Source organism: Phodopus roborovskii, unplaced genomic scaffold, assembly GCF_943737965.1.
Source record: "Phodopus roborovskii unplaced genomic scaffold, PHOROB, whole genome shotgun sequence".
Classification (NCBI taxonomy): Eukaryota; Metazoa; Chordata; class Mammalia; order Rodentia; family Cricetidae; genus Phodopus; species Phodopus roborovskii.
Genome location: NW_026126511.1, coordinates 30,751,039 through 30,823,127, shown reverse-complemented (window position 1 = coordinate 30,823,127; position 72,089 = coordinate 30,751,039). Strand labels below are relative to the sequence as shown.

Here is a 72,089-nt window from a genome sequence, read left to right as displayed (position 1 = left end):
TTTAGAGAATGTTCCATGTGGAGCAGAGAAGAAGGCATATTCTTTTCTGGTTGGATGGAATGTTCTATAGATGTCTGTTAAACCCAATTGAGACATAACTTCTCTTAGTTCTTTTGTTAAGTTTCTGAGTGGTGGTCCAATCTAGCAGTGAGAGTAGAATGTTTAACTCTCCCGCTATGAGTGTGTGAGGTTTTATGTGAGGTTTGAGTTTCTGTAGTGTTTCTTTTACAAATGCGGGTGCCTTTGTATTTGCGGAATAGATGTTCAGAATTGAGACTTTGTGCTGATGGATTTCTCCTGTGATGAATACGAAATGACCGTCTTCATCTCTTTTGATTGATTTTGGTTTGAAGTATAAATTTTAGCTATTAGGATAGCCACAACTGTTTGCTTTTGGGTCCATTTGATTCAAAGATCTTCTCCCAACCCTTTATCATGAGGTAATGTCATTGTTTGAAGCTTAGATGTATTTCTTTTATGCAGCAGAAGGATGGATTCTGTGTTAGTATCCATTCTGTTAACCTATTTCTTTTTATAGGCAATTAAAACCATTAATATTGAGGGAAAGTAAGGATCATTATTGTTAATGCTTGTTTGTTTTAGATTTGTTCTTGGCTGTGGTATTGTGAATATATTTTCCCTGCTTTACTTGGGTCCTGGTGAAGTGGGACTATCTATTGCCTATGTTTTTGTGAGTGTAGTTATCTTCCTTGGGTTGGAATTTTCCTTCCAGAACTCTTTTTTAGGGCTGAATTTAAATAAGTATTTTTGAAAACCTGGCTCTGACATTAAATTCCTTGTTTTCTCTGACTATAGTGATTGAGAGTTTTGCTGGGTATAGTACCTTTTGCTGGCATCTGTGGACTCTTAGTACTTGTGGCACATCTATCCAGGACCTACTGGCCTTGAGAGTTTCCATGAAGAAGTCATGTGTAATTTTGATAGGTCTGCCTTTATATGTTACCTGGCCTTTTAATTTCACTGCTCTTAATATTCTTTCTTTATTCTATATGGTAGGTGTTTTTATTATTATGCATCTAGGGGTCTTTTTTCTTTGGTCCAATTTATTTGGTGTTCTGTATGCTTCTTGTACTTTCATGGACATGCCCTTCTTCAGATTGGGAAAGTTTTCCTCAATGATTTTGTTGAATATGTTTTCTGCACCTTTCAGCTGGGTTTCTTTGCCTTCCTCAATGCCTATTATTCTTAGGTATGGCCTTTTCACGGTGTCCAACATTTCTTGGATGTATTGTGTTACGTATTTGTTGTATTCACGATTTTTTTTTTTTTTTGGTCAATAATCTATTTCCTTTCTGTGCCTGAGATTCTCACTTTGATCTCTTGCATTCTATTGGTTATGCTTGCATCTGTTGTTCCCGATTATTTGCCCAGTTTTTCTATTTTCAGCATTCCTTCAGTTTGTGTTTTCTTTATTATCTCTATTTCAGTTTTCAAGTCTTGAACTGTTTCCTTAACCTGTTTAATTGTTTTTTCTTGACTTCTGTACTTTCTTTAAGAGATTTGTTCATTTCTTCCAATTTTTTGTTTGTTTTTTCTTCCATTTCTTTAAGGGATTTTCTAACATTTTCTTTGAAGATTTTTAAGTTGTTCTCTTCTGCTTCATCTGCTTTGGGGTGTTCAGTTCTAGTTGGTGTAGAGTCCCTAAGGTTCTGGTGGTGTCATGCTTGTCTTTCTATTGTCAGGTGTTTTCTTGTATTGCTTCTTCCAGTAGGTGCATGTGGGGTCTCTCTCTCTCTCTCTCTCTGGTACTCCCCAGGTGGGCTTAGGTGGCTCAAAAGTTCAATGTCTGTAGCTCTGTGTGTTCCAAGCTCTCTAAGAGGTCTGTTGTCAGGCAGGGGCCCCATGGTGGTGGTCAAAGATGAGGCTGCAGCAGAGTCTTGATGAAGGAGGTCAAAGATCCAGCAGGCTGGGACTCAGGATGGTCTGGTGGATATCTGGCCGGGGTTCAGAGCTCCAATAGAGGACCATAGGTGGGGGTCAGAAATCAGGCAGGAGGGTGGTCCCTCATGGATAGGCTGGTCTATTGTGCTCAGAGCAGCTCCAGGGAGTTCCGCAAAGGCGATGGCATTGTTGGATATTCCCTCGGTTGTTTTGCTCAGCCTGAGTGGTGGTTCAGTGGCCAGGGTATGGCACAGGGTAGGCTCTTTGTGGGGGGAGGGGTTGTGTATCAGAGCACCAGAAGTGATCTCTCTCACTGGGGACAGGACACAGGGGGGAGTGAGATCCGGGGCCTGTCCAGTGAGTTTCCAGGGAAGAGTGTGGAGGGGGAGATTTAACCGGAAGTTGTCCCAGATTCACCTCTAGCAGATGCCCAGCAATGGGGGAGGGGGGGCAAAGATCCGGCAGGCAGAGACTCAGGATGGTCCTGCGGGGATAGTTGGGACTCTGGCAGGGGCCAGGAACTCCAGCAGAGGACCAGGGGTGGGGGTCAGTGATCAGGCAGTTGGGGATTCAGGGTGGTCCCGCATGGATAGGCAGGTCTAGTATCTCAGAGCAGCTCCAGGAAGTCCATTTTTATATTTTATTTTATTTTGTTAAAATTTGCATTTGAAACAAGTTTTACATGTCAGACTCAGTTCCTGCACCCTCCTGTCCTCCCCTGTCCCCCCAGTCAACCTATATCCCATCCCCTTTCTGTTCCCCAGGGATGGCAAGGCCTTCCATGGGGAGTCTTCAAAGTCTGTCATGTCATTTGAAGCATGGTCTAGGCCCTCCCACATGTGTCTAGGCTGAGGGAGTATCCATCTACATGGAATAGGCTCCCAAAGTCCATTAGTAAACTAAGGGTAAATACTGATCCACTACCAGAGGCCCCATAGACCGCGCAGTCCTCCTAACACCACATTTAGGGAAATCTGGGTCAGTCCTATGCTGGTTTCACAGCTATCAGAATGGAGTCCATGAACTCCCCCTTGTTCAGGTGAGCAGTTTCTGTGGGTTTCTCCAGCCTGGTCTTGACCCTGTTGCTCACATTCCTCCCTGTCTGGCACTGGATTCCAGGAGTTAGGCTCAGTGTTTAGCTGTGGCTTATGGCTATGACCTATGTTTAGTGTAGGTTGACTTTGTCTGGATAATTGAACTCATTTCATATAGCTTCTAACTATTTGGGATTTGTTTTAACACAAAAAATTTACCATCATTCGGTTGCTTTCCTGAAGTGTGATTCATTTTGTTGCTGTGCTAAATATTTACACTAACCTCCCAACTGCAGTATTTATAAGCAACTTCTCAGCTTCTAACTAGCGACCTGTGTCACAAAGGTAGCGCTTTTGTTGTCATGGCAGTGATGGATCATCAATGTTCAGGGGAAGACCTGTTATTTGCAAATTGAATGACAGGCAGCATTGAAATCTACCACAGTGTCCTTTTCTAGGGAACTTGGAAGCTTGTGGTGTGTGCATTTTCTCTCTTTGAGATGTGTCTTATTTTAGTCTTCACATGAGGTCTGACATTTAGATTCATATGATATAAATGAGATCTTTGCTTTTTGAACTTAAAATAAATTCTTAGTGTAATAGAGCAATAAATATTTTACTAATCCCAAAGAATGATAGAAGTCATTTAATCAAGTCATGATTTTGTCTTCATGTTTCCCTGATGTAAAGTTAGATTTTTTTTTGTTAAAATCTGTATCTTATGTCTTTCTGATATGTCAGAAGAATTAAGAAAAAGGAGGGGGTGATTCCACTAAAAATTACTATCGCTTTTTGTCATTAACTCAGAATTTAATTTCCTTCTATTGTTTGACTATTTCAAGATGCAGATTTTGGGGTTCAATTTTTCATGATTTTTTATTCAGCAAATAGAAGCCAAGTCTCTCATCTCCATACTTAATTTTTGACTATTGAGATGCAACTTTATAGCGTAGAGATCAATGAACAAGTTCCTACTAAAGTGGGATATTCTGTAACTAGTTAACCAAAGCCATTCACTGATTGTTCTAAACAATTAATCAAGAACAATATATTAAATCTACATTATAAAACTACTTGTAAATCTTCATTACATATATTTAACTACTTGATTTTCCAATGAAAGTGTCTTTTCCAAATTGACAGAAAGGTATCTAGATATAAGCAAGTAATCTATACTTCTTTATTATATAAAAAACAGATGAATGTGTATCCCAAAGTACCAGCAATGTTATTATGCATATAGCAGATACATGGTTAATAGTTAAAAATAGAAATATTTACAGACATGGTTGTAAAAATTATGAGCCCTCATCTAATACCTGTTAGAAACAGAAGCAAACACCCATACATAAACACTGAGTGGAACTAGAACCCAGATGCAGATGGAGAGGACAAGACCAGGTTGCAGAAACACATAAAGACAGCTAACCTGTACAAGGAGGAGCTAACAGGCCCCAGACTGATAGCTGGGAATCCAGCATGGGACTGGCTCAGACCCCCCTGAATATGGGTCTCAGCCAGAAGGACTGAGCAGTCTAAGGGACCTCAGACAGTGGAACCAGGATGTATCCCTGGTGCACAAAAGGACTTTGCGAACACATTCCCCCATGGAGGGATAACTGTCTTAACCTAGAGACAGGAGAGAAGCCCTAGTCCCTACTTCACATGATCTGTCAGATTTACATGACCCTATCTGGATGGCATTGCCCTACATATGGAATTGGGGTGGGGGGGTGGGAGGGGAGGGTGGTTAGGGTGCATGTGAGAAGGCAGAGAGGGTAAAAGTGAGGGAGGGAGAAAAGGAGGGATGGAGAGGGAACTGGGATTAACATGTAAAATAATAAATTAAATTAAAAATCAACAAAGAAACCACAAGAAAAAGAAAACATTAATTCCAAATGGTTAATTAGCATTGGCAAAACATGACCTATCCCTAGCAGGGCCTATGATTTGACAGATGTGTCCCTGAACTGAAAGGGAACATTTCAGTCAAGTAGGATGAGTGAGTCCTATTTTAGATTGCCTTGTCATAGACCCTGGAGCAGTCATAATTTTTAGTTATTCTTGTTTCTCCAGCTTCAAGGGTGAGAGGCAATCCCTGTCATCTGCACTGATCATTCAATGATCTTAGTAAACTGAGTCTTGTTAGCTAAAACCTTTGTTATTTTTAAAAGTCATTCAGGAACAACAAACTTGTGCCTTTATTATTGTTGTTGTTGTTGTTGTTAGAATCCTTTTCTAAGCAGTTAGCACAACATTGCTTACCATTAAAATATTAAGTTCCAATGCTTGGCCTGATGTGAAAACCAATGACTCTAATAGAATTCAAAGATTCTATTAGATATTGTAGGTACATAAGCAAGAAATACATATGAAGAAAATGGAAGTAGAAAATTTTAATGTAGAAGATTATCAGGCATCAAAGAAAATAAAATTAACACTTGACTTAACTATTCTCAAGCAACAAAATTAAAATACTCAAGCAACTGTCATATCTGGTAGATTTCTGCAGAAATTTATGTCTGCCTTTAACTTACTATATTTATCTTTCGATTATGTAGTCAGAAAAAAAATGTCTATTGAATTCATAGATGATCCAAAACCAGCTTCTATTATGAATCTGCTTGGGACATAATTGATTGTAAGATCACCATAAACTATAATATCCATAATACAGTAGGATTAAATCAAGGTCTAATTTAACAGCATAAATATAATGCCATACACCGAGGAAAAGAATAAACAAAAATCTAAAACACTGCAATATTGGCTGGGAATACCTAACTTAATCATTGATACAGTTTAGCTTCTGTGAGTGAAATATTTGATAGATTAATTTAACCCTGTACACTCACATATTTGTTTCTCTATACAGAATGATACCATCTGGATGAGGCAAATAATATTTACAATCCTACATATGTATACTTTATATCTATCACATTTATTTTGGTAAATGACATTTTAATATGTCACTGACACATTATGAGTGAGAACATATGGAGAATGGAAGTGATGATGAGGTAGTCATTTAGAGAGTATGGGGTCTTTGGTAAAGTGGATGCTAGGTCATGAGTTGCAAACTATGTGAAAGAAATTATGATTAGATTACATGATTGTTTTGGGTTAATTAAGCACACTGTGTGATGATGTATCTGTGTCCTTCCTTGCCTGCCTGAGACACCTTCTGATTGAATTAATAAAGAACTGAATGTCCAATAGCTAGGCAGGAGAGTATAGGAGGGACTTCCAAGAAGATACAGGAATTCTGTGAAAGAATCTGTGATTGGAGATTTGCTTGTGAAAACCAACTTCCTTCATAGAGGAAGTCAGACATATGGTATTGAAGACAGGTAACAAGCCATATGGCAGAATGTAGATTAATACGAACAGGCTAATTCAAGTTATAAGAGCTGGATAGGAACAAGTCTACGCTAAGGCCAAGCTTTCATACTTAATAAGAAATCTCTTGTGACATTATTTGGGAGCTGGCAGTCAAATGAAAGACCTGTTAGATGAGATGGTTTCTAGCAGGAAGGAAGGGTGATAAAATAGAGGAAGATCAACAGTGTTAGACATGTTCAAAGTGTTTGCTTTCTAGCTGAGCTTTTGGAGTCATTATAAAGAGCATAGTGGGTAGACACAGAAATTGGCCAAGGTGTTAGGGCAGTATGAGAAATGTATAAACATCATTTTTGCTTGCTTTATTTACTGATGTTCTCCAGCTCCTATAACAAAAGTTAACTCATGAAAGCAATTAAGCAATTAGTTTTGAATATTTTAATGAACAAATAAGAAATTTGGCATGAGATGCAGTTCGTTATAACAAAGAATCAATGTTTTCTTTAAGTCAGTGAGAGAAAAGGGCAATTGAAGATTCTTGCATTCTAAAATTATTAATTGAGTTCCTGAGCATTGCCCAGATCTATTTTTGACAGTATCTATTATATACACCACACTTAGTATCTATGACACTTTTAACAAAAAGATGAGGGGCTGGAGAAATTGGACAAGTTAGAGAGCTTGCTCCTATTGCAGAGGACCTAAGCTTGGTTCACATCATCACATCTGTCACTCCAGATCCACAAGTTCTGGTGCACTATTTTGGGCTCTGTGGCTCCCACACACTTGTGATGCATGCACAGGATCACACACACACACACACACACACACACACACACACACACACACACTATTAAAAATATTAAAAGAGTAGGTATGAGCCATTCATTAAGCATTAATGCTATTAAATATAGACACATATTTATTTTTATTTCAGCTAAGAACAGAACTGGAGACATAAATACCCTTTTTCATTCTAATTAAGACACTAGCTGTGTAGTGAGATGGCTATTAATATGGTTTTCTCAAGGGATTTGGACGAGAGAAACATTTTGGATTTCTACAAAGTGTTTATTTACACCATATTTGAAGTGAGTTTCTAAGTCCCAAGTGAGGACTACTGCATAAATCTTTTCCTCTTGAGCAAACCTCCACCTATGTACAAATATCTATAACTCATTGTTAGTGATGTACTTAATAAAGTCTGTGTCTTTTGTCATTATAATTGTTTATATTTTACATATGGAAGTGATAACATTAACAAAACTAATCATCACCTTTCAAAAACTTCTTTTTCTGACAAAATGATTCATATGCACAATATTAATATATCAACTTATATAATTCAATATATTAGATGTATATGCATACATAAATATTCAAAGAATTTAATAAAATCTTTTTTAAATATTAATTCAACTAAACATTAGAGATTAATAAGAAAATGTCTACAAACAATTAAATCTCTATTCTTTTTTTATTTACAAGCAATTTATTTTACATATCAATCCCACTTCCTTCTCCTTCCCATCCTCCCATGCCCCTCACTGATCCTCCCATCCCACCACCATCCACTCCCCAGAGAAGGTAAGGTCTTTCATGGGAGATCATCAAAGTCTGTCATATTATCTAGGCAGAGAGAGTAGCCCTCCATGGGAAATGGGCTCCCAAAGTCTATTAAATCACTATTCTGATCAATATTCTAGTACTGTCAGCTATCAGTTCTGGAAACCTACATTTTGACTACACCCTGTTTTAGCACCCACTGCCAAGATTACATTAGATTGAACTACACCTGTTTAAATTGTGTAATCAGCCTTTGACTCCCTTATGATGCCATGACTTTGAACATTTATTTTCTTGGTCTGATTATAGAATAATTGAACTAAGTAGATGATGTCTACTGTAAACTCACAGCCACTGTACACAGAATCACTCTGTTGTAGTTAATATGTCTCTTTGAAATATGGGGACACAACACTTGAAGAAGACATTTATTTTAACATTGTATTTTCTTTATGGAAGTCACATCTGCAGAAAGCTGTCAGTGCTGTCTTAATTTTCATTTATAATATGACAAAAAGGACAATGGACACCTGGACAGGATTCCACATTTAGGATTCTCTCTGTGGAATTTTATTCTGCCATTTTGGAAGGAAAAATATGGATTCATGATGATGGTTGTTGCTACAGATGTGAATCTTATGCAGGGTCAGTATTTTTCCTTGGGTGGAAATAAGGAACATCTACGAATGGTGTAAGAAATGCAAAGAGTAACATGCTAAAATGTAATGTGTCATTTCTAAAGTGCCTTCTGTTCTTTCTGAAGAGAAGCTCACTAAAATGAAAATACAAAGCTCTTTTATTTTCATAGTATTTTTTGTAACTAGTGAAAATATCTTTTCCAAATAGTTAGAAAACCCAGAACAGGGTGTTACTCATTTCCTGTTCAGTATACATTTTCCACCTTGTACTAATTATACTTTCTACCATTTGTGACTTAATTCATATCAATCAAGCAATCAAAAGTAGACCCTCTGTGTATGGGTTCACACAGTAGTGATCTGGATAGAGTGGCCCATACATTTACTCCAAGAATTTAGGAAGCAGAGGCAAGTGGATCTCTGTGAGTCTGAGGCCAAATTGATCTACAGAGCAAGTTCTAGGGCACATAATGAGACCCTTGTCTTGAGAAATGAATGTTAATCCATAGGGAGGTGATAGGGGTTAAGAGAAGAGAGTTATATAACCTAGAAAAGAACAAGCACATTGTTATTTGATTACATGTATCAGCACTGCGATACAAGTGCATATACCACAAAGCACCTTGGAAGAAGAATGTGGAGCTTTCTCTGTTTATTTTCTCTTCATATTTTCTTTGAGGTATGGATATCTTATGATAGAGGAATATCTACATGATGAAAGTGAGAAATATATTCAGATGGGGGATCTTGGAGTGAAAATGTGAGTTAATTATTTAACACTTGAAATAAATATGAATGATACATACAGGGAGTTGTTTAAAAAGATACAAATATAAGAACACCTGCTCAATAACAAAGATATACTAAAATTTTGTAACAAATCAAACAGCTAGTATTATGTTTATAAAAACCAGAATTACTGACTGGCATTATAGCAATAGAGTTGGGAAGGTGATCCTGAGGTCATGTTACTTGAAGTTTGCATAGTTACTTCTCTATTTTATAGCAATGAAAATCTGGAAAAGTTCTTATTCACACTCTTTTCATCTTTGCTGTAAAACAATGAATAGTAATTATACACATATTTCACAATATTGTCAAGAGAAATTAATACAACTAATTGGTAATAAAAATAGCAAGGACCAGACAAAGAACAACTGAAAAATTGGTGTGACTGGCATGTTTTCTTTATTGAACTTTCTAGGTTTATTTACATATTATGAATAAAAGTTATACACAAGTTCTTGTCTACCATAAAGAACAAGCCATCTTATTTGTCTGAAAGTTTTGGCAGTTGTGACTAAAACAAAAGCAGTATTATTATTATTTGAATCTATATAAATAATGTGCAAATTTCAGTATATTACTAGGATGGGATATATTTCTTATTATATTTTCTGTAAATACTTCTGCCACAGACTTACAAAATAAAGGAGATGTGAGTATGAAAGTGTGCCTCTTTCTCTCACTGTCTGTATTAGATATGCATCAGTCTGGGAAGAAGTAACAGGGTTGTTCATATTTATGCCTGTCCTTTGTTCAAAAGAAACATATGGGTTATTGAATAAAATATATTGTCAATGAAATATTATGGAGATTCTTATGCAATTGAATATTGAAACAGTGAAAAGTCTAGAGAAGAAATGGTAAAGGTCTATGGTATCTGAAATATATGTCCATAAAAATAAGTTACGGAGGTTATAACCAAGGAAAACTACGATTGGACAGAAAGACTACTAATTGTGATGTAGTTACGAATAACCTAATGAGTCTAGTGTCAATTACAAAGGCTATAAGAGCAATTAGAAGAATGTATTTTGAATGGAAGATAACAAGTTAGCTTTTAATCAGTGATAAATTTACAATTCCCACTTTGCATTGTAGCTCATCCTTAATTTTTCATACAAATACATTTTTAATATCCTCTTCTAGAAAATAATCACAAATTTTAACTATGAATTTTAGAGATGATAAAGTAATCAAAGAGGAACTAAATTAAACATAAAACTTAGATTCATCCAGAAAGCACTTACTAAATTCCTACATATTGCTCACAAAGACAAGATGGTTATCAGTAAATGCTAAACAATGCTTGTCCTGGTAAAGTATATAGTCCAATAAATGGAGAAGGGATTCTGACTTCAAATATGTGTCAGATTATGAGATAGACCATAAAAGCAATGCTTGGAGCACATTGATCTGAAATGAAAACTCAGGTTTAGATCTCAATCTACCATGTAAGCTTAATCAGTCCTGAGTCAACTCATATGGAAGATGAAATGTCTTTATTTATTTAATAATTTTTTTCTTATTTTACATATAACTCCAAGTTCCCTGTCCCTCCCATCCTCCCATGCCCTCCAACAGCACACCCCATCTCATCCCACATTTACTCCCCAGGGAGGGTGAGACCTTCCTTGAGAGATCATCAAACTGCCATGTCATTGCAGGTAGGGCTTAAGCCTTCCCCATATCCCTGGACTAAGGGAGTATTCCTCCTTGGGGAATGAGCTCCCAAAATATGTTTGCACTAGGGCTACATCCTGGTTCCACTGCCAGAGGTCCCATAGACTGCCCTGCCTTCTAGCTGACACCCATGTTTAGGGGTCCTGTTTTGGTCTTATGTGTTTCCCCAGCTCTTAGACTGGAGTTCATGAGTTCCCATCTGCTCAGGTCAGCTATTTCTGTGGTTTTCCTATGGTGGTCTTGACCCCTTTGTTCGTCAATCTTCCCTCTCTGAAACTGGATTCCAGTAGTTTGACTCAGTGCTGAGATATGGATCTCTGCTTCTGCATCCATGAGCTAGTAGATGAAGGCTCTAGGATGGCATTTAAGATAGTCATCATTCTCATTATAGGGAAAGGGCATTTAAGGAGCCATAATATGAAATTTATAATCTGAGGAGTTTAAGCATGGTCATAGCCATTCCTGCCTAAAATTTTATTTCTATAATAACGAATTCATTTTTAACTTTTAAATATTATTTTTTACATGTATGAGCATTTTGTCTGCATGTATATGTGTTACATGAAGCCTGGTACCCAAGGAAGTCAGAAGAAAGTGTCAGATCCCATGGAATGAAGGTTATTAATGGTTATGAGCCATTGTCTGTGTATGCAAAACCAAATCTGTGTTCTCTGCAAGAACAATAAAATTTCTTAACCACTGGGTCTTCTTTAAATGTCTCACATTTAATCATTTTTTTTTTAAAAAAAATCAGGCAGAGAAGGGGGCTTTTTAAACCTCAACACCCACCCCCAGAGACTCACTTCCTCCAAGGAATCCATACCCACTCCAACAAGGCCACACCTCCTAATCCTAATCCTTCTCAAACAGTTCTGCTCCCTGGTGATTAAGCATTGAAATGTTGGCACCTATGGGGTCATACTCATTCAAACAACCACAATAGCCTAATGTCAACTGTCCAAGTTAGTATAAATAGTTGTGATGAGGAAGTTTGTGTAAAACAAACTATGAAATATGTAAGCAAATTAGGTAAGCATAAATGAAATCAGTGGAGGGGCAGATGGTTACCTGTGATTTAAGTAGGTAGGATAAAGGATTCAGATAGACTAGGGCAAATTGATACTTATTAAGGCAGTCAAGAACATGCCAAAGAAAATACTCTATGTGGAGATTAAGATAAAAACAAATACATGGTATAGATCCTTACTTGCTATCACAAGATATATGTGACACAGGAGTAAGATGGATGTCATTCTAGAATATGGGAGGCAATCCTACATGGAACTGTAATAGACATGGTTATAGAAACAGCTTTGTAGCACAAGAACATCAACTATAATATGAAAGATAGTAGTGCTTTTTCTGTAGGTAGAAAATAAATTTTGTGGATTAAAAAGAGATTACAGAAAGTCCTCTTTGCATTGCATGACTGTGTATACATGGTTATATTATTATTTAACATACTTAGTAAGGTCAAGACACATTATAAGTAACATGATCTATGAGGTCAGATCAAAACTTATCCACAGTGAAAAATAAAAAGCCTATGGCTTATCTAAGATACCTTAGCACTATCTATAAAAATGACTCTACCTCTTACAAGAATAGATTTGTCAGCATTAAATATTTGCTCTAAATCAGCAATATTTAATTTTTAATGATGCCAAGAACAGCAGCAATTCAGCTTCTTCTTTTGCTTTGTTTATGTGATGTTATTTTACCATTACTTTGAAAAGTAGAGTTCAGAGAGAGTTCACTCAGATATCATAGCCTTTGGAAGATGCAGGGCTGGCACAGGGTGCCACCGGAGACTGCCTCACAGTCCAGAACTGAACATGCTTAGAACAATTTGGAATTTGTGATTTTATGTCCTTGTCTCAGCTATCCTATTTGTAGGAATCTGTGATCAGATTTTGGAAAAATGACACTTTAACCTACATTTAATCTAAACTAAATAGATATCAGAAGCCACGTTAGTAACTCAATATTGTTGCCTTTCATGGCCAGGTGAAGGGTGGAGTTTTATTTGGGTATATTAAATGTTACTGAGCCACATATATTTTTCCCAATATAGTTTATATCAGTAAAGGGCAGATGTAAGTTGTTCTTTCATTTCAAGGGGTAGTTTCAATGAAATTTCCTCCACAGACACTAGCTTTTCTGTGAACAGGAGGGTCAGAAAGAATTATAATGAAAGGTACCCTGGAGACAATCTTCAGAGAAAAGGTCTGGATCCTAACTGGCATTTCAAATCCAGGCACATTGCCTGCTGCCCTGTATTTGGGTACATGTCACTGACTGCTTTCTGAGTTTGGGTAGTAGTCAATTGTAGTACATCACTCTTTCCTTCTCTGCTATTGTTCTTTTTACTGCTGTTTGTGGCGAGTAGCTTTACAGAGCATTCTGAGCTCATCTTTAATAGGCATTTACTGCTGAACACACCAGTCTGGATGACTTCACAGGCCCAGAAGGGTCTAGGCAGTTTTTAAGGCTTCCCTTAAGCACTATTAACATAAAGCTAAACAGAGAGCACAGAGAGACATTGTGGTACTTTGCATTTTTTTTTTAATAGTGCTCATGATTTACTTTTGTCTAATAGGTGACTTGTATAGCATCTAGGAATTATATCTTTTTTTACACATCAATCCCAGTTCCCTCTCCCTCCCACCCTCCCTCCCATGACCTCTGACCCCCTCCCATGAGCCATGAGCTCCTCCTTGTTCAGGTCAGCTGTCTCTGTGTGTTTCTGTAGCTTGGTCTTGTCCCCATTTTCTTATCACTCCTTGCTCTCTGCAACTGGATTCCAGGAGTTAGGCTCAGTGTTTACTTGTGGGTGTCTGCTTCTGTTTCCATCAGCTACTAGATGAGGGCTCTATGATGGCATATAAGTTAGTTATCAATCTCATTAGGTTAGATTTTTAGAAAGTGAAAAATTCATTGTAGAGCCTAGAATTCCAACTTCCTCACTAACTGTGAGAAGAAGGTTATAGGCTTGTGCTTCATCTTTTTTTTTTTAATTATTGTACCAATAAAAAAGATAGAAGCAATTAGAAAGAATGCATTCTCACACATGAGAATATCTTAAAGTCTCTAAAATATTGTGTGTGTGTTTGTGTGTATTTTCCACTTTAAATTGCTGGCACAGTTCTGATTCTCCAAGGCAAAAAAAAAAATGAAAATAATGTTTAATAAAATTTAATTAACTATACAATAGACTGTCTTTATTGTCTATTCTTGAATACTTTTTACATGATATCTTTCTTCATTGTTTCAAATAAAGTAGAGCAATTAATCTTTCTTTTCAAGATAAAGAAGTATATACAAGCTATGATGAATTGTATATAGAGAGTAGGAAGAATTGCCTGGACATTTTTTTTCTTAGTTAAAGGTTCTGAGTCTCTTCTAAATTGATGTTCACAGATGGGTTACTGCTGTTTGGGCTATCAAAGCCAATTCATGACTGCATTTCTTGTGAGTCTATAAAACCAGAATTGTTATGTAGTTCCTCTGACAGAGATGCACCCGTGCAAAGCAAGATGGATGGGATGTCAGCTTCCTCTATCATGGGATCTCCATTTAGTGACCTAGATGTGGACAGAGAGAACTTACCACACACTCCTGACAGAGCCAGATACGACCTGAAATGGAGCGCCAAATCTCATATAGATTTGAAGTTGCTACCAGGGCAAAAATTTGTCATAAAAGACCTGTCAGTGCAGAGTTCATTAAGGTAAAAGATGATCCCACTTTATCTAGACACTATGGGGCTCTGCACTGGAGACTGGGTCTTCACTTAAAACAATTGTTTCCTTCCTTCCCTTAATGACATTCAAAATGGTTTATTAATCTATTCTCCACTTTAACCTTAATGTAAAAAGGATCCCAGAGCACTCCCCCTATTTTAATCCGTTCTTTTCCCTTTTTTAAATTTGGAGGTGTGTTTGTGATGTCAATTCACAGCTAGTGGGACATGCCTGAGGTGAGGTGTTAAATATCTCAGCATAGAACTGTAAGGTGAAAGACAAGGCTCTTAACACCAGCTATGTGACTGCCAGGCTAGAAAACCTGGAGCCAGCACTGAGTTTTATTTTTTTTAAACTTGGGGTTCAGAGATCAGGAGGCTCTCTAGGGTATAACAGCTGCACTAACATACAGTGTTACATTGTTTAAGATGCAGTTGCAAAGAGGGTTTTTTTGTAAAGGCATGACAGATACTTTTCAATATGCCAGTTTAATGTCAATTTATTTCTCTTCATTTCAAGACAGATGTTTTGTCAACATAAAAGAATTTTAAAGGCCCTTTTGGTTTATTTGTGATCTCTCCATCTCTGCTTTCTTACTTCAAATTTAATTCTTTGAATGGATTCATGTCATATTAAGTGAGATAATTCTAAAAAAGGGATATAGAAATTTAATCTGGTATTGAAAAGTAAGAAAACACTGACTGAATTACTCTTGACTGCAGATTACCATATTCACAAACATATCCAGGCTGTACACTAATATCAAAATGTATATCCGACACAGACTAATATTCTCTCCAACCCCACTAGAATTTCAAAACTTTTATTCCAGTACAAGGAATGCCTGATCCCATTCCTGTGTAAAGGCTACCCTATCCCACTCCAATGGAAGGAATGCCTGATCTCACTTTAGTGTAGGAAATGCCTCTTTGTATAGCAAAGAACACCTACTAAGACTAGGATAGCTTTAGAGGCTGAGGTGGTAATTAAGTATGAACTTAGTCATGATTTCTGGCACTTAAATTTATTTTGATTTCTCCTCATCTACAATTTTTCCTTAGATTGTATATTTATTAATCTCTCTCTCTCTCTCTCTCTCTCTCTCTCTCTCTCTCTCTGTGTGTGTGTGTGTGTGTGTGTGTGTAGGGGAGAGTTGTTCAATCTAAGGATCAGCACATGCTGATCCAAAAGAGGACATCAAACTGCCTAGAGCTGAAGTTACAGGAAGTTGTGACCTGCCAGACTCAGGCACTAAAAGCCAAACTGGGACATGCTGCAAGATAACAGCAGCACAATCCTGAGAGAACACCAATCACTGAGCCCTCTCTCCAACACCTCCTCTATAGATACTGTTCCTTAGAGAACTCAAGAATCAATTTTTAAAGCTACTCTTTCTGTTTTGTCTTTTTATTTGCTGGGATCCCATTTCCTGGGATGTTTCCTCATCATCACAATATTTAGAGAACATCCATAATGGCCCAATACAACACAGCAAATCTATGTTTACCTCACAGCAGTGATCAAGTAAGTATATTAAGTATTTTTTAATCTACTGAGTTGTATTCAACTAATTATGCCATAAAATATATTAGTGATGGTAACAAACCTAATTGCATGTAGGATATTATCTAACAATTTCTATGTAGGCTGTTGCATGGCCTTTAAAAGCAGATTGATGAAAATGGTTTATTTTATGTAGAAAGTAAAGCCATGTAGGCCTTGCTTTAAAATTGTTGAGTTTCCACATGTAGTCCCTAATGGGAATGGTCCTTATATTCAAGATCATATTGGCATGCTTTTTGAAAACATTATCCATGTTACTTTACTGAGGGTAATATTTTTCTATTGCTGTGAGTTAAACTATAATAAACTTAGAGACTTAAAATGAGATATGTATTGTCACATGAGTAAGGAAGTCAATTTAGCTGGGTCATCAGGTGACTCTCAATATGATTATACTAAAGGTGACAAGCTGTTTCTTCAGAGGCTTAAATGAGAGTAAATATGATTAGAAAATTCTATGTGGATCAGTCAGATTCATTTCCTTACAGTTGTAGACTAAATTAGAGAGTATTTTAAAATATCAATGATAAAACAGAGGAGAAAGGAAATGAGGCAGAGAGAGAAGGAGGAGGTGGAGGGTAAATGAGGAGAGAGAGAGACAAAGAGATGAAAGAGAGAGAGAGAGAGATCAGTTATTTTGTTTCCAGATTGTGTTCTTTGTATCCATCTATGATAGGTAACTTCATTAATACAGGAAAATTCATAAAACTTGATTTTCATTTACTTAAAATTTTTGATGAGATAGTTGAATTATTATATGATCAAAATGACTTCACCTTTACCACATTCTATCAGTTATCAACAAGCTGCTTGTCTGATAACATTAAACAGGAACCACTCACAGGTGTGAGTAATTGAGTAATTTGGGAATTCTGTCAACCAGGCCAGAATTTGGGACATTTTCCCTTGATCTCAGCATTTAGAATATTGAGGCAGGAGGCTCCACAGTTTTAGGTCAGCCTGGACTACACCGTCAATTACTAGCTACCCTGGGCTATACAGTGAGACCTTATCTCTGAAAAAGGAGAAAGCTTGAAAGAAGAGAAGAAAGGTAGACAAAAAGGAGAAAACTAATTCTTTGACAAATTCATACTACAACATATTTAATACAAAAGCATAAGTTATTTTTGAGGCTATAACGTAAGTTCAGTGAAGTATAACAACTATATATGGCAGTTTAGGAAGAACCCCAAATTGGGATCATGTTTCCTCAACATTGGCATCTACAAATTATTGCACTAAAATCCTTTTCCTGGCACAGATTTTCTGTTCCAGGTAGCTTTATTGAGAAATACATTGGTTTTGCTTATAATGGTTCCATGTTTAATTTAGCCCTCTATTTCCACACCCTGATGATTAATTGTTCTGTTAAATTTTTGCCTCAGAATTAAGTGTTCTTTTTTTCTCATGGAAACTGGCAAGTTTTTTTCCCCTTCTTTCATGAGGACAATGTTTGCTTCTTGTGGTGGGCTGGGGAACAGGGACGCCTACTCATATTGCATTCAGCACCAGGGCAACAGAAATGAGAGGCTTGGGTTACCCAAGAAATTCAAACTCTCCCAGAAATATCACATTTAGAAAAGAAAAGGTTAAAAAGCCTGGGCAAGCAAAAAAGACTGTTTGTTTGGGGGGGGGCAGAAATTGGTACCTTGTCAGACCACCTTGGAAGAAAGACTGGAATTTGATAATGATGGGCCAATCACAGATATACAGTATTTTGATGAGAACTACTGCCTACAATAATCTATGACCTAAATGCTGAAGATGGACATGGTGAGGTTAAGGCTGGGTGGGTGGTAGTTCTGTGTCACTGGGACTCTTTGACATACTTCCCAGTGTGGTGTCACTGAAAAAAAATCTCTTTTACCTACTTTTCACTATTAATTTGGCTATTGTAGTTGACTTTTATGGATGAATGCCCTAGGTTGGTTTATTGTGGCTGCCAGCGAACAGGCTCTGACCCTAATAGCTATGGAAATACATTGTTGCTAAGATCAGTTACATGATGACTTTAGCCAGAGGAAAAACATTGAACATCACAGAAACAGGAGGTTTAGGATTGACCTCTTGATTTCCTGCCATTCACCATAATCCTTTGCCTTGAGCTGCCTCTGTAGTAAGGCTAAAAAGAGAAAATTAAATACATAGCATGCTAACCCACAAAATGGAACAATTCCTGATTGACTTGCACCTTGAATTAGATACAGGGAACACAGCCTAACCAAAACTGGCTTAACCATTAATGCTTGCTGAGCATGAGAATAGAGATGTGATGTTTGTGTTATAGTATTATTATAGCTAGTGGAAAACATATTCAGATACATATGAACATACACATATAATATGACATGTAGAATCAAAAATGGGGTTACATAATTGATAACAATTCTATTTTTACCATACCTATCCTGATGACTGTACTTTTATAGCTTGCTTCTCCCAAGATATTAATATTGGGGTTAAAACATAGGTGATCAGGGTTAGTGGTCAGTGATTTTATCACCTCAGTGACATTGTTAGTCAGAGAAAGTTATTTTGTAGGAAAATTGACACAATAGAATGATCTATTATATACCCAACTTCTCATAGCAATGTTACTAGTTTTCATTATTAGCAACTTGTATTAATATGATTCACTTTCTTTAAACAAACAAAAACATAGCAGCATTGACATGCTAATTATTGTTCTTTAGTTACAGTTATAAGAATAAAAGGTGGAGAAGGGGTGGGAAGTTCCGAGTGAGGCTCCCAGGTCAGTGTGGATCCAAGGTAAGGGACCACGTGGGAGAGCATAGCAGGTTCCATAGCAGGTGAGGGTGACTGAAGCGGGATGGAATAACACACCAGGCAGATAGAACTTAAATGAGCAGTTTATTTAGAAAGGGGAGTGCGGGAGAAGGGAAGAGACATAGAGGCACCGGGAACAGAAGAGGAGAGAGGGGGAGAGAAAAGGGGGTTGAGAAAAAGTGGTAGCTGGTGGCCAACTGAAAGCAGGAGAGAAAGGAAAAGAAGTCGTAAGTGGGCAGGGGTCTGACCTTTAAAGGGGTCCTTTACACCTGCCTGCTGACTAGAACTCATGGAACCCTGGGCTGACCAGAGTACTGCCTAAGAACATTCTGCCAGGTTATAGGGGCAGGGCAGCATAATGCCTTAATCCTTACATGAAGTACATAGATTTTTGGTATATCTATAGTAATGTTTAGCCATTGTTGTAATATCATAAGAGTTTAATCACTGGCAAATCCTCCATTCTTCAATTATGGAATCATTTTCTACCCATCTTCCCAAACCAACGATGACCAAATATTTTACCAACTTCAAACTGCAAACAAGATGGCACACAATTGAATTACTTAGGTCCTATATCCTCATATTTACTTTTTTTTTCATTTACCAACACACATACTATATTCTTTGATACTTTCCATGGCTTTATACCTTATTTATTTTCATCACTAATACATTCCTAATAATTTCCCACTTTAGGAAATTGTGATCTTTTGCAGATAATTATTAGCAAATTTAACTTTCTAATTCAATTGAAAAGGTTTGCAGAAGCATGCTTTTGGGGATGTCATTTGCTAAGCATGTGTTTAGTTTCTAGAAAAATACCAATGGGTCTAGTAAATTTTGTGCTATATTATATTCCAACCAGCAATGAGTAGATAGGAGTGCCTGCTTTTGCACATCCTTTGAATACTCAGTATGGTATTCAGAGGGATTTAGTCACTTGAATATGTAAGACAAATGTTTTACTTCAAATTTTATTCCAAAGAAGAATTTAACCCTAGAAGACTATAAACTTTAAAAAGTACAAATATAAGTAACCCCTTAATTTGAATTATTTTTTCCGTGTAATCTTTCATGTAGAAATCTCCCAGAAGCTAGAAGATATGAAAAGTGTTTGTTGTGATTCATGCATTCATGTTTGCATTGTGTGAATAGAGCCCCAACAATCCTAATTACATGAATACAGTCTTTGCAAGCAGGGAATTTGGATTGGCTTTTCCATTTGAGATGTCATTGTTATTCCTATTAACATTAACCATAATCACCATATTATTCAATACCAGACTTTCTCTCTCTTTAACAACATTCAATCATCTAACTTTTCTTTTTTCTTCTACATGAAAATATTTGTATTTTTAATGCCAACCTTATTAGACCATGTATTTGTTGCCTCATTCTTCTAGGACTGGTGCCTGCATGTCATTATCATCTCGCCTCCATGTCTCCTGTGGGAGCCACATGGCACTGAAAGCTGCTTAGAGCCTTTCCAGAAGGCAAATAATTAGCCACAGAAATAATTTGGTCCCAATGGGAATTCAAATTAGTTACTTTTCTCATGCATCATCCCTTTATGAGAATCAATTCTATGTCAGTTAGGTTAAAATGCTTCTAGACGGACCTAATTTTAAGACATATTTCCTAGTTAATTCGATAAATCCAGATTACCAGGAGGAACTTATCATCAAAAGATGGTTCCAATCAGGTCCAATGAGGTTTGTCTTACAAAATTTGTTTTAAAGGAAAAGGGGGAAGAAAGCAGGGGCTAAAGGAGCACATCAAACACTAATTCATGAACCTGTATTTTTTTCCATGTTAATAAACAACTTTATTCAGGACATCATAGCAGGAAAGTTCCTAGCTAAATGCACAGATAAGCGAGGTATTACTGTGTTAATGCAGGAGCCAATGAATTGCATGGGTCTAAGTCTGGAGGAGACAGCACCAAGGTTGTGTGGTCAGACCAGTACAGAAGTCCTAGGTTGATGCTGCTTTCCCATAGTGGAGCATGCTTTCAATATTTGTATTGCTTCAGTAGTGTCAGGGAACAAATACAAAATTGGAAACAGATTCTGTTACATCTTGACTGATGCCACTCTACAAACACAGATTCCAGGATATTCTAGTGGCACTGCCACAGGCAAAAATGATCTGTTTCTTCCTCTGTTTTCTTATTTACATTCATGCTGGAATCCACAGCAAGTCATCAGTGATAATATCCATCTAGACTCCAGCTTTCTGGAGCATCAGAAGTCCTCTTCCCTAGTTGGTGCATAAATCTGTAAAGGCACTGTGGAAATGTGGGCAGGGTAGGTATTAAAACAAAGGCACATTTCCTAGGCACTTAACTATATGTAAACTAACAAAAAATAATCACTTGAAAAAAAAAAAAAAAACAAAACAAAACAGCTCGATAACACAGCAGGTTCTAAGTAGAAAGTCTCCAAGGCGCTCCTGAACTGTGGTCTTCAGTTTCCCAGGTTCTTCATTAAGAAACACACCACACAATAATGATGTGTGATGACAACAATCACCAGGGCACTGATCCCTATCACCCACACCTTGCAGTTCTTCCACCAATAGTTTCTCTTCAACTTGGCAACACTGGTTTCAAACTGAATGACACCTGCCTGCAGTGCATCCGCACGGTCATCGCGCTCCGAGAGCTTCTGGTCTCTTTCTAACACCTTATCCACGTTGACTCTCATGATGTCAACCACCTCATCAATTTGATTCTGTGTCTGCTCGAGTCTTTGGTTACTGCCGGCAGCAGCACTTGAAACTGTGGACATTTTGGCAGCAGCGGCGGCGGCGGCTACTGGGCAAGCGTCAGGGAACCTGTGTAGCCGGCGACCGCGGATGTGGAGATCAAACCTCTATTTTCTAAGTAGATAAATTAAATTATATATATATATAAGTACAATATATCAGAGAGTCTCCAATGTAGGTGAAGAGTTATTTTGCTGTGTTTCTGGACTAACTTGAAAATAAATATATTTTCCTTTCCTATGTTCTCTATCTACTAAATTTATCTTATCTGTTACAGAGGCTCTGCCTATGGCAAGATGGTTATAGCTGCTCTGTGTCTCCTTTCTATTGGTAACTGATTTGCCATTTCTTAGTGTTAATGCAAGATTTGTGGTGTTAGGCCAAGTGTTTAGAATGTAGTGTTCTCATTTTTTATTTTTTTTTGTTCTAATTTTTTTTTTCTTAGTCCCAACTTAATTGGCACTTTGCATCTGTGAATCAGTCTCTCCTAAACACTTCAAATCTGTTCATGGCATGAACTTATATTACATTCATCTGTCTTGAGTTATCTATCCTAAATACAAATAACCTTTCCCTTATATCTTAAGTGTCTTTACTTAAGGTAAACTCAGTTTATGATGAATTCTCATGCATTTGGGTCCTTCTGAAGATCACTCTTTAATCACTCCAGCTTTATGTATGGAAGAAATTATTTAGCTTCACACAAATATTTTTGAAAAGGTATAGCTAACTTCAAAGTAGTTTCATAAGGAAGACAGCTCTTACCACATATTCTGAAAAAAAAATTAAGTGTTCTGTTCCTTTTTCTTTTTCATTTTTTGTGATTATAGTATAATTACATAATTTCCTCTTCCCTTTCCTTCCATATAACCCCCTCCTTGTTTTTTTCCAAATTCAAATTTATCCTTTCTTTATCTTTAATTGCTGTACACACACACACACACACACACACACACACACACACACACAGTGCCAGACAGCTCTGTTTCTTTTTTCCTTTTTTTAATTATTTATTTATTTTCCTTATTTTACATATTGATCCCAGTTACCTCACCCTCCCTCCCATGACCCCGACCATGACCATGTTTCCATCTGTTTCTTTAATTCAGTGGAGCCATATATCAAAGACTTTTGGCTGGCAAAGAACAAGAAAAAATGTTTCTCAGCACTTTTATCTTTAACCTATTACTGCCTACTAAAAATAGGTTGAATATAACAATACAAGCTATAACAATGCAAATGATCAAAATATTAATGGAATGCAAAGGATGAAGCAAATTTTTATGAGATACTTGCATTAAAATCCAGTATGTCCAAGCCTCCTAAGGATTGGAAACTGCATGTTGTCTGCATGGACAGCCTTCCCAGAGTCTGCCAGCATCTTGGTACCACCTCCAAACACAGTAGGAGATAAGCTTGGGCCTGTTTCCAGCCAGCCCTCCAGGGCCTTGCTAAGACCCTCCTGAGGAGTGGGGCCTGCACACTCATTGGGGAGATCATTCAGGCAAACTGGCCTGCCTAGAGTCTGCCAGCCTCCTGGTCCCACCTCTGCCCAAGAAGGGAGCCTGCCTTCTGGTGCCCTGCTCAGACACTCCTGAGGACTGGGGACTGTGCACAGGGTAACCTGTCCTGGGGGACCAGCTCATCCAGAGCCTGCCTGCACCCTATTACCACCTGCACCCAATAGCAAGGAAAGCCATTGGAGTATTGGACCTGTTTGCATCTACCGAAAGAGAACCTTGGTCCTGAACCCACCAGGAGAGGGAGAAACTTCACCAGTATGTACTAGAAGAAGTGATGGGTAGACAAGAGCATAAGAACACAGTCAACAACAGAAAGATCAGTATGACACCCCCCCCCCAGAGTCTAGGGACTCCACACCAGAAAGGCTTGAACATCCCAACACAGGAGAAGCAGAAAAGAACGACTCTACAAACAACTTTATAAAGAAGAAAGACTCCCTAAAAGAGGAAATGAAAAAAATCCTTTAAAGAAATGGAAGAAAAAACAAACCAAAAATGATAGAAATCAACAAATCTCTTAAAGAAAGGCAACGTAAGCCAAGAAAAGAGAATCTTAGGCAGTGAAGATACTCTAGGGGAAATAAATTCATTGACCAGAGAAAATCTTAACTCCAACAAATCCCAAACACAAAATATCCAGGAAATATGGCACACCGTGAAAATAACAAACATAAGACTAATAGGGATAGAAGAAAGTGAAGAAACCCAACTCAAAGGTGCAAAAAATATTGTCAACAAAATCATAGAAGAAAACTTTCCCAACCTAAAGAAAGACATGCTAATGGAAGTACAAGAAGATTTGGGAACACCAAATAGAGCAGACCACAAAAAAAAAAAAAAAAAAAAAAAAAAAAGAAAGAAAGAAAAATATCTCCTTGCCACATAATAATAAAAACACCAAATATACACAATAAAGAAAGAATATTTAGAACAACAAAAGGGGAAAAAGGCCAAGAATCGTACATCATATAAAAGTAAACCTATCAGAATTACACCTAACTTCTCCATGGAAACTCTGAAGGTCAAAAGAACCTGGATAGATATTCTACCAACACTAAGAGACCAGGAATGCCATCCCAGACTACTATACCCAGCAAAGCTTTCAAACATTAAAGATGGAGAAACCAAGATATTCCGTGACAAAACCAGATTTAAATAATATTTATCAACCAAGCCAGCCCTACAGAACGTTCTGGAAGGTATACTCAAAACCAATGAAGTATACTTCATCCACAAAAACATAGGCAATAGGCAATACCACTTTACCAACAGCCAAAAGAGTAATGGGAGGAAATCCACACATAATACCGCAAAAATAAATAAATAAATAAATAAATAAATAAATAAACAAATCCCAAACAAACAAGAATTAACAGTCAAAACCATTAATTTTCCTCAATAGTTATGGTCTTAACACACCAACAAAAAGACACAAGCCCATCCTCTACTGTATACAAGAAATGCACATCAACTTCAAAGACAGACTATCTCAGTGTTAGGGTTTGGGAAGGATTATCCAATCAATTGGACCCAAGAAACAAGAAGGTATAGCAATCCTAATATCTAACAAAATAGACATTAAACTAAAAATCAATTGAAAGAGATGATGAAGGTAATGTCTTTTCATGATGATGAAGTCTCATTCTGAACATCTGTGCCCCAAATATAAAGGCACCCACATTTGTAAAAGAAACATTACCAAAACTAAAATCTCACATAAAACCTCACACACATAGTGGAAGATTTCAACACCCCACTCTCAACACTAGACAGATCCACCAGACAGAAACTTAACAAAGAAACAAAGGAACTAACAGAAGTTATGACTCAATTGGGTTTTACAGACATTTATAGAAAATTCCATGCAAACCCAAAAGAAAGTACCTTCTTCTCAGCGCCACAAGAAACATTGTCTAAAATCAACCAGATATGCAGCAGCATAGCAAACATCAATAAGTACAAAAAAAATTGGAAACCCCCCCCTAAATCTTATCAGACCCCCATGCTTTAAGGTTAGAATTCAATAACACAAATTGCAGAAATCCCAAAAACTCATGGAACTTGAACAATGTGCAACTAAACCATTCCTTGGTAAAGGAACAAATAAAGAAAAAAGTTAAAGACTTTGTAGACTACAATAAGAATGAAGACACAACATACCCAAACTTATGGGACACTTTCAAAGGAGTACTATGAAGAATGTTCATAGCACTAAGTGCCCACATGAAGAAATTTGAGAATAGTCACATTATCACATTAGAGATTTAACATCACAACTGAAAGCTCTAGAACAAAAAAAAAAAAAAGCAAATTCATACCAGAGGAGTAGATGCCAGGAAATAATCAAATTAAAGGCTTAAATTCATAAAGTAGAAATTAGGAAAAAATACAAAGAATCAATGCAACTAAAGTTTGTTCTTTGAGAAAATCAGGAAGATAAACCTTTATCCAAAGTAACCAAAAAAGCAGAGAGAGAACATGCAAATGAACAAAATCAGAAAAGAAAAAGGAGACATAACAACTGACACTGAGGAAATCCAGAGAATCTTCAGGTTATACTTTGAAAACCTTTTTGTAACCTAGTCACAAAAAGACAAACATGGTATGTTATATGGACTTTACACATAGATCAAAGGATTACCAGTCTATAATCCACACCACCAGAAAAGCCAGGAAACACAGAGGATCCTAAGAGAGACATACATGGTCCCCTGGAGAAGTGGAAAGGGACAAGATCTCCCAAAAATTTGGGAGCATGTGGGGAGGAGAGGGAGTTAGGAGGAAGAGGTGAAAAAGGTGGACATGACATGACAGAGTAGGAAGATTGAGCAAGGAAAGAATAGAGGAGAACAATAAAAGAGATGTCATAATAAATAGAACCATTATAGATTTAAAGAGAAATCTGGCACTAGCGAAATGTCCAGAGATCTACAAGGATGACACCAACTAACAATCTAAGCAATAGTGGAGAGGCTACCTAAAATGCCATTCCCTAATAATAAGATTGATGACTACATTTTAATGTCATCATAGAGCCTTCATTCTGTAGCTGACTGAAGCAGAAACAAACATTCACAGTAAACACTGAACTGAACTCCTAGAATTCATTTGCAGAGAGGGAGGTGTGATGAGCAAAGCAGTCGAGACCAGGCTGGAGAAATCTATAGAATCTGCTGACATGAACAAGTGGGAGCTCATTGACTCCAGTCTGATAGCTGGACCAACCCAGATTCCCTGAGTGTGTGTTAGTTGGGAGGACTGAGCAGATCCTCTGACAGTGAATCATTATTTATCCCTAGTATATGAATGGACTTTAAGCACCCATTCCACATAGAGGGATACTCTCTCAGCCTAGATACATGAAGGAGGGCCTGAGCTTGGTCCAAATGATATGACAGACTTTGAAGCCTCCCCATAGAAGGCTTCATCATCCCTGGGAAGCAGAAAGGGAATGGGATAGGGGATGGTGTGGGGAACAGGGGAGGGATAGTTCGGGAACTGGGATTGACATGTAAATCAAGTTTGATTCAAATTTAAAATATATATATATATATATATATATATAAATTAAAATAAAATTCAATGTTTGTCACCTTGCTCTTTTTAAACTTTCTTTTGTTTTTATTTCTATGAAGTTTGTTTCACGTGAACCTAAAGGCAATGGAAGGCTGGATGTCTTAATAATCACTTCAGGAAGTTCAATTAAGAAACAGTCTTCAGAGAAATGCTGTACTTTCTGCAAAAAAGAATGATTTCTTTTTTGTAAAGATTGCCTTATCATTATTAGAAATATCTTATTGCCTTTCTTCCTGCATTAAGTTATTAATTCTGTCCTCTCTCTTTCTGAGTATCTGTGTGTATGTGTGTGTTTGCTTCTCTACCTCTGTTTCTATTTCTCTCCCTTTTATTTACCTCTTACTCTTTTTTACCTGTACAAATAGTTATTATTCTCTGTTGTACTCACAAGGCAGAGAGTTCTGACTCTACACATACTGATATGTGGTAGCTAGGAGACCTTTGATGAGATTAAATTCTGGACACAATTAAGAGGAGCCAGTGAATTGATATGTGATGTATTTTTTTCTCAAGTAAGCTTGAACAGAACAACCAAAAATGGAAGCATTTTCATAACCCGAATGTATGGAGTGAAGAAGAATGCTGGCAATAGAGGCCTTGTGGTCCATCAGTAGTAGAGCATGAAGATGAACACTAATAGAAGATGTTTAGACCAACTCACAGTGTGAACCCCAGAGATGCAAATTGACAGTGAAAGGGTATAGAACTTTGTATTTTATCAACTTCTGAATTTCTGTCTTTTTCTGACATGTCTGTCCACACATGCATATATGAAAAATAAGGCATTGTCTTCTGGAGACAATATCTGAAAACTATTCTTAGATAATATCGATATTGCATGAACATCCTATAATATTGTTATGCAAGCAAAGATGGCTACAGAGTAAATAGGCAATTCAAACTTATAGTATCATTGTAGTTTGTATGGTTTGACATTATTGATATAGGCCAAATTGAATGTATATTCAAATGATCACATTTAGATAGAGATAAATCCTATACACATAATATAATATTCCAAAAATTATTAATATGTGGTTTTATAATATGCATTTACTACTAGATATTAAATGCTCAGATGTTCATCATATTTTTGCTTGTGATCCTAGCCTTCAGCAACTGAGCCATCTCTCCAGGTCAATTATATTATATTATATTTTAATACACACAAATAATATACTTTGATCAGATTTATCTCCCTTTTTCTTTCTTATGTACTATTGTGTCACTTCTATTTTCCTCCCTCCTACTCCTTATTTCTTACCTTCCATATATAAGAGAAGAAATTAAATTCTTGTTTTTATGAGGATTGCTTATTATACTGAGCATGATGATTTTCAGTTTTCTCTTTGTTGTTTCTGCACGTGTCTGATGTGGGATAATGCTCCTGTTCACTGTAAAGATTTGTCACTTACACTGGCTTAATAAAATGCTGATTAGTAGTGAGGCAGGTAGTATAGATGGGACTACCAGACTAGGAGAATTATGGGAAGGGGAAAGGCAGAGATACAGGACACCAACAAAACTCAGAGGAAGCAATAAGAGAATGCCATACTGAGAAAAGGTGACAAGCTACTTGACTAAACATAGATTAGAATTATGTAATTTAAGTTGTAAGAGTTTGTTAGTAATAAGCCTGAGCAATAGGCCTAACAGTTTATAATTCATATAAGCCTCTGTGTGTTTATGTGGGGCTGAATGGATGAAGGAGCAGGTAGGATACAAACTTCTAACAACACATCATAATTCTATTGTTCTTTATGGTTGATTAAAAAGACACTTTGTACTACAACTCCCATGTTCTTCTCCAGGGTCCACCACCCTGTAAATATCACTGATCATCCTCATCCACCCCTTTTATCCAATCCATCAAATCTAATTCTTGTCTCACATTAGTAACATTGACTTGTCTGGTCACCCTTGCCTGTCCTACAATCTAGCTATAGGATTCCACCACTACAAGCTTTACCTGTTGCTTGGCACAGCCCTCTTTAGCAATTCAACCAAATCCCCAAAATCTTTGTCTAAGGTCTAGTCAGATAAATATCACTAACTTTCCTCATCCATGCAATCTCTTCAAACAACCAGCTCTATCCCAAGTCCCTCACTGAGTGTTCTGGCCTTGTCTACCCTCCATTGTGTGCCCCCAAATCTTACAGCTGGAGATGCTTACCAAAAATTACAAACAGTTAAAATGCAGTTATTTTTAAGCCAGTCCCAATACCTATATCTACAAAATAACTCTCACACCTAAGGCTCAGTGTCTATTACAGATGTGGAAATGGAAAGATTGTAAAACCTATAGGATGAAGAATTTTGATAAGATTGTGTTTCCTAATAAAGAAAGAAACTACATACAGCCATAAAAATCTCACTGATATGACTTCCCAAATATAAGATAAACATGGACAATAGACATGCTAAAGTAGATAGACAAAAGCCCACAAAGCCTCAGTCTTAAACAAAAAACTGTAGGCCACTAAGATATTTTTAAAAGCAGGAGAAATAGATTTCTACACGGAAGAGCACATACCAGGTGGTTATCAAACACCAAATGGTTAGCCTCAAAAAAAAAAAAATGGTATATATCCATTTTCCAGACAGTTTTGTGTGTTTGTGAATGTATGCATACACATATATGTATGTAATAAGAATTAATGAAAAAAGCTATAAATTTGAAAGAGAGGAAGGATGTATGTATGGGAAGGCTTGGAGGAAGAAAAGGGAAGACATAAATTTTGTAATTATTTTAAATCTCAAAAACAGAATAAAAACATCTAGAGTATACATATATACGTAAATATAATCTTTGCTCATTCACCTTTTATTTATTTCTATAATTCTGTTTTATAAAAATAAGCATTTTCTGAGTATAATCTTTGTAAGAACAGCATTATATTTTCATAGATTTTTGTTATTATTTTTTATTTTACATGTCGATCCCAGTTCCCTCTCCCCCCCACCCTCCCTCTTAACCTCTCTCCCCCTTCACATGCACCCAGACCACCCTCCCCTCCCATTCCACATGTAGGGCTCTGCCATCCAGGTGGGGTCATCTAAATCTGTCAAGGTATTTGAAGTGGGAACTAGGACTTCTGTCCTGTCTATAGGTTAAGGGAATGTCCCTCCATGGGGGATGTCTCCTCAAGGTCCTTTTGTGTTTCAAAGGTTTTTACAGTAATAAATTTTTGGATTCTGTTTCAATCTATTTTTAAAATATTATTGCAAATAAATAACATATGTTAAGAGTGATTGCTTCAGGGCATTTACACAGTTCATAATATAATACTGATGACAAATTCCTCAACATAGAATATCTGAGTTATGATTGTGTTAAATAGGGTTTAATGTGAAAAGCCACAAAAACATTTAAATATTCAACTCTGTGATTAAAAGGGATTTCAAGTGTTCTCATATTTTACTAAAATGATCAAGCATCTACCACAAACAGGAATTACTTTTACATGAACATTCAATGATTTTGCTGAAATAGCTTTATGTTATTCAGTTTATTTTTACTTGTTTAGTAACTGGGCATGTACATGAATTTTTATAATTTAATTTGTTTCTATATTTGCTGACATAAATCATAAATAGTGCATGTAAGAATATGTGTGCATGTGTGTGTGTGTGTGTGTGTGTGTGTGTGTGTGTGCGCACGTGCACTATTTGATGAAAAGCATAAAGTGTATCAGCATTCCCTGTGATGAGCCAAGTCCAAGAAAAACTTCCTTTGAGAATGAAAATATTGAATTTCGGTGGAAATTCACTTCCACCAAACAAACTGAACTATATAAATCTTTATGTTGATCTAACATAGACAGCCAAATACTCCCTCTAGGCTATAAAATTAAGGTGCAATATAAATTGTGTTGACCAAGGTATCTTGTAACTGTCTTCTAGATTCTTTTTTCTGGAGAAAAGGTGGTTTATACTTTTATGACACATGAGACTGTATCATAGCTTTATTTGCTCAACTAGTATTGAATTTATAAAACCAAAGTGAATTTGCTTGAATTCTTTCTGATAAAATTTACTTACTTTAATTTTTTAATTAAATGGTATTAATGCTGATGAATTGCTTCCTAGAGAAGACAACAGCAAATGGTAAATGTACAAGTGCTATTTCACCACACTAGGAAGCACAGCAACAAAGAGGCTGCTTTGATAACAGATTTCTAGTGCAGGTTCGGAAATCAGAGTGTAACTTTTACATTTCTTTCTAATATGGGAATGTTTATTTTGGATAGGAATTATAATTTTTAGAAAAAAAATATGAAAATTCTGATAAATCTAGGAGATTACAAATGTATTTGGAACATTGTAGCTAAATAAACTTTGATTGGGACTTTGTTACACACTTGCATATATAAATGTACAATATTGTATTTCATTTTTTTTAAAAAAATATATTTTTGTCAACATCAAATCTATGTGTGAGAAGTGACTACACACATAACACACATATGTGCATTAATATTCTCTAATGGCCTCTATCTTTGTACAGCACAACCATCCTGCAATTCCCTTGTTCCCCCAAATCAAGATCCCAGCCTCTAGCTTCTTCACCCAAATTTCTTGTCATTTCACAATTTTTAGGTCTTAGATACAGCAACAGAAGCAGCAGAAGTGAGGCACATGAAGAAATCTACTGAGCTGTTTAGACTGTTCTTGCAGGTGAACCATAATGAACTATATCAGCATATTCTCATTTAAATGGAAAAGATAGTGAGATCAGAATTTCATATCTAATCTAATCTATCAATATTGTTTAAGTAAGGACGGTACAAATAATTCATGGACTACCTTGAACATCCAAAAGCTTCTTCACATAGAGAGCAATGAATAAAAGCTAGGACATGAACATATATTCCGTTCTAGAGGAAAAACAACATGTGAAGGTCAACTAGACACAAGATATTTAAGACACTTTGTTTCATTTGTTTTCACCGTCCAATTAATGGCTACATCTTAAAGTACTTATAAATAATGGTAAGTAAAATTTAAAATAATTATGCAAGAAATATAAATAATTGGGGGAAAATACTATTGTGTATTATTAGTCTGAATAGAATGAACTATGCTAAAATAGCCAATTCTTTTTTTTCCCCCTTTTTCCCCTTTAATTGAAAATGGCTTCTTTTCTCCTGCAATGTATAAGGATAATATTTTCCTTATTCTCTTGTCTTCCAAGTTTCTTCCTACCTCTCCTCCCCTTTAGATGCATTCCTTCTATGTCTCTCATTAGAATAGATCAGGCTTCTAGGAAATAACAAGCAAACATGACAAATAAAACATCAAATGAAACAAAAGCTAAGAATTTAAATTCAGATATGGCAACCCAACAGTAGGAAAAGAGTTCCAAGAGCAGGCAAAGAATCAAATAACCCACTCATTCTCACTCAGAAGTGCCAGAAAAAATACTAACCTCCAATCTATAATATATATAGAAAGAGTCTGCTGCAGATTCAGGTAGGGCCTATGCTTGCTGCTTCACTTTCTGTGAGTTTGTATGTGTCTTGCTTACTTGATTCAGAGGGGCTTGTTCTCATGGTGTCCCTCTGGCTTACATGCTCTTTCGGCCTCCTCTTCTGTGGGGTTCATTGAGCTCTGAATGATTTGATGGAAACATCCCATTTAGAGCTGTGTGTTCCATAACTGACTCTCCGTGGCTGATGTCTGGTTGTGAGTTTCTGCATATGTTCTCATCAGCTGCAGAAGAAAGCATTTCTCATGACGGCTAGATAAAGCACTGATCTGTGAGTGGTGGTAATTTAATTAATAATATTTTTAAGGCCGATAATGTTTGGTAAGTAGATTTGGGCTACCAAGTCCCTGGTTCTTGGTAATCCACACAATATCAGGTATGGGGTTTCATTTTATAGAGTGGGCTTTAAGTCAGAGTTGATATTCATTGACTCCTCCCACATGATCTATGGCACCTTTGCTCTAGTTTTTCATACTGGGAGGACAAATTGTAGGTTCAAAGTTTTATGGCTAGCTTGGTGTTTATGTTTCACCTTTGGTAACCTGCAGAGTAATTTACCACACCAAAAATACTGGAATATAGAAGTGAAAGCTTCAGGTAGGCACCATCACAACTTCTCCATATCCAACGAGTTGTCTGTATATTGTCTTCTGCAATGGGACCTCACTGTCAGTTTACAGAAAGCAGCATTTTGTTTCAGCACAAGCCTGGGTTGTTTGTAGATTTCTATGGGATCTCTTTGGCTAACAACTCAAAGTAGTGTTACCCAGTGGTAACTAAATCTCAATCTAACAAAAGTATGTATTTCTTACACACAATCCACTGTAACTGGCCAAACTATGGATTTCCGACTTCACTCATCAACTCTGAACTTCAGGCTGTGTCCATACTGGCTGTAATCCAAACTAGCTGAGTTTGAAAAGCATACCCTTCCTTTACCTTACACATGAATTTTGTTTGTTCCATCTCCAGGTACATTGACTAACATTTAGTCATTAAAACATATCTTAATTCAACATGTTAATTGTTTTGAGGTACAAAGGTTAGACAAATATGAGATAGTCTGAGGTACAAACAACATAATTTCACAATAAATGGAAATATAGTATGATATGTTAATGTGGATTTACACATTTAAAAACACTCAAATTTCTTCATACTATATATACATATATTAGTAACATGTATCTTACATAATACTCATAATCAATGACAAATGAATATAGGAATTGGTATTGAACTCTACTATGCAGACACCTCCAGAGAAACCATTCCATATAGAGAACAGGAGGAAAAAAATACATTGACAGAAAACACCACGGAAGACTATTCCAGGAATAGTAGTGAGGCCAGTGAGGTCAGAGGAAGGCATGTCAGGATAATGGCATAGAATTGGAGGTCTGGTAGGTTAAACACGAGGCTATGTATTCACTGGATTCTTTCAACCAATGGCAATGAAGTTTAGCTATTGAGATGGAAAGTTGTGGAGAAAGAATAAGAGGAAGAGATAATATATATTCCTCTGAGTCATTCTGGCTGCTGTGTGGAAATATATGTTAAAGAAAGCTAAGAGCAAAAGTAAGTAGACCACTTAAGAATAATGATCCAGAAAAGAGACAGTGCTCACCCTAGTCAGACTGGCAGCAATACAGATGGAAAAGGCAGATCACTAACTCAAGGGCATGCTGACAGATCTCCTCTGGAATGTGAAAGACTTGTTCACTCTAAGTGAAAATGCCTTTAATTTATAAAGACTTTGAGGGCAGGGTTGCATTTTTAATCAAGAGGCCCTCTCTCTGGCTCTCTCCTTCACTCCTTCTCTTTCTTCTTCCAAATATGAAATCTTCATGAAATAACCATGACAGTATTAACAGAAGAAAAAGAATGCTTAAAATTTCAGTTTCAACTGAAAACATTTGATCCAATCGAAGATAATATGAGTTAATGTGTATAGACCTCTATTATATGCCAAATATTGTTTTGTCAGCATGTCTAAGTTACTTAGTGTACACAAAATTTCCAAAGGTAAAATTTATTTATTGTGAACTTTATACAATGAGGATAATAGAAGCCAGAGATAAATAGTTGTTCTTAAAATACAGAGCTAGTGATTGGTAGAAGAAATTTTTCTGTATCTAATGTCTCTGCTAACTGCTTTCCCTGGTGACTAAACAGAATAATTAAAATATAAAATCATGAGACTAAGATCATCAAGGGAAAAGAAGGAATCCCATGATTGAACACTCAGTTTCTTCAGGTTTAAAAGTTTGTTAAACTCTGGAAAAAAAATGGAACTATTATCCCTTTTGGTTGGATGAACTGCACCTTGAAAACAGAAAAGGGGTGAATTATTCTGTCTTAGAGCAAAGACTGTATTTTTGGGAAGGGTGTGGTCAATTTTTACATATGACGACAAGCCAAATGGAAAAATTTTCTGAATTGATTTAGTATTTTTATTTAGTAGTGTAGAGAACTTAGGAACCTTGCCAAGATCAGATATAATGAAGGGGCAAGTATAAGCTTTAGAGGGGGAGAAATTAAAGAAAGAAGGCACATTTTTATTTTATTTTATTATTTTACATATTGATCCAAGTTCCCTTTTGTTTCCTCCCTTCTTCTCTCCCTCCCTCCAATGCCCCCCCACCACACACACACACTTTAAAGAGAGGATAATGCAAGAAGGCACATTTTTGAAATGACCTTATGAAGCAGGAAAGAAAAGAGTTTGAAGTGTTACTCATTGGGGACACTCACTGTCCACTTGCTTGCTAAGCTGGAAGGATAGGCTACTGTTACTACCCTCCTCAAGGCAGAGTTTAAAGCACTTGCATAAGAAGATGTGGAAGTACTGTATATTATTTTATACTGTCTTTATTGAAAAAAAATGAGAAAATAAAGCTGACAATAAATCAAAAGTGTGAAGATGAATAAAATGGCACAAATAGAAGGTAGCTTCTTTCTGTGACTCCTGTGAAAGCCAGGCTGCTCTGATTATAGTATCATAAGTATTGCTCAGGCATTGCACTGACCTTCTAAGTGACCTTCTAACAGATATATCACAAGTTGTGGCAATATATTACTTGGGAGGCATTCTGGCATAGCCATTGGGAACAAAAATAGTGCAATTGTAATGGATGGAAGGATGACAATAATTAGTTAAATAATAGATCCACTTAGATTTTGTCTGTTGAAGGTTAATTAATACCTCACTTCTTTCCACTCATCAGTATTGCCCCTCTTTTCCATTAGATATAAAATACTTTTGAAATTGTTCCTGAAGTGTACAAATGTGATATTGAATAATCATTTGAAATCTACAGGGAAACATCTGCATATTATTAAAGAAGTTTTGATTGGATATATTAAAGAAGCTGTATTGGATCTCTATGAAATAAATAGGTATCACCATGCAAGAAATATCATGACAATATTCCAAAAATTATTCCGTAAGACTATAAAATTTTTTCTTCATTATCACTTGGAAATTTATTTTGGAAAAAAATGTTAGTATCTTCAAACAGCTATATAAGATTTATATCTAAGACTTAAGGATAATTTTATTCCTCAATTATTTTTTAGGTACATACAGCTGGGATGAATGATAAAAATTACAGAATATAATAATTTTATCCTGAGACTACATAATTTTAAATTTATTGAAAAGTTCTTTCTGAATATGCTTGTCATGGCAATTGTTATCATATACATCAAAGTAACTTTTTTTCCATCCATCATTCTATGTTTTTATATAACGGCCAGTAAAATCATGTACATAATATAAATGCATAATTTCTTTTTAAGTTATTGGGAGAAAGATGCTGAGAAATCACAATACCATATATCAATCTATTTTCTTAATGCTTTAAATATTACTCCAAAACAGAACTATGATAGGTTTTTCTTTCTCTTGTTATTTCTCTAATGGTTTTCTTTCTACACAATTGATTTGGAGAAGATTCAGATATCTAATCAGAGATGCGAGGCCTACAGTTATCAAAAGTGTTTACTGTCTTGAAAATGTACTCCACTTTTAGAATTCAAGTTATTTTCATAGCATTCTATAGAAAATACCAATATAATATTTAAGTAGGTATGCACATGGAGGCAAATGATCATATTACATAAAATTACATATTACATAAAAATGTTTTACAATGCATAACAATAAAATCAAGTTAATATTACATACTATAAAAAGTATGTATCTGGTGTGTGTGTGTGTGTGTGTGTTTGTGTGTGATTGACAGAGAAAGAGAGTATATTTACATTTTCTGGCTCAAAATAACAAAATGATCCCATGCATGCCCCAAATATTGTATTAGTGCTTGGATATGATAAATTTAGAATATATATAAGCATATATAAAGTATTTTCTTCACTTGCTCAAATAATTTAACAGTAAAAATAATGAATGCAATTTATCAAGCATATAATAGATAAAACATGATTTATTAAAACTGATGATTATAATTTTCCTTGCCTTTCCACATAGTTCCATTTTATGAGAGGTGATTTTATTGAAAAATTCTAATTGGTAAAATTTTTAATTAATAAAATAATAATGGAGTTTTTGACAACTCAAAGGACATCACACAGCTAAAAAAGAACAAGGATGAGAAGCTGTTTGGTGGAAATAGGAAGTTGTATATTATAATGAAGAAACCAAAACTTTGACACTACTCATAAGCTGTAATGTAGATGAAATCTAAAGAGTATATCAATATATTTTATATGATTTGGTCCATGGGGAAGCAGCAGAAAAGATTCAGAATGGAAAATATTTTATACAAAAACTGACCTGGCCTAGGCATTGGTATTGCATGGCTTTAATCCCAGCACTCAGGAGGCAGAGGCAGATGGATCTCTGTGAGTTTGAGTTCAAATCTAGCCTGGTCTACAGAGCTAGTTCCAGACCAAGCTCCAAAGCAATACAGAGAAACCCTATCTCAAAAAACAAAAACAAACAAACAAAAACTTGACCTGGGTCTGAAATAAATTTATAAACTCAAAAGCAAATTGCTTTGGGTCTTGATTTGAGCAAACTAATTGCAATAAACTCACATAGACATATATAATATGTAATTGCTATCATTTTCTATCATGTTATCCCTTATGGGAACCTTAGCCACTGTTAACCAGAAAGAAACCACAGACCTTACTCTTAAACTTCTATGTGTGAGCTCTAATGTGTCTCAAGGGAATTTGGAGGATGAAATGAAGCCTGCTTCATTTTCCTTGATTTGGAATCTAGGTAGAAAACCTACAGGGGACTTTTCTCAAAAGTATTGTAAGGCAAATGAACAGCCTTCATCCACCTGTGGCTATGTTATAGTTGAAACATAAAATATAACAGAAACATCTAGAAGGAAATATAAATCTGTTGCAATTGTCTTTCTTTGAAGAAATAGGACATTTGAAATATCTGTTTATACAAAAGAAGTTGAAACCAACTACTTGCGTGGAAGGCAATACATGCACAAATACTCCCTAGAAGGCAGTATGATTTCCATTCTTGCAAATCTCTACTGTCAATGACAACAAGGAGAAAAGGCTTAGCTGGAAACAGCTTTTGCTATGTGTTTCAGACATTGATGACGTAGTAGTAGAAGTGATGAAAAGCAAAGAGAAAATTTGTTTTGTTCCCTTTTCTTGATCCCCCCTCTCGCTCACACACACACACACACATTCTTTTATCTTTCATTGTCTTTCAATTTTGTTTGTCATCAAGGGAATTTATGTGTTTTTTCCTGACAGCTGAACCAAGCTCTTGGAAAGCCTCCATGGGACCAAACTGGGCTCTCCATATGTGGGAGACAGTTGTGTAGCTTGGGCTATCTGAGAGGCCTCTGGCAATAAGACCAGAATCTATCCCTGGCATGCCTGAGCTGGCTTGTTGGAGCCCATTTCCCAAGGTGAGATAGGCTTGCTAAGCCTTAACCAACCAACTAAATGTGCCAGACTCTGTTGATTCCCCATAGGAGCCCTTACCTGTTGGGAGGAGTGGATGGGGGGTGGACTGTGGGGTGGGAGGTGGGAGAAGGGGTTTGAGGGAGAAATTTGGTTGGAATGTAAAATAAAAATTGAAACATAATTTAACAAAAATTTCTGTTGCAAAAATTGTTTGGACACAAATTAAAGAAAAGAAACATCCAAGTTCAGGAAAACACAAGACTTACTAACTATTTGTTTAGTGACTCATAAAAACATACTGTGTCAACACTAAGCTGATCATATCAAATCAAATTTATGAAATGCATTGATATGAGAATTGGTAATATATTATTAGTAAATGTAGATTTCTAATTTTCCCTTAATTTTATCACCATGAAGTTCTAATGAAAGAATCAGATGTTTAAAACAAAATGATATAACTTTTTACCAAGCAACATTAAATATTTAGCCACATGTCCACTCAAGTTAAACATGACATGTTATACATTAGGTTACATTTACAAATTAAGTCACATTTACAAACCAAATTACAACCAAGCTGGAAATAAAATAAAATAAATAATCAATTGAGGAAGATTTAATATATTGGTTTTTTAAGCAAAATATTAGTTTCTAAAAATGCATTACCCTTTTATATTATTCTGTTTTTTTAAGGCATTATATTTTAGCAAGTAATTATCTGGGCCAAATAATCTGAAAAATTGGATAAGTAATCCTGCTAACTAAAAATTAATCTTTACCTTAGGTCCCTAGAATTGGAGCAGGGAGAATTTACCCATGACCCAGCCCAGCAACTCTGGTGTAGAACAGTCAGGCACCATCGTGCTCTCTCAGCAGAATCACCTCACCAGTCCGGATAAAGAGATAAATGACTTTTGATTCAAGCTGCATACTGTGGCCAAAAACAGAAGATAGAAACTTGCACAGCACCAGTAAGACTAAACCTGAGACAAAGATCCTCATGCTGGTCCGGGCCTTTCTGCCCTGGGCCTAGAAATGATAACTGGCCCACCCAGTGCCTGATGGGCTCTATTATGGTGAGCACATGTATGGAGGGGTATAGAAGAGAGAGAAGTGTAGAATGGTTCATGTCCTGTGAAGATAGGCAGATCCAAAAAGGTGAAGGCAGTGAGGAGCAAGCTTGCCCCCTGGGTCGTGGCTCTGTTCAGGCCTGAGCTACACTCAAGGCCCATGTCTGCACCTGTGGCTGTTCTGTGGCTGAGGTCTAGTTGATATCCTTGGTTCATGTTACCACTGAAGACCAAGAGGATAAAGTTGAAAAGAGCTGAATCAACTACTCGCTGACTGCCACACTAGGGACAATGTTACCTAGCCCTAACCAGCCACAGCACTGAACATGTCATGTACCTCACTTGGCCAGTGGGATCCTGTTGGCAGGGGTGTGGGTGGGACTAGCCCTGAGAATGGTAAAGCTGGTCTTCCTCTTGTCTTCCATGTAGTATAACAGTGACAGGAAGATGCCCCTCCTTGCCCATTGCCACCTCCAGAGGTGGGAGAGCAGAACCAGCCCCTCACCTACCAAATCACTAGGGAGGGCAGGCCCTGTTCCTTATCTAGGCAGCACAGTGGAGATGGCCCTGTTGACAGGGATTCAGGTGAGCTGCCCCCCCAAAAAAAAGTGAGATAGGGAGATCTTCCCTGCCTCTCATCTGACACATGGTGGTGTGAACAGGCGAAGATGCCCTCTCCTCCCCCACCGCTCACCCCTGAGGCAGGTGGGCAGGATGGCCCTAAGGTCAGGAGCTAACCCAGCATCTCATCAGCTACAGCACTCAGGAAAGCAGGCCCTGTACCTCACATGTGAAATTTAGCAGAGCTGCTTGGGATAGTGCAGGTGAGCGAACCCCCGGGAATAAATGTGGGAGAGCTAGCCCCACTTCTCCTCAGTCATGCAACATGGCTTGTGGAAAGATGCCCCACCCCCAGACCCTCAGGCTTCGCTCCTTATAGCACTTAGAACAAGCCCGGCTCCCCAGTATTGTCGACCCTGCTGGTGGGGGCATTGGTGAATCTGCCCTGAGGTCGTGAGAGCTGTTAGCACTGGACCCGAGTATGCCATATGGTGACAGACGAGAGAACTCACCTAGTCCCACACCAGAAGTATAACTCGTGAGTGGGCCTTGTACCTGCCTGGACAACACAGTAGAGTGACCACATCGACATGTGAGTGAGCTGGCCCAGACGACATGAGTATGACTGTTTCCTGCTCCTTATCTGCCATATGGCAGTTTGGGCAAGGGAGAGAAACACTCTCCATGCCCCCTGAGGTTAGGTGGTAGGTGGGAGAGTTATCTCTGGGATCGATAGAGCTAGAGATCAGGTCCTGCCTTTCCTCAGCTGCAGTACCAGGTAGAATGGCCCCTGTACCTCGACTATGCAACACAGTAGAGCTGTTGGGGTGGTATAGGTATTGTCAAGCTGACTCCAAGTACATGCGAGCAGGTGAATCAGCCATGCTCTTTGTTGCTTACTGCATAGCATGAGCTAGCCAGCCTGGATAATACTGGAGAGCTCACCCTACTGTTAAAGATAAAGGAGAGAGCTAGCAGGCTGACAAACCAGCAACAGAACCAGAGCTATGAATTGCCCCATGCCAACATCCACCCATCTATTATCTGCTGGAGCACATGAAGGGGCTTTTATTGCAGGCCCAAAGTTACAGGATCTCCATGACACAGAGAACATCAGGATATCCAAGAGGAGCCCCAGCTAAGGCCTGGTATTGATGATGTAGCAAAAGCCAGAGACCTCACACCAGAGCAATGAGTCTGGTACATTTGCAAGTAACAATGTGTGGACTAAAGGATTGTATAACTCCCTGTGTCACATCAAAAATTTTCTTTATCTCTTTTTTTTAAAAAAAATTTACTTTATCCTTGATAGGGGGTTGCAAGGGGAGAGGGTGGGTGCAAAGGGACAAGGAGATAAGTGAGATCAAGATAAATAATGTGATGAATCAAAAAAGAATAAATAAAAAGTTTAATTTGAAAGAACAATATTTAATTTTAACAACAAATATTATTTTTTCTTAAAGTATCTCATAATATTAATATTTAATCTCCATATAAATTTATATGAAAAATGAGTGTCTTACCTTTTAATATTTTATCTCATTCAACTCCCAAGGGACATATGCACATACACAAAATGTTTCATTGCCTACTGAAGATAGTACAAGTGTATTATAGTAGTGAGAAACCGTGTATTTCCAAATATTCGAAGGGGAAAACTAGGTAGTGTTAAGACAAATCATACAACTACATAAATAATCCTAAAAATTAGATTCTAGATACAGCATCATTATTTTAACAAACAGAAGATAAACTAGAAATTCAGTGGTTCCACTGGATGAAGATAATGTTGATTTAATTTTAGTTATGTGTATGTATGTATGTCTGTGTCAAGTATCCACCATGCAGTTTCCATGCAGGCCAGAGGAGGACAAAGGCTTTCCAGTACCAAAGGTAAAAGTAACTGTGAGCTGCCCATCATGGAGGCTTAACACCAAACTAAATTCCTTTGAAAGAGCAGTCAGCACTGGTAACTGCACATCCATGTCTTCAGCCAAATGATATGTTTTATAATCACAGAGATAAGTAGAAAGATACACATATGAATTAGTATTGCCAAAACATACACACTACTGATAACAAGCCAAAGATTTAGTGCAAAATTGGAAAATACTATCACAATATCAACCATATTTTCTAACAAATGAAGAAACAACCCTAAATTTTGGTGGAATCAAGATCTTTGAATAGCCAACAAGAAAAGAGAACAAAACTGGATGAATCATACTCCCTGATTGCAAAATATGCCAAAAAACTTCAGTTATCAAAGTATTTTGCATCTGTGTAAGAGCAAAGACATATGTGGGAAGAGCAGAAGGGAAAGCCAAAGGAGGGCCTACATGTAAGTTGTCATTTAACAAGAACAGCAGCACTCTATGCAATAAGTAATACTACATACATCCAAGACCAGAAAAGAAACATGGAGAAAATTATGCAACTTTATATATACTGTGTATTGTGGTAAATAAATAACACCAGTATCTCTTCAAAGAATTACAATGTGATATGGTGATATAAGGTATAGAGGGAACATTGAGTGAGAGCATATTATTTTTTATTGTTATCAGAATTTATAAGTTAAAAATTATCAAAAGTATTTGTTAAAAAGAAGCAAAAGGCTGTTAATACTCCGTATGACTTGCCATGTATACATCTATTTAGTTTTGTTGTTGTTATTTATTTAGTTAGTTTTTGGGGTATTTGATATGTTTTCTCTTGACACAATTGTCATTGTATGTTAAGGAAAATATATCAGAAATGTTATACTAGGACGTTAACACTTAAAATATGTAGAAATCTAAAGATGGCTATGGGGATATTTTTATTTTGAGGAAATATATTTTCATAGAAAGGAAATCACACTTCTACAGATACTTCTAAACCTGACTTCATAGTTACAGTTTAGGAAATGGAGAAAGTTTATTTTAACAAACCTTTTAAAAAAGTATGTTTCCTCGTATGTTAAAAGGAGAATGCATCAAGGAACTAAAATCATTTTTTGAATTAAAAAATAATATTTAATACCATTTCTAAACTGCAGGTGTGAAGAACCAGTTTACCCTTCTATGAAAAGAATGCTGAGACATGAAGGGGAAGATATTTTCATAGGTATTGCATTACAATTTTGATACATTAGCTTCACTGTAACATTTAAGTCAGAATAATTTATAACATAGTTCCCATGCTTTTTTCAATCACTTCAATAATGTTTATAATATAAAACTTGGGTTCATTAATGACTTTCAGGCTTGACCCTACCACATTATTATTTACCATGTGTCTTTAGATTTTTCAAACTATGAGTTTACTTGTCTTTTATGAAGTAAGGATAATAACACCTGCTTCCCTGCCTCACAGAGCACATGTATGGATAATGTGAACGAAGACAAAAAAAGCTCTACACTGACTCTCTTTTCTGCTATTAGATATCATTGCCCCTTTATAGTGAAATGGAGAAGTTGAAGAGAAATGTAAATAATTGACATAGTGACTGCTATGGAACCTTATTTAAATCCATCCTATTCAACTCAGTATTTGATTTCACTGAGAGGAAAGGCTCTCATTGAAACAACTTTTTTTCTTTTTAATGCCTAACAAATGTTACTTTATTTATTATTGTTGATAATACATTGTGTCTTACTAACTAAATGTAGCAAAACTTTCACTTAAAAATGCTGGGATTATGAAACGGTACATTTGACTATGCAGTATTGTAGTAATATCTATACAATAAATATTTACAGACTGAAATAGATAAAAAAAAAAAGTGACTGCAAGAAAGGTGTGGTGATTGGTGAGTGGAATGAGGGAAAGGGATGAGGGAAAAGGAAGGGATAGAGGGAGGGAAGATTAAGGAAAGAGAGACAGAGAAGTGAAGATGTGATAGATGGCTACACTTGATTGTCAACATGAATACATCTGGAATTAACTAAAAACCAAAGCCAACCAAAGCATCTGGGCTTGCCTGGGAAGAGTTTCTGTTAAATGGGTTTTGAGGTAGCCATACCCATCTTAAATCTAAAGCACTTGATGTGGGAAGACATACATTAAGTAAGAATCATTTGAGGTCAGAAGATCAACCTTATACCTAAGCAACACCCAAACCTAGCTGCCTAAATAAAGAATGGGAAAGAAAGACACTTTCGTTTGTTTTTCCCTTCTTGGCCTCATTATCACTGTCAATTTCTTCTATCTTGCTGCCAAGGCATTCTTTCATTAGCATAAGAACACCCTTCTTTAGGATTCTGATGTATACTGAAGACCAGCTAAGACTTTCATCATCAAGGATAAAACAACTATTGAGTTCTTCGTATTTCTAGTGGAAGACAGTCATTGTTGAACTAGCCAGGTCATAGAGCCCTGACTAATGCAGAAGAATAGAAGATGGGAAAGTGGGAAAGGGTGGGGGGATGAAGTAACTTTATACATAGCTAAATACGTACATATGCATGCACAATAAACATATATACATATATAGGCACTGTGTATGCATATTCATATATGTATTACACACTGAGTATAAGTATGAGGTTTACTATGTATTTGTGAGTTTTATCTCTGATTTATTACTAATAAAAGTAAACCTTGAGAGAAAATCACTTTGGCATTTTAGATTTCCACTGAGAAAATGGGGATTAAGGAATCTACTTAGAGTAAAGAAACAGAAGTGAAACATAATTAGTAATTATAGCTTATAATTATTTACAAAGCTACTTTGTAGACCCAGTGCCTGGTGGAAAATAGTCACTATAGACAAATGTTCCTTCTTAAAATAAGTAGATGAATACTACAAAGTAAGAGACAATATCACACTCCAATCCATTTGTAAAGACAATTGGAGACTGTGAGAAATGTCAATTCTATCAGAGAATTCAAACAGACAATGCAACTCCCCTTTCAGAAAATGTCACTTGTTAAAAGTCCTCATTGATTTATCAGTTCCCCAAATCAAAACATTCAGAATACAGAATAAAAACCCACCCAAATGTTCTTCTTCCCAACCTGCCCCACCCCCAGTTATGCTGCTTGCTTGACTGAATTTTCAAGACTGAGACCCTTTCTCAGGTGTAAAACTTTACATACATACATACATATATACATACATACATACATACATATATATATTTGATTTTTTATTCTTTTTTATTAATTTTTCTTATTTTACACATTGATCCCAGTTCCCTCTCCCTCCCTCCCTCCCTTCCTCCCTACCATGTCCCCCAAACTGCTCTCCCATCACCCCTACTCCACAGGGAGGATGATGCCTTCCAGGAGGGATCACCAAGATCTGTCAAGTCATTTGGAGGACTAGGCCCTCCCTCCTGCCTCTAGGCTAAGGGAGTATCCATCCATAGGGAATGTGCTCCCAAAGTCTTTTCGTGCATCAGGGATACATCCTGGTTCCACTGTCAAATGTTTGGAATGGGTGGTAATTAGCTTGAGATCATAGACACGTTTTTAACAGAAAGCAGCAGCTTTAGATCAATGATTGAGTGATTCAGTAACCTTTATCACTTTTATAGAGTTTTAAGCTTAGCACACATAGCAAGTGACATAGTTCTTTCTATGGTATAAATGATTAATTTTGAGGAAGTTACATACTTTGGGGGAAGTTTATTAATTTTTTTCTGGAGCCAAAAGTACCATTTAACAAATGGTTACTGCCTCTTCCATCAAAATATCCCATTACACCCAGGTCATGTATCACATGCCAGGTATAGTTCTTGTTTTGTTGATTGAGCCAGGGTGTTTGAAATGTTTCCAAAAGTGAATAAAATGAAGCAGCAAAGGACTGCTACCAAAATATGAGTCTATAACCACCCCACAGTGCTTAGTACATCATTAACTCACAATTCCTCTCACATTAGCTTACTTCAGTGCTGCAGAGTGTGACCAGTCACAGCATTTATCAATCCACACAGTCCAAGCAGTAGGAAATGTGTTCTTCACTGTCAATCAGAGGAACCGATTGCAACTTCTAGTAAATCTCCGTCTAAGACATTGAAGTGCAAAGAAAGCAAAAAAGTCACTTCTCCAGAGTCTGCATCTTCAGCAAGACTTGACAACTTAAAAAAGTATTGATGATCATTATGTGTCTATCACATGAAGGTTAAGTGGTCATGTGCTATACATACACTGTTAGATTGTGGAATACATGGAAATGATACTGAATTGAGATGATTTCAGCAACTGGAAACAAATCAGCAGATATTACACATGGTCCTTTTCTTTTAATCACTGTAAAAAAAAAGTCTCTGATCAAAAGTCTTTATCATTCTTCAGCTTGTAGCATACCCACTTATCCTGTGATAAATCTTGAACAAAAATTTTTATTTGAAACATAGTGGAAAGATCTGAGAATTTTTAACCTTATGCAATTTGGGGTGCAAGAAGAGGGCATTTTAGTTAATCTCCATCTAATAATTGCAATGAAGTCATGAAGTTAGGGTTTTTGTACCTAAAAGTGATTTGATTATTTTGACATAATTTATTGCAAAGAAGGTAGCAGTCTGTATATCATTAGTGTAGCAATAGTTTATAAAGTGCAATCACGTAAAATATCTAGTCTATTTGAAATTACATATTTTATGGAAACCACCATGGATTATGAAATCCGGATCTGGCCACATTTATTGCTAATAAACAGTAATTAACCAAGTGACAGTTTGCTTCAGTAGACATCTTTAAATTCTTCATTTCTAGGTTGTGTTTCAACCTCACTTCTAAAGTTACATGATTATATTTTTCTATGATAGCCCTTGATTTTGTTGATTTTTGGAGATCAAGGTCATGTCAATGTTTACCATTAGGGCCAAATGATGGCAGGATTGCTTTAGGAGTTTAATTACATAATGGTTGCTTTTATAAAAAATTTTAAATCCAAATAAGCAAAACAATAGAAAGATTATTACATCCATTTAACATTATCCCATATAAAATTAAAATATAGAAGTCATAGATATATTTGGATTAAGTGCAACTAAAATGCTTTTCTATCACTAACTATTAAGAAAAAAAATCTTGCAGAGCCAGCAAAATAGTTCAGCCGATAATAGTTCTGGCTGTCTAACCTAATGACCTGAGTTTTACCTTGAGCCCATATAATGTCTCCCAAAAGCTACCCTCCCACTTCTACAGGTATTCTCTGTCACTCATGTACTGACACATCTCACACAGATAAAATTAATTTAATTAAACTATTATTTAGAGATATTTAAGTGAACCTTCATATATATCCAGTGTATAATCAAAACCAATAATGCACATACAGGTTACTGTAGTACTATTATCTGTTTAGGAATGTTTAAAATTGACAACTCAGCAATGAGCAATGTACCTAATATGTAAAAATAGTACATTCTATCAAAAAGAATGAGCCATTGGGATCATCTAGTTTTAAGTTGAATCAAGAAACCAGCAAGACATTGCAATATTTTTAGTGTTATAGAACATATATTATTTTTGTTGTGAGCTTAGCCTTTAACGGCTGAGCCATCTCTTCAGCCCAAGAACAAGGATGTTACAAAAAATAAAATAATGAATAAAATAATTGATGGATAGCATATAGAACAATAACAAAATCAAAATTGATATTTTTGACATTGGAACAAAATAAATGTGTACCAGTAACATAATTATTAAAACATTTCAGACACATGTATTCAGGCAATGTCATAGAAGTCACACAGATGATGGGAGATGTCTTTCTGTAAATGTTTCTCATGCTGGATAATGAATAAAGCACTGTTGGCCAATAGGAAAGGAAGATAGGAGGGACTAGGAGACAAGGAGGAAAGAGGAAGTAGTAAGGAAGTAGTGAGGAGCCAAGATGGAGAGACTGGGGAGACGAGACGCTGGCACCTTTCCCCGGTAAGAAGACCACGTGGATATACATAGAAATGGGTTAATAATTAAAACAGAGCTAGCCGATAAGAAACTAGCACTTGGCCAACAGCATAATATCAAATACACAGTCTCTGTGCGTTATTTGGGGCTGGCGCAGGGGCGGGACAAGACCAGCAGCGGGAGGAAAAACCATACTCCTTACAAACAATTAACCCTTCTATATTTTAAGCACAGATTTTTTGTTTGTTTCTGTTGTTTGGGTTCTTTTCTTTTTATTACAGATACTCTAAAGATGGAAACAGAAACAGAATTTTAAATTAATCCCTCTATACCTTGAAAAAGTCCAGAATTATTTAAGTAAATTAAAATCCAAAGCTTTTGAAATGTTCATCATGGTAGTTCAAAATAAGAAACATATCAAGTGTCATGATGATGGTTGCTTCACATTTATAATCAAAAACAATAATAGGGTTAAATGAAAAATAACTTCACTTCAGTGCCAGGAATAAAGAAGATAAAATTAAGACATGCTCCAGTTTAAATGAAGAAGGTAAATAAACTACTTTTATAAAAAACCTAGGAATCAGCTGGAAGGACCCAAAGATAATGATTTATGGGAAAATATTAATAAGTATAATAAGTTGAAAAACATCTAGTATATAGAACATTTATGAAATTACAATGATCCCTCTCTTTTATTATCAACGTTCCAATTTTCTATTTTAAAATATGATAGAATAAGAGAAAGAATGTACATTTACAATGCTTGACTTTTGTAAAATTCAATCAGTCTACACAAATAAGTGGTTAAGAAATTTGTTTGCTGAAGTCATCAATAATCTATCAGAATTAGAGACGTTAAAAGTAAAAGTTAAGACCTGCTACTTTATCACATGGAGAAGCAGAGACCCAATTGATTAGTGGCTGTAATGACTATCATTGAAAATCTAAAATCAACTATTTGTAAGATAAATTGGATAATGATTCCAATGAAATATTATACTAATTGAAACTAGGCTGAAAATACTAACAATCACTGATAAAGCATAGCATCATAATACATAGAATACTCATACTCAGATATTATGGACTTCTCTTATTATGGAAATGTGAAATAACTACCACTTTGCGAGATTATTACTTTTGTCAAAATGAAAGCAAAAGGATGACAATGTGTCTATTTAAGAGATTAGATCAACTATGTATAATAAGGATTGGTAGACTGAATTAAAACATAATGAACTTAACTGAGAGTATGTGATTAAAATTTATCATAAATTGAAACTTTTATCATACAAAATTTAATAATCCTATTTATTATAGAAATCAACGATAGGAATAAGAATTAAAACACAGTAAGGAAATGTCATAGATTTATCAGAATTTTTGAGAGCTATACAAATTTCAATATATGAGGGAAATTTCAATGTTCGTATCTTGTTTCAACATGAGCTCAAATGGGTAAAAGCAAAAAGAAATATATTCCTTTTAAAGAGTACACACTATAATGTGAGTGAGATGGTTCTGTAAAAGATTATAGAGTTGGTAACTTTGTTACATAGGACTGTGACATATTTTTGCTTACTTTACATTTTATTCAATAGTATTTGCTACAGATGTAATTTTAGTAAAATGTTTGTTTATGACTTAAAATAATTTAAAAGAGAATACAATCAGGGCCACAAAATATGAAAGAATTGGAGTGAAAACAAAACAGACAAAAATAACAAAAGTTCTAATACTGAGATATTTCTATAAAAAATAATAGCAAACATAATAAAATCAAAACCAAAATAGATATTGTCTTTCAAGAAACAAATATTCATGGCTGGGAACAACAATTTTGACTATTTCCAATTAGTTCTTTCAGAGAGACTTACTATCATTATATATAAAACAAAGTTAGCAACCAAGAGGAAAAATGTAACTCCAAATAATTAATGCAATAGAAATCTAAGAAGACAAAAATTGAGAAAATTTAAAGAATGCAATGCTGAGAAAGCAGAGTCTAACTTTATAATCATATTATCATCAAATAAGAGTACTCTAAAGAGAAAAATTATAAATGTAGTCAATACTACATTTATCATTTCTCGCATCTAAAACCCAGTTTCTTTATTTCATTATTTATTATGTTTTTCTTATTTTACATGTCAATCCCAGTACCCTCTCCCTCCCATCTTTCCATGTCCCATACCAACATCCCCATCCTATCCCCCTTCCACTCCCCAGGGAGGGTGAAGCCTTCCATGAGGTAACATCAAAATCTGTCAAGTCATTTGGGATAGAGCCTAGGCCTTTCCCTATGTCTCTAGGCTAATGGAGTATCCCTCTTTAGGGAATGTGCTCCCGAAGTCCGTTGGTGCACCAGGCATACATCCTGGTTCCATTGCCAGAGGTCCTTTAGACTGCCCAGTCCTCCTAACGGAGCCCCACATTCAGTCCTATGCTGTTTTCCCAGCTATCAGTTTAGGGTCCATGAGCTCCACCTTGTTCAGGTCAGCTGTCTCTGTGGGTTTCTGCAGCCTGGTCTTGGCCTCTTTGCTCATCACTGTTCCCTCTTTGCAACTGGATTCCAGGAATTAGTTTGGCTTCTTCTTCTGCTTCCATCAGCTACTGGATGAGGGCTCTAGGATTACATACAATGTAGTCATCAATCTCATTATCTTGGAATTGCATTTAAGCTAGCCTCTCCACTATTGCTTAGATTCTTAGTTGAGTTCATCCTTATAGGTCTCTGGTCATTTCCCTAGTGCCACATTTCTCTTTAACCCTATAATTAAAACCCAGTTGTTTAATTTAATCTAAATCATCGAAAATAATGTAATAAATTATTTGGCTCAATAAAGACAAGAGTCTTTTATTGAGGACAGTGAAGGGTTGCAGTAATCTTCGTAAAGAAGAAACCTGACATACATAAAAAGGGATGGTATGTCAAAATAACAAGAATAAAGATATGGTTGCAACTTATTTTGCTAAAATAGTAACATTTTCTTACAAAATATTGGAAAGCTTTGGCTTTTTTTTTTTTTTTTTTTTTTTTTCATGACATGGTTTCTTTGTGTAGCTTGTTTTGGAACTCACTCTGTAGAGCAGCTTGGCCTTAAATTCAGATATCCTTCTGCCTTTCCTGCCTCTGTCACCTGAGTACTAGGTTTAATAGCGTGAAGCATTCAATCTTTTAACTTATTTGGATCACATGTAATCTGAAACAATTCAATTGATATATCTAAATATGACATTTAAAATTTTTGACTGAAGAATTATATATTTAAACAAATTATTCAAATTTGAGGACAAAATTAAGGCATCCTCATGAATACTTATGGATTTCCTTCCTATGCACTTTTATTTAAATACTATGAAAATATATTTTAGGAATATGAAAATGATATACAAGGAAGTATAAATGTACTAACCTAGAGATATAATGACAATATTATAGGATGACAGTTAAAGAAACAAGAAATGAACTAAAGGAAATTAGTGCATAGCATCACCATACTGAAAAGCATATCTCCAAGGACTATGATTAAGACACCAAATTATAGCTATGACACACTGACAAGGATCTATTCTCCTCTCTGACCAACTACAAAATATGTACTATATTACACATTGTAGATGTACATCTTGTACAACATGCACCAAGTTTTCCAACTATAAAACAAAACAGAAGTCTTCATTATTTAACATATTTTTCAAACCATAAAATGTTATTTATTTTATAATCAACAATTAATCTATAACATCATTTATTTTGCTTTCTAAGTCAGGGCCTGCAATCCAAGATGGAATCTTCATATGTTATATCTTTTTATGTTTTTATTGATTGATTTCTAGCTGAATTTTATAAGTAGAAGATACAAGCAGGATGTGGAAAACCGGGAAGAAGTGGCCAGGCTATTTTTTGTCCAAATTCTCATTGTCAAAAGTATAATTTCTAAAATGTGTTTTAATTCCCATTAAAAAAAGAAAACATAAAACCATGTCTTCTTATTATCTAGCTAGCTCTTCCAATTGAAACATTTCCTGATGGAAGAGAGGAATTTGTAAGATTAAGGAAGTAACTTTTTAAACTTACATGGCCCAAGAAGTTCATGAAAACTAAAATATTTCATGTACTTAGAAGTCCCAGAATCAAATGCACCCTCTAAAGATTGAAGAAACATGAATCAGTTTCTGGAAAAATAGTCTATTCAGTGGAGCAATCTGCAAGGTAAGACAAAGAAGTCCACAGATAGAAGTTTTATGACTCTTCAATCATACCAAGGTAGTGTTATCAGTGAATCTGAAAACTTTAAAATGTCTATGCTCTGTAAGTACTCTTTCTTGTAGATCTGTGATCCTTCAAGTAGTGTGTGTGTGTGTGTGTGTGTGTGTGTGTGTATGATAAAATTTATTTCTTCCAGTTCTGAAGTCTAAAAATACCAAGTGCTTGTGATCATGTGGTTCAACTGTCTACTGATGGCTGCCCTCTGCTTCTGTGATGTCACCCTGTCCTCTGAAGAAGAGCTCTGTTTCCAGATTAGAGTGGGCAGCAAACATGTAAGTTAGAGATCTAAACACTTGATGAAGCCTCTTCAAGAGGGGAGTTAATTAACAAGGAGCTTCTCGTAAATATCTTCAATAATTTAATCAACTCTTTGACTTATTACATAGATGTGGGTGCGGTCAAATCTTTGGCTCCTTTGTTGCCTTCTTGGAGATGGGCAGATATTGATCAACTGTCCCTAGGAAAAGTTAGAGTTTTCCATTGCAGTTTGACCTAACATCATCACCTCCATAGCGCTATTATTTTTATAAATTAATTCTTTTCTAATTTATACATCAACCCCAGTTCCACCTCTCCCTCCTTTTCTGCCCCCTCCCACCTCATTCCTTGCCTCCCCTCTCCACTAATCTCTAACCATTGCTCTTCTATGTCATTGAAAACAATGGCACCTGACTAGGCACTTAGAGTTCAGTTACTTGGCCCAAAAATCTCTAGAAAGTCTCTTCATTAAAGAAACTTACTCAAATTCATTAAAAGTATTTTTGTTTGAACATTGACTAATACAGAGGTTAGAATTAAGAATGTCCCTAAGAAAGAGTCTTTCAAGTACATCATTCACATTGGATTGATCTGGCATATAATAAGCCACAGTGACTTTCTAGATGTAGAAAAATGGATGCCTATTATCCTTTGACATATAGGCTCCAATTATCACTCATGATGAGGAGGAATAGGGTCATACCTCAAGGGTAAGGATTCAGTTAATTTTAATTACTTTAAATAACATCAAAACTTTTCTAAAAACCTATAGAGTACCCTAGATCTCTTTTGACTGCTAGAAAGCTTAAATGGATTTGAAAATAATTTTTAGGTCTTAAACTCTTAATCCAAGACAAGCGTAGAGAAAGCAGAATGCTTCTATACTAAAATTAGAAGGGGTAGGGAGACAGATACAGCTAAAAATAAAATACTGTCTTGGAATATGGCATAGTTGTAATGTCACTTGAAGGATCAACTTCAGTAAAGTTCATATGCTAAGGTTACGATATTGATTTTGAAGGATGACTATCCCAAGAGTTATAATTGGGACGTTTAGACAGAAGTATTCTAAACATCATCTCTACATTGTCTGAATCTATGAAACTTTAGTCATTCTTTCCCTCCCTATATGAAGAAATCAACTCATTCCTGAGCTATTGCCACTCCAGGGAGAGTAAGGATTTTGAACAAGCACAGATAGCAATACTACATAAAACATCAACCAGTTTCACAGATCTCTTTATTCATAACATGATTATTCTCAGTGATCATGTTTAAGACTGAAGGAAAACAAAATAGTGCCCATAAATTGTATTATGTAAACAAATGTATTATGGGTAATGCAGCATGAAGTGGGTTATCATAGAAAACAGCATCCAAGGGAATATACATGAACATCTAGATGCTCAAAATCCAGAAAATGTCCCCTTTAGGAGTGATAGGGACATTGTGGAGAACACAAACAGTCCTTTATTCAAAGTAAATAACTGGCAAAAGTCAGACGACTTCCTTGACCATCCAGACATTTATCTTCTCTCTTGTCCTGTTCCTTTCTCTCCTCTATGCCACTCGTACTTTCTATCCCTCTCTTCTTTTTAATTTTTCTTTTTCATGATTCTAAAAGTTCCATAGATGTTCATTGCAAATGGATAGATCAAAGTGGTCTTTTGCCATGCAAGATGACTGCATAGATAAATCCTCTTAATAACTATTTGACTACCTCCCAACATGGTATACATAGCCACTTTTTCCCTCTGGTCTGAGCTTGCTGACTCTTTAGGGAGTCTTTCCAAAGAAGAGAACTGCAAACCCACATATAATGTCATCCTATATTTAAAGAATCAATTTTATAAGTTAAAGTCATTTATACTTTATTCTGCTTTACTGTAGCTATAGATACATGGTGACATTTATTTCAGCCAATAACAACAAAAAAGGAAATAACCTAGGCATTTATCTATGCCTGATTGGATTTACAGATATAGTATATTAACTTTAAAAAATGTATACAGCATGCCAGCTGAAAAAAAAAATGCAAACTCTGTGTCTCAGCATAAGCTAATACCACATTCACTTTTAGCAAAACATGTTTTGAAATCATACAGAAATAATACATGTGTTTGCTTTTCATGAGTAGACAGTTTTATCAACACATAAAATTATCCAAGAATAAACCTGCATGGATAGGACTGCCACTCATCCATTAAGAGACTGAGAAGGCAGACAGAGGTAGACAAAGATGGACTACCGTGTACATGGTCTATCCTGAAATATGAGGAGAATAATAAATGAAAGTATGTTTTTTGTTACTATGGTAAGTGGACAGCTTTTGGAATATTAGTTTCATTTTCATATATTGATGTTCTCTCAAAAAATCTTTTTCTATTTGCTATGTTTCTAAGGAACACATTATGGGAGAACTAATCACTAAAAAAACGGTTTAGAACAAAGTTGTGAACTATAAACATAAAATATAGTAGATCTCCAGATATTTTTCATGTTAGATGATATGTTATGTTAATGAAGCTATTACTTTCTCTATTCTCATGATGCTTAATAATAACACTCAATTACAAAGTATGGTGTGGATATTTTCCCAACATCACCATTGTAACTTATGCCAGAGGAGATGGTGGCTGGTATCAAGCATTTTCTTTTGTTTTTCTGTTTGTTGTGACATCCCATTTACTTGGTCAGCCATTCCTAATCAGATGTGAACATCTCTTTTCCACTTTACCATATGAAGTTGCTCACAGATCGCATTGCATGTACCGTTCATGTGTGTGTTTTCCATACTTTCCTTCTCCTTCCAATTATTACCACCTTATTCTCAATCCTTTTTACATATCCAATAGCACAGATAGAGCCTCTTGATATGTATTTTATATCTCTGTCTCTCAGACCCATCCAAATCCCTTGTACTTTTAACCATGAATGTTAAATCCTTATCTTCGCTGTTCCAGCACGAAGTTATGTTACTGTTCTTCTCTTTCTATAGTGTAGCTCAAGTGGTTAGGATTCTTTCTTTTAACAGAACATTTGTATAGAATACAATCAGTATTTAAATAAACCTACAAACTCTTATTGGTCTTTAAATTCCTAGCTTGAGTAAGGGGTATAAATTGAAATCATTTATGGTGTACATGTATGGGGATTGATTTAGGGGCCCATTACATGTATCGGTCATGTTTCTATTCTAGAAAAAAGAGCCTGAAGTCCTTCGACAACTGGACTCTTTCATTAGAAATTCAGTTTGTCTGAAGGCAGAGTGTCCAAAACTAAGCTTCAAGTAGAAAATTTCAATGTATATTTTTTACATCCACACAGAAGAACAGCATAAAAAAAAAATATCACTTCAGTCTTACCTATACATTTTAGAGCATGTCCCTGGTGATCTTAGATGGCTTTTCATGGAGATTCTGGTAGGAAAGCTTCCACCAAACAGCACCTGTGTGCATTGCCCAGCAGCTTCTGTGCTAGCGATCTGGGCTCTGTCCAGTCAGTTCCACAGGCCTGTCCTTTCTTTTCTAGCACTTGCTTAAAGCACTATTCTTAGATCTTTTTTTATGGTTCATCTGCTGAATCACCCTATCGTGGAGAAGGAGGTATTCTAAAGACACTTCTCATTTTCATTCAAAATCCTCTTTACCCTGACATCAGGGTTCATAAAATTCCCATAGCTTTTGTTCAAAACACTGGTATGCACTGGCAGTTGATTTGCCTGCCAGGAACACAACAACAACAACAACAACAACAACAACAAAAAAGATAGCTTTTGTCTTCTGTGCTTTTAGGTTCTTTAAATTATGCCATATCAGTCGAGATTAGAGACTAAACTCTCAGCTTTGACTTGTAACTTTAGTTAAGTAGTCGGCCTTCTGAAAGCTCAGTGAGAGTTCCTACATCTCACACAGACATAGACAGACAGACAGGCAAACACAAAGACAGACACAGTGAGAGCTAGGGTGCAGGACTTAGAGGGAGAAAGAGAGTTCAGCACATGTCTTTGGTGGCAAGGAGGGCAGAATGTATCCTCCCTAGCTTCCCTACCCGGTTTTCTTCTCACTTTTCCACTCTTGGATCCTCTCTGTGTGTGAACATTCTTGTCTCCCGTCTTAGTTGTGCATATCATTAACCTCTGGGACCTGCATTTCCTCTCTAACTTGCAGGAAAACTTGGGAAGCCTTAGAGTCAAATTCCTGTTCTGGCATTTTATGTCATATACATTTGTATTTTATTTCACTTAATTATTTACCTAGTAAATCATACTATCCATCTTTCTTTTAGAATAACAGTAGAAACTCCGTCATAAATAAAAATATCTCAAAGATCTGACAGCTCGTTTAAGGAATATTTTCCTGAGAAAATGATCTTCATTGAATATGTTCATTTTCTGGAGAATAAATGGCAACTCTATGCAGACTAAAAACACAGAGCTATGATGTACACTATCTTAATCAAAACACTCAAATTCTTAATAGTTGTCCATTTTATTTGTCTTCTAGTATAATGAAAGAAAATATAATTAATGATCTACATGTTCCCAATATCGAGTTGAAATTATAAATGAACATGTAGGTGAAGCTCAAATATAGTTTTATATTTAAGCATTGTCTGTCTATGTCACTTGAAATATAAGAAAAATTTTATACAGCATAGCTCTTTTAATCACATTTCTTTCACTGAATTTAAAATTTAAATGTAGTGTGAATAAACACTAAATTTTGTCTTTCAAATCCTTACAGAGTTAAAAAAAATGGAGATTATACATATATGATATATACATATATATCTACATATGTACATATATAAACTAAAACACTAAATATACAGGAAGCATAAACCATATAATAAGAGAAACATTATATCTCAACCATCATTTTTTTAGCTTAAATTTGTAGGAAAGATGAGTTACCATTTTCTTTGCTTACTTTATAACAACTAATTAATACTATTGATAGAGATACATTTGAATTATAAAACTGAAAATTCCTAAATGCATATTAGACAAATTACAGTTCATCAGAACATTCAAGAGCATTCCCTGTACATTTGATCAAAACGAGGAAAGTGGTTTCCATATATTTTACCATTTAGCATGACACATTACCATTCTTATGTGCAAAGCTTTACATTTGTGCAGCTTTTCTGTATCAAAAAGTTTTGGTTTTCTACACAAGTTCTTTTTATAAAAAGTAAGGAATTAACTACAGATACTGGTGTTTAGGATCTTGAAACTCTGGCAGATGGCTGCTAATTTATGATTGGGTGGATGGGTTGCAGTGTCTTTGTTAGACTAATGATACTTTATTAAATCACTAGGGAAAAAAAGAGATTGTTAATTTATTAGACAACGAAAGCTTTATATGTCCTCTCTTCTCTAAAACTGCCTATGAGATAGACATAGAGCATGAACCTGGAAATTTTGTCTCCAGTTTAGATATGGAAAACACTTCCACAGAGGATGAAGATTAGACTGAGCAGACATGGTATTCTTAAAGGCTTTCTGCTCTGTATTCAGTGGCTTTGTCCCTTCCAGCTCCCCTCATCTCCTCCAGATGCTCCCTTCTTCCTGCTTTGTTTTCAGCTCCTCCCCCAATTAGGGAGAGGTCACTGGATAACAGGCAATCTGGCCAAATCATATGGAGCCTTTAGGTTTCCAGGGATACTTCTTATGTTGTCAGATTCAGAGAAAACTATTCCTTTGGTTGAGAGTTTAAAAGACAATTTGAAGTTACTTTACCTTTCTTTTTCTTTTCTCTATGACAGAAGCCAGAACTCACACTTACAGACGTCTCTTAAAGATTTATGAAGTATTTGGTATTAAGATGTTAGTTAATGGTCTCAAAGAATTTCATTTAAAGCTACCCACCAGAGAGCTAAGTACTTATATCTGGATAATAAAGATCTTAAGGGGCATAGTTAATTTACACCTTCTCCTAGTAGGACTGAGTTGAACCGAGAGAAACCTATTTAGTCCCAAGTGTTTATAAAATTAATCATACAATTTCATGTGGTAGCTCATTCATTCTCCTATATATTTATAAAAATGGTCCCATAAAATTTTCAAATCTACACTATTTAATAAGAAGGAAGTAATAATGTTGGTCACAATTCATTTTCTTAATATTAAAAAGTCCCTGAAAATTATAGATTGATTCAGCAAGTATAATTTTAATCTCATAAAATTATAACTCCCAATGAAGAAATTACTTTGTATGTGTTTATATTTAAAATCTGTGATGTGATTGGAGGTATACACTATTTTATTAGTGATATCCATCATATGAGTAACCTTTTCCTGGAAACAACCATGTCATATGCAAATCACAAACTGACCTGACTTCCCCTTGTGAGGTCTGTTCATCTGGAGTGGGCAAAGCCTGCAAACTGAACAATTCACCCTCAAGGTCAGGAACCTTTAATCTAGCTAGGGAGACAACTCAAATAGTATAGAAACAAAAGCTTCCAACGTTATCTTAGGAAATCAATATACTATGGGGAAAAAAATCCCTTGATCCGACCATAGGTTCCAGCTGCCAAGGCCTCCTTATAAAACAGATGACAAAATTAAGGTTTAACATGGTCTTAATTATTTTTTTCAAGCTCAGAAGATTTACTTAACAATAAAAGTAGACTTGTACTTTGATTTGACATGAGGTTCATGAATTCACAGTCAGAACACATTTGACTCCAAATTATTTCAAAACTACATTGAAAAGGCACGAATAAGATAGAAATGTGATAATGAGATGCATTTCTGAAATAAGCTAACCTGTTCTTAGATGTTTGATTTCTGTAAATATTTCTACAGTAATGTTTTTCCAGGTCTGCCATTTGCAACATACTGCAAAAATTAGTATAACGTAACTTTTATAGATTTTATTATAAAAATCATGTTTTATGATGATCTGAATATGTAAAATAATTACAATGTAAAAAGAATGATATTTGATAAATTAAGTGAATAGAACTGAGTTAATCCAGATAAGGTTTGTATGTATTGAAGTGAATTAATCAGATGAAGGGAGTCTCATCGCTCACTTCTATAAGGATTTTAAAAGTGATCCTAACACATTATTACGCATGAAGTAGAACATAACTAGAATGATACATAGATCTGGAAATTGTGTAGCAGGAATAATTGAGACATACAAGATAATTATTCCAGAGTTTAAAAAGTTCGATTAAGGCAATATGTTTCTAAATATAATCTGTCTCTTAAAAGAGTGAAATGATATTTATAAGAGCAAGTACATATTTTCAGAATAACTTCAGAAAGCTAGCTAGGATTAATAATTTTAGAATAGAGTGAAACAGATTAAATTTAAGAATGGAAGTTTTTGGTTAGCAAAGAACCACTCAATAACAAAATGAACTGACCTTTGAAATGGCCAAGGAAAAATCATGTTGGAAGTGTCTACGGCAATAAATATAAAAGACTGCACTGTTATGACATACCGTTATTGAATGGAAATACATAATTCTTTTAAAATACTGTTTAAGTATTTCTGAATATAAGGATTTAGAAAGGGAACTGAGAATAAAAAAAAAATCCTTGTATTTGTAATTCTTGATTATGTGTATTAACCTAAACTATGTTATGGATATTTAGAAATTAATACTTTCCTGCTTTTGAGGTATTATAGTGTACCTTCAGTATAGAAACTAACCTTTAATTGATGATCCACCTCTGTTATCTCTTACCTCTGTATTAGAGCTCAACGTGTTAAGCCATCAGGAAATTATCTAATCTGCTGTCTGGTGCAACACACCAGACACCCAGCATTGTAAGATCAATAAACTTCACTATTTATACAGTTCTAAGGCATTCCTTCCATGTGAGATTAATTAAACAGAGGGAACCTTAGGACAGGTACTAGATAAATTATCAGAGCATACTCTGTATTCTTAATTTGGGACCATGATCCAAGTCTGATAGCATTCAAAAAGAGATACTTAGAATGACAACTGAAATAAAAAAAATAATAATAGTGTATGTCTGTTTCAAATTAGAAAATAACCATTATTTTTGTTTTGATTGGTTTCATTTGGTTGGTTGTAGGATTTATTTCCAATAAGAAGCAGTGCAAGAACTTCTGCTTAATAATTATGGCACACTCCAGCAAAATATCATTTTCACACTGCAAAAGACAAGCTAGACAACATAAAGAGGACAAAATGCTTAAAGCAATGTTATGGCAAATGCAATTAAGTTCAAGCAAATATGGGCATTATAATTACACAAAAGACTCATTCCCATGATCTCACTTCATGTTATGTTTTTAATAAGAAAATAATATGCAAATTACACTAAATAGTTCAGCATTAAAATTGAAGCTGACAATCAAGTCACTATTAACTTCTAAAAGACTCCCACCAGCTGGGAAGTGCAAGCCTTTAAACCCAGCAGTTGGGAGGCAGAGGCAGGTGTATTTCTATGAGTTCGAAACAAGCCTAGTCTATAGAGTGAGTTCCAGGGCAGCCTCCAAAACCACAGAGAAACACTGTTTAAAAAAAAGTCTCACCCCATTCATGACAACTTACTACAGTGTTATGTCTCATCCTGCTTGCATGTTGCAAGAAAATTATTGCCAAAAGTAAAACTTTCAGACCAAACAACATGTAAATATTTTAGTTTCAGGTAACCATAACTCAGAATGCTTGTATATTAATATTTAGTCAAAAAAGGTATCCTTCAAATATCTGGAAGCTGTAGAAAACCAGGTTATAAGCATGCATATTTAAAGGATGCCTTGATTAAATAAATGCTAATAGACCTTAAATTATTGAAGTACTCATTTCTATCAACTGACTATTCCTGCCAGTTACCTATAAATGGTCATAATTGCATTTAGTTTGCATTGTTCTAAGTGTTTCCAAATTATGCTGAGTATAGTTCCTGTTTGGTGCTCATAGGGGTTCAGACTATAAGTCCTGTTTTATTGCTTTGTTTTCAAGGAAGACAGCCTCACAGAAAGTAGTAAGTCTTAATATACTGACTGTATTTCTAGTATGTATAAATATCTTATTGTTATGTCTTTTCAACTTTTTACAGTCAACCTGATTTACTATCTGTTTTATGTATATCTCAGCTACTAGCCACACTATTCATGTTACAAATTCCCTTTTTGTTGTTGTTTGTTTGTTTTAGCTGAAGCTGAAAGCAATACCACATGTAATAAAGATTCTTCTCTTCTTAAGTCCATACTGTAACACTTGTTTGTGCATAGTAGCAATTTCCTCACAAAACATTTCACATTTTTTCAGTCTTTATCCATCTTTGTGGCTTACAACTTAGCTAGAGTTGAACACTGTAAATAAAAATGCAAAATTCGTATAATTCTAAGAAATTAAGTTATTCTTTGCTAAAGGAATCCTATGAGCAACAAACGTCCTCAATTGTCACTGCCTCTGTTGCTAATTCTGTTCTTGGGAGGGTATTTCTTTGCGTGATTTCAAAATTGTTATTTTCAAATATATACATATATCTGTTAATAATGATATGCATATAAAACCATTCATATATTTTCTGGAATAAAGCTAATTTTAGGAGCATAACATACTAAAAACTTTCTTTTCTTTTCTTTTTTTTCAGATTTTTTTTCCTTATTTTACATATTGATCCCTGTTCCATCTCCCTCTTCCCTTCCCTCCTTTCCTGCCTCCGTCCCATGCCACTGACCACCCTCACATCCTATTGCTCCCCTCACTCCACAGGGAGAGTGAGGCCTTCCCGGAGGGATCAACAAAATCTCTCAAGTCATTTAGAGTAGGAACTAGGCCTTCCCTCCTGCCTCTTGGTTAGGGGAGTATCCCTCCATTGGGAATGTGCTTCCAAACTCCTTTTGTGCATCAGGCTCTGGGCTCCACTGGCAGAGGTCCCTTAGACTGCCCAGGCCTTCTAAATGAGACTCATATTCAGGGGGTCTGAGATGGTCCAATGCTGGATTCCCAGCTATCAGTTTGGGGGTCCATCAGCTCCCCCTTGTTCAGGTCAGCTCTCTCTGTGGGTTTCTGTAGCCTGGTCTTGTTCCCATTTTCTTATCACTCCTTCCTCTCTGCATCTGGATTCCAGTTTGGCTCAGTGTTTAGCTCCTGTTTCTATCAGCTACTAGATGAGGGGTCATTGATGATAGATAAGTTAGTCATCAATTTCACAATCAGGGAAGGGCATTTAAGGTAGCTTTTCCACTATTGCTCAGATTTTTAGTTGGGGTCATCCTTGTAGGTCTCTGAACATTTCTCTAGAGTCAGTTTTCTCTTCAAACCTATCATGGCTCTGTATTTTATGGTCTCTCTCTCTCTTTCCCTCTTTTTTGCACTTGTCTATTCCTCTATTCCTCCCCTGACTCACTCTAAAAACTTTCAAACTTTCAAATCACTTATTTTTAAAATGAGAAGCTGAAGAAAATGTAATAATAGTTAACATTAAACATAGTCAAGATCATAAAATCATATATCTGCCAAAACTGTGAATCCCACACAAAATAAGTTCACCAAAGGCTTGCAGATATTTCCCAGTGCCTCACCTGATTTGTATTCATTCTTATTCTTCAGTGTTGACACTGATCTGAACACTAAAGTCAAAGAAAAGAGGATGAAATGGAGAATGCGCTTACCTGCAGTGTAACTAATCCAGAAGGAGCAAAGGCTGCTTCAACAGTGAAAGTGGTCCTATGAAGCAAAAATACCATAGGAAAAGATCATTAAAATATGATTTGATTGTTTAGAAAACAGTGAAAAGTATTCTTTATTTTTATTTTACAGTAAGTATCCCAGTGTGACAATACATGTGATTTGATCATAGTCATTCCTACCCCATTTCCTCCCAGATCTATCTCCCTTTTCCTACATGGCCAAATTTGTGTTATCTTTTCTTTTATTTCAGACACCATGTCGACCTTGTGTTATCCTTATATTTTCAGAAGTGTGGTCCTTCACTGGAACATGGCCCACTTACCAGAGGCAGCACTCATAGAGAAAACTATCTCCTCCTGTGCCAGGAGTTTTCAACAACTCCTTATATAAAGGTGATACTTCCTTTCAGAATAATTATGCTTTATGTGCTAGAATTTCTTCTGGTTTGAGCTGGTATGTAGTTTGTACCTGTTATCACAATTACTGTGATTGCATATGTGCATCTACCCTGCTGTGTCTAGAGGACATTTTTTTTTCCTTGTATTCATCTGACTCTTACATTCTTTCCATCCCTTTTCCTCAGTGGTCTCTGAGACATGGGAAAATGTGGTGTGATATAGCCTTTAGATATTGATTCAGCCTTTTAGGACTGAAAATCCAAGTCTCTCATTCCCTGAAATTTGGATAGCTGTGATCTTAGGATCAAACCTGTTTTTACTGCATATGAGGCTTCTTTGATGAGGATTTGACAGTGTATTCATCTAAGTGTATAAAGATAAGTCATGGTAGTACTTCTTCCACTCTCTCCCACTGGGTTTTGGAGCGCTGCTGTGACTACGAGTATGAGGCTGCATATGATCCCTATCCTATGCCTACTCAGGAGGCTATGATATACACACAGGAGACCCAAAGCAAGACCTTGCCTATGAACGGCAGTATGAGCAGCAGACCTATCAGGTGATTCCTGAAGTGATCAAAAGCTTCATCTGGTACTTCCACAAAATTATCACAGATTTGATTGACAAGAAAATATATGAGCTTCAGGCCAGTCATGTCTCTAGTGATGTCATTGACCAGGAGGTGTATGAGATCTGGGACATTTATGAGAACAACTGGACCAAACTAACTGAAAGGTTTGTCAAGAATATACCATTGCCAAGTTGGCAATGATGGCTGCATTCTTAATTTTGTATAAAGAATTATACTACAGGCATATATACGTCAAAGTCAATGGGGGCCCCTCCTTAGAGCAGATGTTTAAATCCTACTACAACTACTACAATCTCTTCAATTACATCCTCAGTGCTGACGGAACTGCTCCCCTAGAACTCCCCAAACAGTGGTTCTGGGACATCTATCAGTTCTGGTCATTTAGTCAGTACCACTGAAAGACTGCCAAGAGGAGGATATTGACTTCTTTAGATCCATCCTTAAAATCTGGAATGTTCGCAGTGTCCTCAATGTACTTCATTCTCTGGTGGACAAATCCAACATCAACCTACAGCTAGAGGTTTATACAAGAGGAGTCGACTCTGAAATTGTGGCTGGGGAATATGGACCATATGCCTTCTATAAGATGCTGGGCTACTTCAGCCTGGTGGGGTTTCTGTGCCTGCATTCCCTGTTGGGAGATTACTACCAGGCTAACAAGGTGCCAGAGAACATTGAGCTGAACAAGAAGAGCATGTACTCCCATGTGCCTGAGTAACCTCACCACATACTATTGTGTTGGCTTTGTGTATTTGATGATGAGTTGTTACCAGAATGCTATCTGGTTCTTTGCCAACATCCTCCTGTATATACTAAAAATCAATAGAGACAAAAGTGAAGGTATTTTAAAATAATACACTGATATAATATTTAAATGCTTAACTATATATCTTCAGTGAGCCATCTACTATGTGATGTTTTGGTCAAATCATAAATCATAATCCATCAATATGAGAAGCATTGATATAACTTTGCATTATTGAAGAACCATGCATTGGTCTTGGGATACACTGTTTTGAGTTATTCAGTCTTATACTTTCTATGATTCCACTCTTTCCTCTCCCATGTTTTTCTTTATAATTAATCATTGTACTTTACTTAGCTGAAGTCAACAATACTTGATTTCTATTTTCCACGGAGGGAACCGTCATCAGTATTCCCTATTGTTGTGGGATTTTACAGTGTGGCAGAAAGGAAGTTGAGAACACTGTTAGACGGGATCCAATATGCTTTCTATATACAGGGTTAATACAACAAGAAGAAAGAAATCATCTTTTCAAGTTGATATGGCTAGAATTTTGATACCATGGTATCTCTGTGTATGAGAAATGAATAAAGCATTGTTCTTATTTTTATCAAGATTACTATATTTTAGGAAGGCAATAGAAGAAATATCATGATTATTCAAACTTATAATACCTATCAGAGATTATAATTAACACTTGTTGTTGTTCACAAAGAAGTAAAAGTTCTTATTGTTAGTCTTAGAATTTATAATTAAGTTATTTCATAAATTAGAATGAAGCTTTTAAATGTGGGTTTGGGTAAGAATTTTTGAAATCACGTACACTTTTGTGTCTCTGACTACAAGCTGACTATATAGACTCCTTCAATTGCTCCCTGAACTTCTTTCTCTTTCCCCTCCTTGTCATATAAAATGACAGCTTGACTGGATTTCTATTACATTGTAGGAATCTGAAAAAGTAGACAAGGAGTTCTGATGTCAACATGCAAGATAACATAGAAGTTATGGAACAAATCAATCATTTTGGTGTAAACTTCATTAAAGTATGCTGTCATAATTTTTAAAAGAAAAGTGTAAGAGGGAAAAGATGCAACTATAGTGTGGATATGTATAACATTAAACATCATATCTCAATCGCAATTCATTGTATTAGTAATGCAAACTGAATCTGAGATTTCATGCATTGATAGATGACATCATCACCACGTTATTAGTAGGAAATAAGTTTTGTCACTGTTCCATTGCTGTGAATAAACACCATGACCAAGGCAACTGTAATAAGGGAGAACATGTAATTGGAGGCTGGCTTCCAGTTTCACAGATTTAGTCCATTATCATCATGGCAGGAAGCATAGCAGTATGCAGCCAGATGCTGGAGTATAGCTGAAAACTATAGACTGATGTACTGGCAGGAAAAAGAAAAGAAAAGAAAAGAAAAATCAAAACAAAACAAAAAACAACAACAAAAAAAAAAACTCTAGGCTAGGCTTGGTATGGATATTTGAAACCTCAAAGAAAGCCCAACCCCCAATAATACATTTACTCAAATAAGAACTAGGGATAAACACTAATTCCACTTCAAAAGGCCCAGTTCTCCTAGCTGACACCCATGTTTGGGGGCCTGGTTTGGTCCTGTTTTGTTTCCCCAGCTGTTAGAATGGGGCCTGTGAGCTCCCACTTGCTTAGGTCATCTCTTTCTGTGGGTTTCCCCAACATGGTCTTGATCCCTTTGCTCCTCACTCCTCCCTCTCTACAATTGGATTGCAGTGCTTAGCTGCATAGCTGCAGATCTCTTCCTCTGCTTCCATCAGCTATTGGATGAAAGATCTAAGATGGCATTTAAGGTAGTCATCAATCTTATTATAGGGAAAGGGCATTTAAGGTAGCCTCTCCACTATTGCTTAGGTTCCTAATTGGGTTTTCCTTGTGAATTCCTGGATATTACTGTAGGGCTAGATTTATCTTTAAACCTACAATGGCTCCCTCTATTAAGGTATATCTTTTCTTGCTCTCCTCTGTTCTTCCCTTGACTCAATCTTCCTGATCCCTCATGTTCTCCCCTGTCCCTCCCCTCCCACCCCAGTGCTCCCAATTTACTCAGGAGAGCTTCTCCTTTTCCCCTTCTCCAGGGTACTATGTATATCTCTCTTAGGGTCTTCCTTGTTTCCTAGCCCTACAGTTGTGTATTATAGGCTGGTAATCATTTGCCCTATGTTTAATATCAACTTTTATGAGTGAGTACACACAATGATTGTCTTTTTGTGTTTGGGTTACCTCACTCAGGATGGTTTCTTCTAGTTCCATCTATTTTCCCATGAATTTCAAGAGTTCATTGTTTGTTTTGTTCTGCTGAGTAGTATACCATTGTGTAAATGTACCACATTTTTTTTTTATCCATTCTTCAATTGAGGGGCATCTAGGTTGCTTCTAGGCTCTAGCTATTGCAAATAATGCTGCTATGAACCTCGTTGAATGGATGTAAGATAAAGGAACTTCCAGAGGCATCACCATCCCTGACTTCAACACCTACTATGGAGCTATAGTAAAGAAAACAACTTGGTGTTGGCACAAAAATAACCAGGTAGTCTAATCAAATAGAAGACAGATATAAATCCACACACCCATGAACATCTTATTTTTGACAAAGAAGCTAAAATTATACAATGGAAAAAAGAAAACACCTGCAACAAATGGTGCTGGCATAATTAGAATCTGACAAGTAGAAGATTGCAGATAGATCCGTATCTATTGCCATGCACACAACTTAATTACAAATGGATCAAAGACATCAACATAAATCCAGACACACTAAATCTCTTAGAGGAGATAGTGAGAAGTAGTCTTGAGTGAATTGGTACAGGAAACCATTTCACAGACACTGAGATTGACAATTAATAAATGGGACCTCCTGATAGTGAGATGCTTCTATAAGGTAAAGGACACAGTCAACAAGACATAATGACACCCCACAAGAGTAGGAAAATACTACACCAACCCCACATTTGACATATCTTCAAGATATCTCCAATATATGTAAAGAACTCAAGAAGCTGGTCATCAAAACACAAAATAATCCAATTAAAAAGTAGGTTACAGGACTAAACAGAGAATTCTCAATAGAGGAATCTAAAATGGCTGAAAGACTCTTAAGAATTGGTCTACAGCCTTAGCCATTAAAGAAATGCAAATCAAAACAACTCTGAGATACCATCTTACACCTGTTAGAATGGTTAAAATAAAAAGTATTAAGTATAGTTTATGCTGGAGAGGATATGGAGAAAGAGGAACACTCCTCTACTGCTGGTGGGAGTGCAAACTTGTACAGCCACTTTGGAAATCGGTATGGAGGTTCCTCAGGAAAATGGGAATCAGTCTACCTCAAGATCAAGTAATTCCTTTCTTAGGCATGTATCCAAAAGATGCACATTCATACCACAAGGACATCTGTTCAACTATGTTCACAATATGATAATTAAACAATTTAATTATAATTATGCTGAAAATGATAAAGGTGAGAAAATTAATTTTTGCATAACAGGGAAATTGTGCTAATCTTATTTTTTTCTTTAATTCCACTTTTTTCTATTATTGAAAATAGTTTACATACAATATATTCTGATTATGGTTGCTCCTTCCTCCAAATGTGTCCCTGCCTTTCTGGATTCATTCCAATTCTGTCTCTCCTTAGAGAAGAAACAGGCATCTAAAAAAACAATATTAAAATAAAGACAGATTTATAGTGTCAATAACTTGGAAACTTTAATGTATATGCCATAGCATTAATGGCAATTCACAACTTCATTAAACTGCAAAATTTAACATTTTCAAAGACATTTTAATTATACTTTTTACTTATCAACTATTTCCTGTAGGATAATTTAATGGATATTTAAGTAAACCATAAATATGTTAATATAGACCCAAATATTTTAGATTTCAAAATTGCTGCAATTTTTATTTCTAACTTTAATACAGGCAAACTGAGATTTAACTACAGAAGAAAAAAAATGTTTTAACTTTTTATTATAAAGACAAGTTCTCACTATGGAGCCAGAACTTGCTGCTACTTTGTCATCCCCCTTTCTTAGTTTCCTGAGTGCGGGAGTTGTAATTACACATCACTGCCAGCCAAAAATATCATCTCATATTGAGGCATTACTTCACATATATCACAATATTGATGGATATGGATATTCACATATAATTTACTTCTGTTTCTAATATAAATTAAGTCATTAGATTATTTGTAATATATCCATATATATTTATGTTTTCTTATAATTTTCTTCCTGTTTATAGTTTTGAAATACCAATAAAAATATGAACATATTCAAAGTTAATCTATTTTAATGTCCATAGTTGATTCATTGCATTCTATAGAGATTTATGATATGAGTGCCTTATGAAGTTTTACTTCCAATCTGCCTTTTAACATCATCTTTCTCCTCTAAGATTACTTTCATTTCCAGCCTTCATGATGTGTAAGTACCATTTCCAACAACTACATTAGCCTTGACCCTGCCTATTCTGCAACCAGGCATGATTTCAGAGTTTTTCAACTTCACACTTCTTCAGTGTCTACTGCAACACTTGATTACATTTTATAGAATATAAACAAAATCTCCACTCTCTCTTCACAATTAATTTTGAGGGCAATCATTGAGAATGCCTATTTTTTGTTTGTAAATATTTAAATCAGTTAACTTGCTTTTCTGTATGCATATACTTACTAAATATTATAAAATTGTATGGTACCATATTTATGTTACTGTTTTCATATATCTATACATTTAAAATAAAAACAAAAAGTCCTAGAATACACAACTAACTTTCTATTGAGTTTACCATTTGAAAGACCTTTAAGAAATCTTTTTTTATGCCAGAAAAAGGGCAGAATTTTTTGTTATATTTATTTATTTACTTATTTTTTGTATGCGTGCTCTGGTTGTGAGCCACTAGATGGTTTATGGGAACTGAACTTAAGACCTCTGGAAAAACAGTCAGTGCTCTTTGTTGTTCTTTTATTTTAGTGTGCCACCTAAGAAACACAAACACGAGACTCAGTGCCCACGTGGAGTTAATTAGTAGGGTGGAGAGAAAGCAGGAAAGAGAGAAAGAGAGAGAGAACAAGAGGAAGAGAGGAGGGCAAGAGAGGAGGGGCTTGCTTGGGGGTGGGCTTGCTTTAAAAAGGAAACTTGCAAGTGGATAACTGAGTCCCCTGCAGCAGCCCCTGCAGGGGGCAGGGTCAGCAGACTGCTGGGGTTCCAACACTCTTAATTGCTGAGTCATCTTTCAAGCCTAAAAGAACAGAATTCTTTTTTGTTCTGATAGCTTTCATCCATTATAATAGCTTCCTGTTATGTTTAATATTTTAGATATTCTTTAAGAATTCCATGTACTTATAGTTTGAGCATACTCATTCCCTATTTCACCAATTCTAGTTCTCCTAGACTCCCTTAACATGTCTCTATCCCAATTTATTGTGCTCTAATTTTTTAAGCCTGTGTGCAGTTAGTGGGATAAAAACACTAGTAATGTACTACTGGCCACAATATCAAACAAAACTGACTCTTGCTACACAGCAGCAAACAACTGTTGATATCTCATTAGTTTTGGTGTCTAATGTACAATTCCCTCAACTCAACACTGCAAGAATTTTCATTAGCTTCACTTCATGAGTGCAAATCCAGGTAATGTCTAAATTCTAGTATTTCATGGCATTGTCCTGTCTTTCAGCTCTTACATCCCTTGTGATTCTTCTTTAAAATGTTACATGAATCTTGGTGGAGAGAGGATTGATTAATTTTTCCCTTCTTGTTGCTGATTACTCATTTTCCCTTTTTCTCAGCACTTTGATCAGTTATTAGTCTGCCTTAATTAGCACATATTGCGATAGAGGTTCCTCTAACCAAGGTTAGATTATCACAAATCTATAATTATATGCATAAACACCTATAAAGTTGTTTCCAAACATGATCAGGTAGAACATAAAAGCAGTACATTCATCCCTAGGGCCTTCTTAGACCTCCATAGTCATGGACTTTTGACCAACTCTATGATGTTGGTATGAGTTCCCCCTGGGAAGCAGGGTCTCAAATCCGATAAGAGAGTAATTAGTTAAATCCAACACCATCATGTCTCTATTGAAGTACTTACTGGAAATGTCTTGTGTAGAATGTCAGTACTGTAACATGTGGGGTCCATTACAGAATGAAAATACTGATGTAATTTTTCCTTCAATGTTCTCAAAGGCACCTCCCTGGTCTGTAACTCAATTCATGGTATTTTTAGGAATAGGGATTTTCCATCTACTTATGGTAGGAAAACAACATCTTGTGTTATTTGGAGGACTACTGGGATCTTCCTGACAAATAACTCATATTGAAGTATGTTCTGCCTGATACTTTGTTTAATAACCTGTGTCTCCTGAAAACAGCTTTCTACATCACTGGAGGGTAGCTCTATTAAAATTTCTTTTATAAAGTATATTTTTAATTAGCTTACAAAATAGTGGGTTCGCAAAACTTTTCATAAATAATTTTGTTTTGGTTATTTCACCACATATCACACCCTTATCCCTATCCTTCAGCTCCATACATACTTAAACCTTAAATAGCAAGTATTTACATCTCTTCTGCTATATCACATGTGTCCTGTTATTTATTTATTTTTTGGGCTGTATTTTTAATTGAATTCCAAATTAATAGGTTTTGATATGACATTTTCATATGCTTTTAATTCTGGTTTAGTCCTACCCCTTGTCCCTATTATTACCCAACCTTTCAATGATGAACCCTTTATGCCCCTCAGTACCTTGCCTCCATATTTAACTTACTTGTACTCTGTCCCCCTCCACTGTTTTAATATGTATCCTATTAGTAGCCTCTTTATAGTTTCCTGTCTTCCACATGTTTTTCAATTTAAACAACAACAACAACAAAAAAAAAGTTACAAAGCTAGGACTCACACACAAAACATAAAATGTGGTATATATCTTTGTGAGCCAGAGTTAATTCACTCAGTATTTTTTCACTTTCATTAAATAAAAAAAATTTCATTACTGAATCTTTCTTTATAAGTGAATAAAATTCCATTGTGTATTTGTACCTTATTTTTATTATCTATTCATTAGTTAATGGACATCTAGGACGATTTTATTCCCCAGGTATTGTACATAGCACAGCAATTAACATGAATGTGCATTTATCTCTGTGGTAGACTATAAGGTCCTTTGGGTATATGCTTAGGAGCTGTATAGCTATATCATATAGTAGTTCTATTCTTGAATTTCTGGGAAGTCCCTAAACTGAAAGAGAATTTGTATAGTTTCTTTTTTCTTTTTTTTTTTTTTTTTTTTTTTTTTTTTTTCTGGGATGACGAACACCCCCATCCC

General features: G+C 35.9%; 2 pseudogenes; one reads left to right on the top strand and one right to left on the bottom strand.

The window, feature by feature from the left end:
- Positions 1-21,529: 21,529 nt before the first annotated feature.
- Positions 21,530-21,833, bottom strand: LOC127230477 (vesicle-associated membrane protein 3-like; annotated as a pseudogene).
- Positions 21,834-40,048: 18,215 nt separating this feature from the next.
- On the top strand, positions 40,049-64,805 carry LOC127230454 (eukaryotic translation initiation factor 3 subunit L-like; annotated as a pseudogene).
- The last annotated feature ends 7,284 nt before the right edge of the window (positions 64,806-72,089 follow it).